The sequence below is a fragment of the Pleurodeles waltl genome, chromosome 3_1 (assembly GCF_031143425.1).
Source record: "Pleurodeles waltl isolate 20211129_DDA chromosome 3_1, aPleWal1.hap1.20221129, whole genome shotgun sequence".
Taxonomy (NCBI): domain Eukaryota; kingdom Metazoa; phylum Chordata; class Amphibia; order Caudata; family Salamandridae; genus Pleurodeles; species Pleurodeles waltl.
This window is the reverse complement of record NC_090440.1, coordinates 198037868-198109956: the sequence shown is the minus strand read 5'-3', so window position 1 is coordinate 198109956 and position 72089 is coordinate 198037868.

Genomic DNA, 72089 nt, shown 5'->3' with positions numbered 1-72089 from the left:
ACCTGCACCCAAATCACCTAAAGATACACCTCCTACAACCACCTCCTCTTCCTCCACTCCCAGACCCCCTCCAGCTACCCATCTGAGTCTTCGTCAGCAACTCTTCCTCAGCAACGTTGACCTCTTTGCAACCACCCCCACCCCTCCAATTCGTAGGACCAGTAGTAGCACCTCAGCCAAAAAAAGTCTGATACCAGTGGTGCGTATTAAAGGTGTGTGGAGTGCACCGGCCACCAGGGCAGCCAGTGTGACACGGAGCATAAGCACTGCCAGTCCACCCCCTGTAAAGCACCTTAGGTTGGAAAGTGGCCGACGGGACAGGGTGAAGACTCCTGGCGGTAAAACTGCTCACAAGGGTCCCAGGGGGAGTGCCGAGTCAGCTGTGACTCCTCCAAAGGTGGTCAAGGGCCAGAAGAAGTCTGCACAGTCTGGGAAGAGCAGCACAGCGGAGAAGGGCGCCATCCTCCGCGGCGGCAGGGACGCCACCGCTAGCACTATCGTCACTGGTCAGGAGACCACCGCCAGAGTCAGTGCCCAGGAGGGCAGCACTGTAGTCACTGGTCCGGAGACAACCGCCAGAGTCAGTGCCCAGGAGGGCAGCACTATCGTCACTGGTCAGGAGACCACAGCCAGAGTCAGTGCCCAGGAGGGCAGCACTATCGTCACTGGTCAGGAGACCACCGCCAGAGTCAGTGCCCAGGAAGGCAGCACTGTATTCACTGGTCCGGAGACCACCGCCAGAGTCAGTGCCCAGGAGGGCAGCACTATCGTCACTGGTCAGGAGACCACCGCCAGAGTCAGTGCCCTGGAGGGCCCCGGCAGCCACAGCCCCGCTGGGCAATGAGGGACCGTCATGCCACACACCAATGCACAGGCCAGACAGCAAAGTCAAGCACCGCTGAACAGGGCACAGACCACCATGGCAAAGCACAGCTGAATAGGGAAAAGACCGCCATGGTGAAGACCGCTGAACAGGGCAAAGCACAGCTGAACAGGTCAGAAACTGCAAAGTCAAGCACCTCTGAACAGGGCACAGACCGCCATGGCAAAGCACCGCTGAACAGGGAAAAGACCTCCATGGTGAAGACCGTTGAACAGGGCAAAGCACCACTGAACAGGTCAGAAACTGCAAAGTCAAGCACCACTGAACAGGTCAGAAACTGCAAAGTCAAGCACCGCTGAACAGGGCACAGACCGCCATGGCAAAGCACCGCTGAACAGGGAAAAGACCTCCATGGTGAAGACCGCTGAACAGGGCAAAGCACCACTGAACAGGTCAGAAACTGCAAAGTCAAGCACCACTGAACAGGTCAGAAACTGCAAAGTCAAGCACCGCTGAACAGGTCAGAAACTGCAAAGTCAAGCACCGCTGAACAGGGCACAGACCACCATGGCAAAGCACCGCTGAACAGGGAAAAGACCGCCATGGTGAAGACCACTGAACAGGGCAAAGCAACGTTGAACAGGTCAGAAACTGCAAAGTCAAGCACCGCTGAACAGGGAAAAGACCGCCAAATCAAGCATCGTTAGCCCATGTGCAGCTGGGACAGTGACGGAACAGGAACCGTCACGGGGAGCCTTATGCAGTCTGGGCACCAGTCCCCCTCCAGAACCAGTGGAGACTGATATCCACTTGAGAGACTGTGGCTTTGCACTCCCCAGGATGGTCCAGTGGGCAACCCACCCACTGTAGAGACTTGAGAGACTGTGGCTTTGCACTCCCCAGGATGGTATAGTGGGCAACCCACCCACTGTAGAGACTTGAGAGACTGTGGCTTTGCACTCCCCAGGATATGGCAGTGGGCAACCCACCCACTGTAGAGACTTGAGATACTGTGGCTTTGCACTCCCCAGGATATGGCAGTGGGCAACCCACCCACTGTAGAGACTTGAGAGACTGTGGCTTTGCACTCCCCAGGATATGGCAGTGGGCAACCCACCCACTGTAGATACTTGAGAGACTGTGGCTTTGCATTCCCCAGGATACATCAATGGGCATGGAGCCCCGTCGTGGATCTGGCGTGGTGCTGTAATCCGGCTGAGGTGCCCCCCCATTCGCTCCCCCCTGAGGTGCCTGTTGTATTTCTATCTGATGCCCCTGCAGTGTTCTCTCCGTTTGTGGACAGGTATCTTGTGTGGGCCTCGCCCATGCATTTTGGGCCCAGTGGTGCACGGACATTGATATGTGCATACCTGCACTACTAATCGTCATGTATCAATTCTGGAATGTGTAAATATATCTGTATATATTAGCTTACTGTATTTTGATACATTACAATTTCCTTTTGTCTTTGCATTCTTCCGGGGGGGGGAGGGTTGTTACTGTGCTGTTTGGAAATGCATTGGTGTGTGTGTTGTAGTGGGTGAGGGTCGGGTTGGGTGTGGGGGTGTTGCGTGTGTGTCCCCCTGACTTTTGCTTCCCCCCTCCCCTATGTCGTAGGTGCTGTACTCACCGTTGTCTTCGGCGCCTACGTAGATGGTGATCGTAGAGGAGCAGGTAGACAAGCGCAGGGAGTATTTGTAGTTCGGGCTCCATGGTGGCCTCCTTCCTCGTGGAGTGAGCGTTTTCCCATTGCAAAAGCTGTTTCCACCGTGTTTTTATCCACAGTGAATCCGCCCCGGAAAAGGTGGCGGATTGGCGGGTTGTGATACTGTGGGCGGTACTTTGTCTTCCGCCTGTCTGTTGGCGGTGACCTCCGCGCTGCTTGTCTGTACCGCTGTGGCGGTCGGAGTGTTAAAGTGGCTGTCTATGTTGGCGGTTTCCGCCACGGTCATAATTCCCATTTTTGTTCCGCCGGCCTGTTTGCGGTATTACCGCAGCTTTAACACCGTCCGCCTGGGTTGTAATGACCACCTATGTCTCTTGTCTTTGAGGCATGGATTATGGTGTGAAGTAAGTCAGCAAATTGTATTGGTAAATGAGTCTGCATAAACTAAAGGATTTCAGATGCAGGCTGGGCTGTCTGCACAGTAAATTTTTCCACCATAGAGTTTTGAAAACACCTCTTTCTGTGTTGGTATTGCAACAACCTTGTTTTTGTTATCAAAGCACATACTTGTCATATCTACTTTTGGTCAAGGCTCCTTTCAAACAGTTTCTTCATGGCAGGATAAAATGCAATCCCACATTATAAGAACGTTAGTTATTAATTGGGGTGGATATAAGTCCAAGGAAAGTCAAAAAGTCACTAACCCATTAAATCCAGTCAAAGGATTCAGTAATGTAAACCTGAGGGCAACCCCTAGTAACTATGTGAAAAGGCAGACAGGATTAACTATGTAAAGCATTTAGAAGCCAAACAGAAACCAAAACAGTTAAAAAGAAAAAGACACAACACAATCATAACCATACTCCAATATACAAACAGAGAAAAATGTAATAAGCAAAATAACATCAAATGACAAAAATTCCACATGGTGATATGAGATCTAATGTGAAAAAACAGCAAAAAAATGAAGCACCCACTGTAAGTCAATGGCCGCAGTAGACTTGGACCAAGATGCAATTTCAAGATGACCACAATGGAGATTGTGTCAGATAGATCAAGTGGTTTAACCCCGGTGAAGTCTCTAGAAATCAAAAAGTTAAAAAAAGTTTCTAAGCCCCACTTCCGAAAGATACTTTGTCACTTTCCTGAATAAAAATGTTGAGATTTCTTCTATTTCCTAATGTAGAAATGGACTTTGTCACTTCTTGAAAAGGAAAACCCTCCCCAAGTGGGTCATCACTGAAACTGTAGCCGCCATCATGGAACAGAACTGAAGTTTACAAAAAGTGATGGGTGGGATGTTTGACTTATTCTCAGCCACTGACAATTACTAGGGCTGCACCTCAGCCCATAGTTTTTTTGCACACCATGCCACTGTAGTTACGACTGAGTCAGTGTTGACCCTGCTCCAATAAGAACAGTCTGCCCGATCTGCCAGGCCAGATCTTCCTTAACCTAGAACACAAGCAACTCAAGTCATGGACCTGAAGGCCATATAACTGAATCAGGTTGGTTGCACTTTCACTCTAGAGCTTTTCAAATTTCTCACAAAAAATGTCCTAGTCGTAAGGTAGAATGGAACTGTGCACCTGATTCACAAAGGCAATCTTACAATTCTGAGTAAGTTTACAATTTTTTTTTATAGTCATAAACTATGAGTTAGTGGTAAGATTACGACTGCGCAGACTGGGCATAAGAAGATAGGACAGGCGCATCCTATCAAAGCTCATATTATGTCTCCTTTTGGCCAAGGTTACCTTCAAACAGTTTATTCAGGGGAGGATAAAATGTGATACCACAATGTAAGAACCACCCACAATTGAAGGTGACTCTTTCCTCTGTGTGCCTAATCCTTTCCTCGTGTTACCTTTGGTGTTGAGGTGGTGATAGTCAGACAGTAGAGTTGATAATAAGCCACAGTTAATCCACTTTATTCCCACACAATCTTGCATAGTACAGGTTAGTTTGCTTAGTACTTGACAGAATAAAATTGCCACTTAAAAAATAATCTCTGAACAAGAAGGGCTCAGAAAACACGACATTAACTGACTTAGTTAGTTTGTTAGCTTCCCTCAAGAATGACACCCGAGAGCTAGGACAATTAGTGGGGCAATCCAGGGAAGAAAGTAGGACCTAGACAAGAAGGTTGATGATATGCAAACTCAGACCAGTACCTTCTATAAATGGTGGGTATTCCCACCCTCTGCGAAACCACAAACACATCCAATTCTTAAACCTGCAAACTTTTTTATGTAAACCCAACAGTCTTGGAATACACATCTGAAGCATGGGCCAGTGATCAATGTGGATACCCCTCATGGCGGTACTGCTTGTTCTTCCAGAAATCTTTTATGATGAACCAAATAAATTTGCAACATTCCTCAACTAATGCTAGTTGTACTTTAAGTGCAGACTGGTGTATTTCCCCAATGATCAGTACCAAGTGGTATTTCTTCATTTGTATTTAGGAGGGGCTGTGGCTTCATGGTCACTCCCACTGTGCAATGTGATGATTCTATTCTGTACAACTACACAAACTACAAGGAAGAAATAAAAAAGCATTTTGATAAGCAGACTTTCATGGAATCAGTAGATATCGAATTACCAAACTTAAAACAAGATGTTAAAGACCTGCCTATGTATTGGACTTTCTTTAATAACAACTACCTGAATCTAAGTGTCCAGAGGAAAAGGGGATCTGACTTTTTAATAGAGGTTAAGAGGTGAATTAAAGGATTTACAATCCCAAGTAGTAAAGTCACCCAAATTATGCAAGGAAGTCATTGATTAGGTAGTTAAGTTGGATCATTGTCCAGCTGAATGAAAAAATGATGGTTTAAAATGGATTTTCCAGCAGTCATCATCAAAGAAAAGAAAAGTGAAAATAAAACAACTGATAGAAAGTGAGCCTATGCAGATAAAGGGCCTTCGAGATTCATCAACTAAAGAAGAAATAAAGCACTTCTCAAACATTATGTTTGTACTGTGGAAAAGAGTTTAATTTTTTGAAGGACTACCTGAACAACCTAAAAATAAAATAAAATTAATTACAGCAGCAAAAGAAGAGGGAATGTGGGAACCTTGAATTTCAATAGGCCAATTTATTTTCGGGTGAATTAACACTGCAGGCATTTTGCTGATTAGCTAACATCTGTCAAGAGAATTTAATTTCCCTATGGAAATGAATTGGACATCTTATCAATATACCTTAGTGGAAATGTTTTTCAATTCAGAAGCAACTGGGAACTTCATGGACATTTCCTTTGCAAGGACCCTGTCAATCCCAGTGATAACTTGAGACAGAAGTTATTTGTACCATGGAAGGCAGTGAAGTATCTTCAGGACTCATATCTGCCTTAAACAGTTTTGATTACCATAACTTCCCTTGGAAATCATGTTGAAGAAATAATGTTCGATTTGATGTGCCCCACAGTTTAAGCAATACTTGGAATGCAATAGTTAGAAAAGCATAACATAAAAATTAATTGGAAGACAAGAATGATATCTCTGCAATCACTGTCTTGTAAAGAATATTGTTTAAAAAATAACAATCCTGAATGGGCCTCAATCCACTGGTCTGTTGGGAACAATGAACAGCCTATAGCAGAGTCTAATAGAGACTTTGCAGATGTCTTTGACAAAGGTAATGCCAGTGTGTTCCCACCTCACTGGTCTTTCAACTGTAGGATTTATATACAACCTGGGGCCCTGCCCCCATGTAGCAGCATATGTGCACTCACAGAGAAGAAGATCTATGAGAGCACATAGATAAACTAGAGATTGGATTTATTCTACCATCACGATCTCCTCTTTCATCCCCACTATTCTTCGTCCCCTAGATAGGGGTAGATAGAGATAAGTGTTCTTTCGTGGTACTCAAACTAGAATGAGATAGCCATCTTTGGCATAGCTTTCCTAGTCTGCATACAGTTACAGTCATGGGAGAATACATGCTATATTTGGGATTTGGTCTTCTGCCAATGGACCAGCTTTTGACCGAAACCTGTACAGACATATATCAGTATACATTGACCACAAGGCTAGTCCATTTGAACCAAACACTGTTAACTTGTAAGTTCCATTCTGCACCATTTCATTTAAATAATTGCCAGTAATGTTCTCCTTCCATTTAAACCCTGCAAAGTGTGTCAAATTACTTTTTGCAAAAAATGATGGCTTTAAATCTTTAAAAGACGCAAAGCTCATAGTAATATAGTTTCTCTGGGAATCACAGAAGCTCTAAACAGGGTATTAAAACTTAGTTTCACATAGAGTTTTTTCATTAACATTCTCTTACTAATATGAATGACCTTGAGACCAAATGAATCAGTAAACTGTGTGGAATAAATCTGTGATTTGCGATCAGGATCTTTTTCAAAGTTTCGAGTTTCTGAGAATCATCAAATGTAGGGGTACCAGACCTGTCATCACTATTAACATAGGGAAACCACTGGTGATTTTTAGGACCAGCCATGCTCCCGCTGTGTGTAAATATATTTTTCGAGGGACTACAAAGATTGGGAGATAAGCTCTGTCCTGGAGACATTCTGGCCAAGTTACAAAGTTAAAAGTTAGGGGAAAGAGTTTACAGGAAGACCTCAAACAAGAGCCCATATCGTTTCGAGGAGCCTCCTGCTAGGACATGGCTCCGGCGACCCTGGCACAATGCCTAAAGTTGAAACCAGTCACTGATCATCTTCGGAAAGAACATGTAGGATACAGATAAACTTACCCATTTGGCATTGCTTTCGAACTGAAAAACAAATCATACCATTTCACCGTGCTGGAGGGAACAGCAGAGATGTTGGATATCGACATTTCAGCTCCACAAGATAGGGCAAGGCACTGAGGGAGGAACCGGCCAGCACTACAACAAGCGGACAGTGACGACAACAACGCAGAGGACGTCGTACAGGGAAATGAGGAGACAACTTTCTCTGTCACGAATCTTCAAGATTAAAACGAGGCCCAGATCTTGAAAATGACAAGATTATAAAGAGTAGCTGAGATCCGTTTTATGAGGAGATGCCGGACATCCATTCAGATTGGACAATTCAGTCAATAAGATCAATCAGGGTGTAGGCACTTACCCAAGAGAGATTCTCTGGAGAGATGTGGGTAGTCCGGCCTATGCTTTCTTCCACCTGTGAACATTAGATTATTATTTGTTGATATGCAGTGTTCTTGCAGAACTGGGCCACATTACCGCTCTATGTTATACCTGGTAAGTGTTCTAGACAAAGAAGGGCTTAGGCTCCGAAAGTTGTTTATTCTTTTTAACTTTATTTGTAGTTGGACAGCATGTTCAAAGATGGTGGAAATTGGGCGAGAAGGGGAACAAAGGGAAGCGGGTGGGGGCGGGGGGACTTGGGGAGTGGCAGGAGAGATACTAGAAAGGGGTTGTGCCTCCCCCCCCCCCCCCCCCCCCCCGAGGGGCCACTGACTCAACATACCCATGGCAGTTACATTAGGTACCTGGAATATTAAAGGACACAAACGGAGTACATTTCGGAAATATGTCCTAGATAGGTGGTTCGGAATAGTGATGTTACAAATGTTACAAGAAACTCACTTGAAACGTTCCGAGGAGCATAGACTAAGAAACAAATCATACCCATTGATATACTGAGCCTCAACTACTTCAAAACACAATGGAGCAGCCGTACTATTCCATTCCTCTTTAAAATGTCAAACCCTGGATGTGAAAGCCAATAAAGACAGTAAAACACTGATGGTCAAGGGAATACTACAGGGCTGCAAATGCACTATAGCCACGATTTATGCCCTGAATTCCAATCAAATGGCATTCCTCCACTCCTTCCTTAACCATTTAGGAGGTTTTGCAGAGGGAGAGATTGTGGTCATGGGAGATTTTAATCTCATTTGGGACCTGGGTATAAACAGTACTCAACCTCATAGGGCTCAGGCTGGCATCTTTTCCCAATCGACGAAACAGGAAGACACACAATTCAGATTACTTAATGCCTGGCGAGCAACTAATCCTACTACCAAGGACTACACTTTTTTCTCCCATACATATAAGACATTGGGGGTCATTACAACATTGGCGGTAAAAGCCGCTTACCGCCGTGCAGAAGACCGCCAAAACACCGCCGCGGCAGGGGAATTCCACCACAGCTATTATGACCCACATCTCGGAATCCGACAAAATTCAGACACCCACTGAAGTCCGCCACACCAAAGGTCAGTGATAAACTGGCGAAAACAAAACTTCCACAGTCACGCCAACAGAAAAACGCCCAGACTATCACGACACACGAATCCACGCGGCGGTCTTTCAACCGCGGTATTCCATTGGCGGTACACACCGCCACACTCAAAATACACACACTCTTACAAAACACAGCCACATTGGACAATTCCAAATACACACACCTGATACACATACACACACCACTCCCACACACCCAATACAATATAAAACACCCACCCACATCACCCACAAACCCCTACGACCACAATTACAGAGAGAAGGCCAGAGAGAGACACCACCATCAACAAACTAGCATCCACAGGCACACAACACCATCACCCACACAACTTCCATGCACAAAACACCACACACCACTACATATCACCACACTTATCACCACACACACCACCTGACACATCACCCACACCACCCCATGGCACGGCAAAGAAAGCCCAGGTTCTCGGAGGAGGAGCTCAGGGTCATGGTGGAGGAAATTGTCCAGGTAGAGCCACAGCTATTCGGATCACAGGAGCAGCACACCTCAATTGCAAGGAAGATGGAGCTATGGCGAAGAATAGTCGACAGGGTCAACGCAGTGGGACAACACCCAAGAAATCGGGAGGACATCAGGAAGAGGTGGAACGACCTACAGGGGAAGGTGCGTTCCGTGGTCTCAAGACACCACCAGGTGGTTCAGCGGACTGGCGGCGGACCCCCACCTCCTCACCCACAACTAACAACATGGGAGGAGCAAGTCTTGGCGATTCTGCATCCTGAGGGCCTCGCAGGAGTCGGTGGAGGAATGGACTCTGGTAGGTCAAATCTTAACTATTACATCCCCCACCCTACCTGCATGCTATCACATACCCCCCACCCTCGCCCCCACCCCTATCACTCCAACTCCTCACAAATGTACCAATATCACAAACCACACATCCCAACACCAAGCCCTGCATGCAACAACAACGCATGGACACCCATCACTAAAGCATGCCCACTGCACATACCCATACACCCCCCTAAACCATCATCACACAAGCTCACACACAGGAATGCCAGCACTGGGGTACACGGTCTCCCACCCATTGCACACCATGACACACACAGATGCAATAATCATGCCTTTACACCCCTGCAGGTCCACTACCCAACGTCACCAGACAGGAGGGTCCAGACATGTCCACTCCACCCACAGAAGAGGCCCACAGTGATGACAGCACCTCTGTCCACCTGGATCTAGATGACCAGCCCGGACCATCGTGGGCCTCGGGACAGTCGGTTCCCCTCACACAGGCACAGGCCACCACAGACCTTCCCCCCACTGGAAACACCAGCACAGCACCCACCCAGCGGGCCCATACCTCGGTCCCCAGGACACGTCAATCAGCTGTGTGTCCACCACTACAGGGAACCCAGGATAACCCACCACCCCAACAACAACAGGGACCTTGGGGCAGTGGGCACACGGTCCAGGGGACGGAGGCCCAGGAACATAGGGGAACTGGGAGGGCTGCTGTGCGACAGGGGGCGGACAGGCCCAGGGAACCCACTCTCCACGAGGCCCTCTCCTCCATCATGGGAGCCTACCACCACTCCCAGGAGACGATGGCAACGGTACTGGCCAAGTTTCAGGAGACCCAGCGGATGCAGGAGGAACAGTATTTGGGGTTCAGGGAGGAACTCAGAACCATCAGCTCCGCCCTGGGCACCATCGTAGGGGTGCTGAAGGAAGTACTCAACACCAGGAGGGACACTGTGGCACTACATGTGGCCCCTGACACTAGCATGGACGATGAACTGCCCACCACCTCCGCTGGCGCTAGTGGACAGGAGGCACCGCCACAGGACCACCACACCAGCACCCCACCCCCTTCAGACGGAGAACCACCCCGCAAACGGTCCCTGAGATCCAGGAACAAGACAGAACACGATGCCAAGACCCCCGCCAAGAAATGAAACCACCCACTGTCCCACTTTGTCACCCTGTCCATATTGAAACTGCCCCAGCTCCACTTCCTATGCCCATATGGGCAATGCACCTGTGAGACTAATAGACTGGACTCTGCTATGGACACTCCTCCGCCATCACCCCTCACCATTCAACTTCCCCCTCCAATATTTTGTGTTGAAATAAACACACCTAAAGCACCAAAAGATCTGGAGTCTGTCTGTGATTTCGAAATAGTGTATTTGCAATTACAGTGACAAAATTTTCATGAAATAGTAATGTCAACATACATATGTCACACAGCTTCTAGTCCATGAGGAATCTAAGCAGATGACACACGTTAGGACCCACACCTGTGAAACCGTAAGGGAAAGTGACAACTCAGTGACCATACACTGGGTGAAATTGACAGACAGGATAGAGGTAGAAGTGTTAAAGTACATGTAGTAGGCAGGAATGTATTCTCACCTGTCTTTCACTGGAAATATTGCTGGATGACTGAGTCCCTGTTCTGCATGTCTTCTTCCTCTGCTTCCTCCTCATCACTGTCCACAGGCTCCACAGCTGCCACAACACCGCCATCTGGACCTTCCTCCTGCAGAAAAGGCACCTATCGTCACAAAGCCATGTTGTGAAGCATACAGCAGGCCACGATGATCTGGCACACCTTCTTTGGTGAGTAGAATAGGGATCCACCTGTCATATGCAGACACCTGAACCTGGCCTCCAGGAGCCCGAAGGTCCGCTCGATCACCCTTCTAGTTCGACCATGGGCCTCACTGTAGCGTTCCTCTGTGCTTGTCCTGGGATTCCTCACTGGGGTCAGTAGCCATGACAGGTTGGGGTAACCAGAGTCACCTAATAGCCACACACGGTGCCTCTGGAGTTGACCCATCACATAAGGGATGCTGCTATTCCGCAGGATGTAGGCGTCATGCACTGAGCCAGGGAACATGGCATTCACATGGGAGATGTACTGGTCGGCCAAACATACCATCTGTACATTCATGGAATGATAACTCTTCGGGTTCCTGTACACCTGTTCACTCCTGTGGGGGGGGGAACCAAAGCCACATGGGTCCCATCAATGGCACCTATGATGTTGGGGATATGTCCAAGGGCATAGAAGTCACCTTTCACTGTAGGCAAATCCTCCACCTGAGGGAAAACGATGTAGCTCCGCATGTGTTTCAGCAGGGCAGACAACACTCTGGACAACACTAGCAAGGAAATGGAGCACTGATAGCACCTGCACTAGAGGAGGGATTCCTGTGGGATGGCGGATTGCTGACATCAGGTCAGGCTCCAACTGGGTACACAGTTCCTGGATTGTGGCACGGTCAAACCTGTAGGTGATAATCAAATTTCTTTCCTCCATTGTCGACAAGTCCACCAGCGGTCGGTACACCGGAGGATTCCGCCATCTCCTCACATGTCCCAGCGGACGGTGCCTATGAAGGACAACAGCGACCACAGAGCCAAACAACTCAGAGGTATGTACCCACAGTCTACACAGAACACCATTCATACACAAAAGGTGGCCTGTATGTGTGTTGAGACTAGGCCTAGGTATGTGTGACGCAGTTGGTAATTAGGCCATGTGGGCCCCTGAAATGACGGCTGCCTGACCTCTAAAATGGGACAATGGGATGTGAGGTAACTGCGCTGGCGTTGTACACCGTCGCGGTAGGCAGTCGGAGACCGCGGCGCAATTCTGCATTGGTTAACATTGGACCCTATGGGTCCCAGGAGCCAATGACGATGTACGCCGGCGGTGATGGTGCGCCCACCAGAAGAAGGATATTTGGCGTGCCATCGCCAAGGACGTCCACACCCTGGGGGTCCACCACAGAGGGAGCACCCACTGCCATAAAAGATGGGAGGACATTCGCCGCTGGAGCAAGAAGACGGTGGAGGCTCAGCTGGGGATGGCCTCCCAACGTGGGAGGGGTGCCCGTCAAACCATGACCCCCCTGATGTTCAGGATCCTGGCGGCGGCCTACCTGGAGTTGCATGGGCGCTTGAGGGCATCACAGCAGACACAAGGGGGTGAGTACACTCTCATTCAGCTGACTTTGCGTGCAGTGGATGTGTCTGGGTGGGGGATGAGGGCTGTGGGTTTCCCTAGGCCAGGGCGAGTTCCGTAGCCTAGGCCCCTCCATAAGGCATGGCCCTGTGGCCCCCACCTCAACTCTGTAGAGTGCCAAGTACAGCTATTCATGCACCTCTGTCATCTATGTGTGCATATGTCGTCCATAGCCTTGTAGGTCATTTCCCAGGAATTGCATTGTAGAGCCCAACAGCACGACGTAGTGCAGGGGGCTTCTGTGTCTGTCCTGTCTGCCAACGGTAGCGGTAATCCATGCACTCAACATGCCCTTCTTCTATCTCCCCCCCGCTTTTTTGTGGTCTCCCTGTTCTTGTGTGCATTAGCATCATCAGGCGGAGGAGCAGTGGCACCGGAGCACGAGGGAGCTGCATCCCACATGGCCATGGAGGGCCACACTATGGACTCAGAATACACCAGTGGGACGGAGGGCGAGGGGAGCACCACGGCGGGGACAGGAGCTGAAACCAGTGACACAGACTCGTCCTCCGATGGGAGCTCCCTTGTGGTGGCGGCAACATCCGTGCCCCCCACTTCTACAGGTACAGCCGCCACCCCCCCCTACCAGCACCGCCTTTCCAGCAGCCCCTCAGCCTTCGCCCCGTGCCCGCTCACCCAGGAGGGTGGGCATCACCTTCCCCCCAGGCACCTCAGCCCCTGCCCCTGTCACCTCCTCAGGTCACTCACTGTTGGGCAGTCTACCATTTTGAACGCCATCCAGGGTGTAGAAAGGCAGTTGCAACAAACAAATGCATTCCTGGAGGGCATTCATTCTGGTCAGGCGGCCCTTCACCGATCATTTCAAACTCTGGCCTCAGCACTGATGGCAGTCATTGTCCCTGTGTCTAGCCTCCCCCCTCCAACTTCCTCCACCCAGACCCAATCCCCTGTACCTCTGCCTATCCCAAGCACACCATGAGACCAGCCTGCACACACCTCACCACACAAGGGAAGCTCAGGCAAACATAAGCATCACACATCCCACAGGCACTCATGCAAGCATCACACACATACAGACACACCAACATCCACTGCGTCCCCCTCCTCGTTGTCTCCCTCCTCCCTCCCAGTCTCGTCTACACTCACACCTGCATGCACAACCTCTACAGCCACTACGTCCCGCACCAGCACACCCACCAGCACACCCCACCCACGTGCAGTCACCAGCCCCACTACCATTCACACGTCCCCTGTGTCCTCTCCCAGTGTGTCTGTGACGCCCCCTCCCAAGATACACAAACGCAGGCACAAACCCACCCAACAGCCATCCACCTCACGACAGCCTCCAGCGCATGCACCTGCACCCAAAGCCACAAAACGTACACCTCCTACAACCACCACCTCTTCCTCCACTCCCAAACCCCATCCAGCTACCCGTCCCAGTGTGTCCAAACAACTTTTCCTGTCCACCCTTAACCTATCTCCCCCCGTCCAACTCATAGCTGCTGAAGTAGCACCTCAGCCACAGACCAGTGGTGCCTGTTGTCACAGGTATGTGGAGTGCACCGGCCAACAGGACACCCAGTGTGGCACGGAGCCACAGCACAGCCAGTCCCCCCCCCCGTGAAGCACCAGAAGTGGGCCAGTGCCCGACGGGAGAGGGGGAAGACTCCAGCCACCCAAGCCGCTCCCAGGGGTCCTGGTGGGAGTGTGGACTCAGCTGTGACTCCTCCCAAGGTGGTGAAGGGCCACAAGAAACCCGGCAAGTCTGGGAGGAGCAGCACGGCGGAGAAGACCGCCATCATTCCCGCTGCCCAGGAGGGCCTCGCCAGCCCCATCGTCGCTGCCCAGGAGTGCCCCGCCAGCCCCATCGTCGCTGCTGCCCAGGAGGGCCCGCCAGCCCCATCATCGATGTTGCCCAGGAGGGCCCCGCCAGCTCCATCGTTGCTGCCCAGGAGGGCCCCGTCAGCCCCATCGTCGCTGCCCAGGAGGGCCCCACCAGCCCCATCATCACTGCTGCCCAGGAGGGCCCCGCCAGCCCCATCGTTGCTGCTGCCCAGGAGGGCCCCACCAGCCACAGCCCAGCTGCCCAGGAGGGCCCCGCCAGCCACAGCCCAGCTGACCAATGAAGGACCGCCAACTCAAGCACCGCTGAACAGGGCACGCACCACTGAACAGGGCAAGGACCGCCAACTCAAGCACCGCTGAACAGGGCAAGGACCGCTGAACAGGGCAAGGACCGCCAACTCAAGCACCGCTGAACAGGGCAAGGACCGCCAACTCAAGCACCGCTGAACAGGGCAAGCACCGCTGTACAGGGCAAGGACCGCCAACTCAAGCACCGCTGAACAGGGCAAGCACCACTGCACAGGGCAAGGACCGCCAACTCAAGCACAGCTGAACAGGGCAAGCACCGCTGAACAGGGCAAGGACTGCCAACTCAAGCACAGCTAGCCAATAAGCGGCAGGGGCACTGACGCAACTGGGACCGTCACGGGGTGAGTGATGCACTCTGGGCACCAATCCCCCTCCAGAACCAGTGGATTATCACATCCACTACCTCAGTCCTTGGCAGAATGAAGCACTCTGGGCACCAGTCACCCTCCAGAACCAGTGGATTATCACATCCACTACCCCAGTCCTTGGCAGGATGAAGCACACTGGGCACAAAGCCCCCTCCAGAACCAGTGGAGAGATGCATCCACTTCCTCAGTCCTTGGCAGGTTGAAGCACTCTGGGCACAAAGCCCCCTCCAGAACCAGTGGAGAAAGACATCCACTACCCCAGTCCTTGGCAGGATGAAGCACTCTGGGCACAATTCCCCCTCCAGAACCAGTGGACATTCACATCCACTACCTCAGTCCTTGGCAAGATGAAGCACTCTGGGCACAAAGCCCCCTCCATAAACCAGTGGAGAATGGTATCCACTTGAGAGACTGTGGCTTTGCACTCCCCAGGATGCAGCAGTGGGCAACCCACCCACTTGTGAGACTTGAGAGACTGTGGCTTTGCACTCCCCAGGATGCAGCAGTGGGCAACCCACCCACTCGTGAGACTCGAGAGACTGTGGCTTTGCACTCCCCAGGATGCAGCAGTGGGCAACCCACCCACTGTAGAGACTTGAGAGACTGTGGTTTTGCACTCCCCAGGATGCAGCAATGGGCAACCCACCCACTGTAGAGACTTGAGAGACTGTGGCTTTGCACTCCCCAGGATGCAGCAGTGGGCAACCCACCCACTTGTGAGACTTGAGAGACTGTGGCTTTGCACTCCCCAGGATGCAGCAGTGGGCAACCCACCCACTTGTGAGACTTGAGAGACTGTGGCTTTGCACTCCCCAGGATGCAGCAGTGGGCAACCCACCCACTGTAGAGACTTGAGAGACTGTGGCTTTGCACTCCCCAGGATACATCAATGGGCATGGAGCCCCCTTGTGGATATGACGTCGTGTACTCATCCGGCTGAGGTGTCCCTCCTTCCCTTCCCCCTGAGGTGCCTGTTGTATTTCTATCTGATGCCCCTGCAGTGTTCTCTCTGTTTTGATCTGGTATTGTGTGTGGGCCTCGCCCATGCATTTTGGGCCCAGTGATCCACAGACTATGAATGGTGCAATACCTGGACTACTAATCTTGGTGTATATTTTGTTAATAGGTATATATGTATATTTTTGCTTACTGAATTTTGATATATTACAATGGTTACACTCATTTCCTTTTGTCTTTGCATTCTTCCGGGGGGTTGGGGGGTGTAACTATAATATATAGCTATGCAATAGTGTGTGTGTTGTAGTGGGTGAGGGTGGGGGTGGGGGTGTTGTGTGTGTGTGTGTCCCTGTCTTTTCCCTCCCCTCACCCCTGTGTCATAGGTGCAGTACGCTCCGTGCTCTTCGCCGCCGGCGTTGGTGCTCCTGGTACAGGAGCAGGAAGACTATCGCAGGGAGGATTTGGAGTTCTGGGTCCATGGTGTCCTCCTTCCTCGTGGAGTGTGTAGAGGTGAGCGTTTTCCCTTCGAAATTCCTGTTTCCGCTGTGTTTTTATCCACGGTGTATCCGCCCCGTAAAAGGTGGCTGATTGGCCTGTCATAATAGTGTGGGCGGTACATTGTCCTCCGCCTGTCTGTTGGCGGTGACCGCCAAGCTGTTTGTTTGTACCGCCGTGGCGGTCGGAGTGTTTAAGTGGCTGTCTTTGTTGGCGGTTTCCGCCACGGTCGTAATTCCCAAAAAATTTCCGCCGGCCTGTTGGCGATCTTACTGCCGCTTTAACACCGTCCGCCAGGGTTGTAATGACCCCCATAGTCTCGGATAGACCATATTTTTATAAGCCAAACCCTGCAATCAGCTCTTTTAGCAACCAAAATATACCCCATAATGAAATCTGACCATGCCCTGTTAGAGCTCACTCTGAACTGGCCGGGCCCGAAGCCAGCCTTCCGTAGATGGGTTTTCCCTACTCCCCTAATGGGAGATCACATTTTCAGCGATGAGTTCCGAAAAACGATTAGAAAGAGGGAAATGCACTTATAACTGCTCTCATGCACAAAAAGACAAAGAACGAATAGTTCTCAAGGAGGAATTACTCCAAGCAGAGGGGACGCATAAAGATTCCCCCACTATGGCTCATTAGCGAAAGAGGACAGCCCTGAGAGGTAAACTAACATCTATGTATACCAAGAGCAGAACTCACATTTCTATGCTTAAAACAAACTGCCTATGAAGGAAGTAATAAGGTGGGCAAACATTTGGCTAGACATTTAAGGACGAAACAGGAGAAATTCGGGTTCTGGGGGGGTCGTTAACATGTGCTGAGGAAGGGAAAGCAGAGGCATTCAAGGGGTTCTATAAAGTTCTTTACACTAGAGATTTGGCACAAGCCCGCCCGCATACAGATTACTTATCAACAGCCACTCTCCCTAAACTTTCACTAGCTTAACAAGCTCCTGGAAGAGCCCATCTAGGAAAAGGAAGTTCAAGAAGCAATTGCTTTCCTAAAAGTGCATAAATCCCCAGGGCCTGACAGACTCACAACTCAACTCTACAAAACATTTAGGCCCATATTTATACTCTGCGCCAAATTTGCATCATTTTTTTACACAAATTTGGCGCAAACCTTACTCCATATTTATATTTTGATGTTAGACAAGTCAATGTCAAAATATAGGAGTTTGCACCATTTTTTGGATGTGTGCACCTACCTTGCGTCAATGAGATGCAAGGTAGGCGTTCCCATCTAAAAATGGTGCTTTCCCCATAGCCCCATATTTATCCCCCCATGCTAAAATGAAGCACGGGTGGGAGGAGGGGTTACATAATGGTGCAAAGATTGCTTTGCACCATTATTTACAGCCTGGGTCAGACCAGGCGTTAGGGGACCTCTGGATCAATTTCCATGGCTAAACACCATGGAATGGGTCCACAGATGCCCTCCTGAAGCCCCAGGAACACCCCCACCCACACCAGAGGGATACCAGAGGATAGTGGGCCCCATCCCAGGTAAGTAGGGTAAGTATTCAGAAGTATTTTTTTTTTACATTTCAAAGTGCCCTCGGGCCCTAACGTGGGGCCCCCTGCATGGCACAGGGTGCAGTGGCCATGCCCAGGGGACACTGGTCCCCTGTGCTGGCCATTGGGGTGGTGGGCATGGATCCTTTCTTTAATAAGACAGGAGTCATGAGATATGGATGGTTGAGCGTCAGGAAATGACTCTAGGCTGGTTAGAGGCATTTTTTTTGTCTCATACAGCCCAGCGTCATTGGTTGACGCTCCATCTCCTCAACCGCCACCCCCACCCGGCTAACATCTTTCTTTTTTACATTAGCCTCTGTTTAGCGCTGGCTTGCTTCATTCCTTAAATATGTCCCCCAGGTGACGGTGTGGAATGGCCCAAGCCGGCGCTTATCATTTTTCCACAAAACTGCATTAGCAGAGTTTAGCGGCAAAAACTATAAATATGGGCATTAGTTCAGACCTGGTTCCATACCTGTTAATTCTCTTTAACTCTTTTACAGAGACACCCCTTCCATGGGAGAAGCACTCATAACAATGATCCCAGAGCCAGAGAAAGATCCCATTCAAAGTTTTTCATATTGGCCGATTGCCTTGCTAAATCTAGACATGAAGCTATATACTAAAATACTGGCTAACCGTCTGGAAGACATCATAATTGACTTAGTACATCCCAACCAGTCAGGCTTCATTAAAGGAAGACAGACTCATGACAATTTGAGACGAGTGGTTCACCTTATAGAGAAAGCCACTAAGAAAAGAGTACCTGCAGTACTATTAGCTTTGAATGCGGAAAAAGCATTCGACTGGGTAGACTGGGCTTTTCTCTTTTCCAACTTGTGGCAATTTGGGGTCGGGAACAAATTTATCACAAGAGTTCAAGTAAACTATACCCACTCCCCATTCAAGAGTACTGGTCAATGGGAGGGCTTCAGATTATTTCACTCTGGAATGAGGTAGTCGGCAGGGATGCTCCTTTTCATTCATGCTGTTCTCCCTAAACATTGAGCCTTTAGCAGCGAAAATCAGTGAATCACCACTTATACAGGGGATTCCTTTTGGCTCAGTTGACCATAAGATCTCTTTATTTCCAGGCAATGTCCTCGTGACATTCTCCTCCCCATGAACTTCAGTGGCTGCACTGCAAAAAGAACTTCAAGAGTTTTAACCCCTAGCAGGATTTAAAGTTAACCTGTCCAAATCATTTATGATGAATTTAACAGTCCCAACTAAGGAAATGGAGGACTTAGCCTCAACAATAACTTTTAGGCTAGCGCACAAGGAGATTACATATTTAGAAATAAAAAAATACCTCCAGGATAGAAGACTATTCAAGGCTAATTATCCCCCACTTCTCCAGCAGTTAGAACTCAATCTAAAGAAATGGTCCCCACTGTACCTGACATGGCTTGGGAGAATCAATGCCGTCAAGATAACTGTTCTGCCTCAAGTACTCTATGACTTTTAGTGCCTACCAGTGACAGTGGACGGACACTTTTTTTTATCTCCCTACGATTCATGATTACTGCCTTTATATGGCAACATTGTAGAGCCCGCCTTCTGAATAAACTCTTAACTCTCCCCAAAAACCAGGGAGGTCTGGCATTGCCAAATTTCTCCTACTACTGTAAGGCAGCACAACTCAGGGTGATTACGGAGTGGTCTATAAGGATGTCTGTGATTGGTACCTCCACCTGGCTAAGCTCCATAGAATACTCCCGGACACTTCAGATAGGTGCTGGACGGGATGTGGCATGTTGGGTGATTTTCGAAACATATGGTGGGACTGTCCAGTGATTAGACCTTATTGGGAGGAGATCTTGGCCCAGATGAAGAACATCCTGGAAGGGGCAGTCGAATATTTTGTCTCTAACATATCTGTTTGCCAAAAATGCCTGATTTCACCCTGTTGGGACTACGAGATCCCTCTCTTAAATATCAAATGATGGGGGATAGATGCATCATGTGGCTGTGTCTAGGAAAAGCCAAACTGCCTTTGGCTGGTGTCTGAAATAAACAACATCCCTTTCCATGTCTCAGTGGCACACATGACTATGTCTGGGCCTTAGCATGGATTGTATGACAAACAGACTCACATACTCCTGGAAAAGCTTTGCATATAAATGGGGACCCTTGGTGATGTTTCTTTCCATTGGTTTGCCATTGTTTTCCTGCCACACCCACACAAAAGGACTCCATCTGTTTCAGATTTAAACTCCTATGCTCCCTGGCAAGATTTACATTTATAAGCTCCCAGACTTCTGCTCCTATCATCCTCCAAATAGCAGAGGTTGTTTAAGTGATATACATGCAAGTTGTATGCATTCCCTTCTTTTTTCTATGTATATCCTGCTTCTATGATTAGCTTGTTTAACCTTGCTATTTCTTCCAGTCAGAGAAAATACTGAAAGGAGATTCTAGTTGCATTTTGTTTTCTTGTTTATTTTCTCCCTCCCTTTGTGATCAGCAACAAGACACCCTAGACTCTAGGTTAATTATGCAGCGATTTACAAATGTGACCTTTTTGTCCGATTCTGTTCTGTATTATTGCTCTATCCTTGGAATGGCTGTTATTATGTCTTGCCATTGTGACTATCTTTTCCTATAAAACCAATAAAAACAATTTGAGAAAACAAATCCCCTCATAAGCTGCCCTCACTAACTCTAATGTAGCTCAGTCATTCAGTATAACTGTTTTTACTGCTGTAAGAATGTTCTCAGTAAGAGTAAAGGGGTCCTCTGCAAGGGCACACAAATGCGATCTGTATGCTATGGGATGTGTCTGTCTATCATTGATGTGTATGTATATATGTGTAGCCTGAAGTGCTAGGATTACCCCTAATTAGTAAGTGTCTTTTATTGTCCTGTGTTTATGAATATTTTGTCTCTAACATATGTTTGCAGTCCACGTAAGGAAACTGTGCATGTTTTTTTCAATGCTTTTCAGAAAAAGTGGGGGTAAATAATTCTTACACACGCTCAGGGTAATATAGTAAGCTTTTCCAAATGTAAACAACCCCATCAGATCTTGTAACTTCCTTAATGTGTTGAGTGGTTGTAAAGTAGCACACTACTGCAGGAAGCCAGGTGCCACTCATTTACCCTCACTGAATAATTCACATCTGAAGAAATCACATTGAGATGTGCAATTATAGATTTTCAAAATAAATTTTATACCTGTGTTGAGCTACATGTGTCACTGTCTGGTCCACATTATCTAGGTGTTCAGTCAAGTCATCATCTCTATTGGAGATGCAGTCAATATATGATAGCGCCTAAGGATATTCTTGTACTCCATAATCCTTGCTGCAAAGAGTCCAAGTCTATTCTTATATCCATGAGGTAAGCTTGTATAAATATATTCAAAATCTCAGAAAGGAAAAGTAGATATAAAGGTGGTATATTTCGGTTAGCGAATCCACTAGATGTATGTAATATTGTTTTATATTCTTCCTCTTTTTATAACTTGTTATTGTAATTGATCTAAAATAGCTTTTATAGGACACTTAGCTTCTGGTTTTAGAGGATATTAACCTTGGATCTTTAATTGGCGGTCGCTGCGCGCTAAGGTGAGTGTCTCCTGACCTGTTTTGGCCAGGTAAAACACTCCCCGAGCGCACAGCACCCCCAAGCTGTGCCCGTGTCTCCCCCTCCCCGCCCTCGCTGCTACTAGGGATCGAGGCCCTCCTGACCCCGATACGCTTGAGTGTATCTTCTGGTCTGTTTCCTCTTGCTCTGACAGTCTCTTATCTGCCTTTTTCTGCATTCTTCTGCCTTTTCTGCACTCTTCTGCCGTTCTCGGCTTTCTTCACTCTATTGCCACTTTTTCTGCACTTTTCTGGCTTTTCTCGCACTTTTGGGCCTTTTTACCCTCTTTCACTTCTTTCACTTTTAACTTTTGCGCCGTTCCTGCTCCTTTTTTCCCGCTCCCCCGCTCCTCCATTCGCCCACACCTCCTGCCTCCCAGCTGCTCCTCCCTCCCCCCTCCCTCCTTAATGGTGGTCGCTGCGCAGCCGCGCCGCTGGCGCGCTAGAGGCAAGCCCGTCTGCGCCTGTCCGCGCCTGGACCGCGCCCAGCGCCCGAACCCCTGGACCCCGCAACAGCCATCTCTCCAGCCTCCGATACGACGCCGACACCCTCCACGCACTCAACACCGGACGAGACACCACCTGCTTCTTGGCGACTCCGAAGAGCACACACAGGCCTTTCTCCTGCCACAACTGCAGCTTCACCTGCACCAGAGCCCACAAACCTACTAGGACCAAAACAAACCACCTCCGCTGCATACTTCTCAACACCCGCTCAGCACGCAAGCACGCCATCGAACTCTGGGACCTGCTCGACTCCACCACCCCGGACGTGGCCTTTCTAACCGAAACCTGGTGGAATGACTCCTCAGCACCCGACATCGCCATAGCCATCCCGGACGGGTACAAGGTCTCTCGCAGAGACCTCTCCAACAGAACAGGAGGAGGCATAGCCATCGTCCACAAAGCCACCCTCAAAGTCAAGACCCTCCTGGACGACTCCTTCAGCTCCGCCAAACTCCTACACTTTCAAATCCACACCGACTCCAACACCACGCTCAGAGGAACACTCGTCTATAGACCTCCAGGACCCAGGGCACCGTTCAGCAACGCCATCGCCGACCTTTCCAGCACCCACGCACTCGCCTCCACGGACTACATCCTCCTCAGGGACCTGAATTTTCACCTCGAAAACAACAATGACACCAACTCCACCACCCTGACCGACAACCTCGGCTTCATACAGCTCGTCAACACACCCACCCACACAGCCGGTCACACTCTTGAACTCTACTGGACCGACCACCACTGCATCCATTTCACCTTCAAGAAACAAACAGAACACCACCTCACCGAACAACCACCCTGCCGACGCTGGGGCAAAGTCACCGAAGATCAACTAACCAACACCCTAGCCCAGAAACCTCCAGACAACCCCACCGACCCTGACATCGCCGCACACAACCTCAATCTATGGATCGACGACTGCGCCAACCGCCTTGCACCACTCAGGAAACCCTCCAACAACCAAGTCAACAAAAAAGCCACCTGGTTCACCAACAACCTCCAAGCCTCCAAATGCAACTGCCGTAAACTCAAGCAAATATGGCTACTCGAACGCACTCCAAACAACCACTCCGCCACTCAAGGATGCTACACGCAAACATCACCAACTCATCAGGCTAGCAAAAAGATCCGCCTTCAAAACCCGACCAGAAAACAACGCCCACCACTGCAAAGAACTTTTAACATCGTAAAAGAACTCTTCAGCCCAAGTGCCACCGTCAACGACATCACCCCCTCCCAAGAAATATACGACGCCCTAGCCACCGCCTTCCACCGGAAAATCACTGACATCCACGACAGCTTCAACACCCCTCACACCTCGGACACTCCCACTCCGCCCTCCATGAACTCCACCCGCTCCAGTTGACTGACCTCCTGGACCAGCATCAGCGATGACGAAACTCGCAAGACCATGAATTCCATCCACTCCGGATCACCATCAGACCCCTGCCCACACCACATTTTCAACAAAGCAGACACAGCCATCGCACCGCACCTCCGGAAGGTCATCAACATCTCCTTCGAAACTGCAAGATTCCCAGAAAGCTGGAAACACGCTTAAATCAACGCTCTTCTCAAAAAACCAAAGGTGGACCCCAAAGACCTGAAGAACTTCCGGCCCATCTCCCTGCTCCCTTTCCCAGCGAAGGTCATTGAGAAAATCGTCAACACACAGCTCACTCAGTACCTCGAAGACAACAACATCCTCGACTGTTCCCAGTCCGGCTTCAGACGAAACCACAGCACCAAGACCGCCCTCCTCGCCGCCACAGACGACATCAGAAGGCACCTCGACAATGGAGAAACATCAGCCCTCATCCTTCTAGACCTATCGGCTGCCTTTGACACTGTTTGTCACCACACTCTGAAAACCCGCCTCCTCGAAGCAGGAATCCAAGACCAGGCCCTCGAATGGACCTCATCCTTCCTTGCCGGCAGAACCCAAAGAGTCCGCCTCCCCCGTTCCAATCCAAGGCCTACAACATCATCTGCGGCGTACCCCAGGGCTCAACCCTCAGCCCAATGCTGTTCAACATCTACATGGCCCCCCTTGCACAAGTGGCCCGTCAGCACAACCTCAACATCATCTCCTACGCCGACGACACCCAACTCATCCTCTCCCTCACCAAGGACCCACACACCGCCAAAACCAACCTCCACGAGGGACTGAAAGCCATCGCCGACTGGATGAGATGCAGCCGGCTAAAACTGAACTCAGACAAAACACAGGTTCTCATCCTTGGGCCCACCCCCTCTGCTTGGGATGACTCATGGTGGCCGGCCTCGCTGGGTTCCCCACCAACACCCACCAACAATGCACGAAACCTCGGCTTCATCCTCGACTGCTCCATGTCAAAGCAGGTCAACGCCATCCCATCCTCCTGCTACAACACCCTCCGCATGCTTCGCAGAGTCTACAAATGGATCCCAACCGAAACAAGAAAAACAGTAACCCAGGCCCTCGTCAGTAGCAAACTCGGCTACGGCAACGTCCTCTACGCCGGCATCCCATACAAACACCTACAACGCCTCCAACACATCCAAAACGCCTCCGCCCGACTCATCCTCAATATCCCTCGCTACAGCCACATCACCTCCCACCTAAGAGACCTTCACTGGCTCCCCGTCAACAAGAGGATCACCTTCAAGCTCCTCACACACGCACACAAAGCACTCCACAACACCGAACGACCTACCTGAAACCCTCACGGGTATGTAGCGTGCTTTACAAATTGATTGATTGATTGATTGATCTGGGGCTCACTCCTTAATGGACGCTTTTTGAGATTCTGACAAACAATTGTCACTTCTCCTGCAGTATTCAGAAGTGCTACTGCCCAAGTTCTGTTGTGCAGAAATATCTGTACTTTCCAAGGCAAGCTTTACTTTCTAAAGCAGCTACTTATTTTTCTTAAATTGAGTCTTTGAATCTAAAGCTTTCTCTTCCTTCTTCACACAAACTTCAACTGCACGTGCCACTTTACTTTTCTGAGTGACACATTCATCCTTTCTGTGGTACTCAGCCCACCCATCCATTTCTTTCTCTCCTTTTCAGTCTCCTGCAAAGAACGGAAAGATGACTATCAGAATAATTAAATGATCCGGCTTTCTAATTTCATCATGGCCCATCAAATTATATCCACACCTACTGGACTCCATTGATGGAGGTGATCCAGTCCTGGTTTTCTGTTTTCATTTCTGCTTTTCATAATCTCTGGTGCAACCCTCCCTTTACAGAGCCCTCAGTCTCTGGTTTTTACTTTGAGGGGGGTTTTGCAGCTTGATAACATAAAGTATCATGGCCCACAGAGGTGTACCTTTCAATAATAATATAATCCAAAAGCTTCTGTTCATAATCTTAAACAGAAACTGTGCCTGCTCTATGCGTACTGCCAGAGCTGCAGCTTATCTTGTAATGTAACTCAGAATTAGCGAGAAAACTGTTTCAAAAGTCACTTTTAATTTCATTACCCCAACAAAAGCTAGTGCACCTCCGAGCTCAATCTGTATCTGTTTCAACACCTCTGGTAACAATGCCAATGAGTGTATGTCCTGCCTAGTACTGTAGATACTCAGAAAGATTGTTCTTCTACAGGTGGTACCAGCCCAAGGGGCACACACATAGTATACTAAACTGTGTTTATCCTGTGGTGTTGTATGAGGATAGACATCTCTAGTTGGTTAGTATTATGAACAATCCAAAATGGAATCTCATCTTGCCTTGTGGGTGCTTTGACCAGTACAGCATTATTATTAGTCTGTGAACTAATTGCATGCACTGCGAGACGCACTTGTTGTGCTGGGCTGGGAACAAATGTCAGGTACCAGTCAATTCTAAAAGAAACAGACCAAGTTGCCTATAAATGGCAACTAGCTTATTTATTAAGTATCTTAAATCTGAAGCTGGCAGATTTACTGTTTCAGGATATGGTGTATACCTGGGTAATACCGGCCAAGTAGCCCCTTTATTACTCAAGGGGCCTATTCTAAAATTCTGAGCTACATGGGATAAGTGTCCAACAAACATTTCTTTTATGAATACTTTAACAAATGCAGAAGATCATGATCACATACAATAGGCATAGGGTTGACTAGTAACAGAGTCTCATAGGCTTACTTCCCAAATATACATATATATTTTACGGGGTTAAGAGCTCCTTACTCGGCATGTTACATTCATCACGTTTTCGCTTAGTGATACACTTTATCAGGAGCACTTGTGGCAGCTCCTTTTTCAGTACAATCAAATATCAGTTTGGCCAGATGTGCCACATTCACTTACAAGTACACACTTCACATTCTACCAATCACAGGTGGCCCATCTCCTCATTTACTTCACCAGCTTGTCTTGGCAAATGCTGTCTGATGGAACCTCATATATCTCCCGATGTAGCCTGCTACATCTGCAGCTCCGTGAAGCGCTCCACAGTCTCATTGCTATACGCCTCATCTCTCAGCCAGTCTTTTATTTTAAGACAAAGCCCCTTCATCTATGAGCATAACAGGTGCTTTGCTGACAATGTCAATACCACAGTTAATCTTTTAATAGACTTGGGAACCGACCGGATATATCCCAATAGCAGCATCAGGGTGTACTGTTAATAAATGCAACAGCTATCTCTTGCTCTAAGACTGTCCCATGTGGAGAACCGGCAGGCAATCTCATTATTGATGTAAAAAATCAGCAGGGTCCTGTAAGCATCTCGTACAATGTGATAACCTAGAGGGTTCAATTTTGTGCAAAAAACTAGGGGTACCGTACCACCCATTTAAGGATTTAAAATGTACCAGTTTATCTCTGTAGTTTATGAAGGCGAAATTCATTTGAGTGCAGCAATATGCCCAAGTTTTCTCCTTCATTGGTATGCCCAAATCTAGTTCCCATTTCTTAAAGGTTTTGTTATCTTCTATTGAATTAACTTCCATGTTTGTACTATGTAGCCTAGAAACCAAGGCCCATATTTAAACTTTTTTAGCGCTGCATTTGCATCGTTTTTTGACACAAAATCAGCGCAAACTTACAAAATTCAACTAGGGCAGGTGTCACTCTGTCCAAGCATTTCTTTTTTTGTAATAGGTTCACATCATTCAAGAGGTATATAGTTTCACATAATAGTTCTGGAAGTCCTGTAGAATATATGCACTTCTCCCGTGGCCAGCTTGAGAAAATGTACAACATGCATCATGAGAGCATTTTGCTCGGCCTCTTACCCTCTGCATACCTGCATGCCCTGGCCTTTCTCCATAAGTGTCTACTTTCTCTCTTCACCACTTCTCTGAAATATTAGGAGGGTTTCCCTAAGCACATTGGGCCCATGCTTTTTTCATATTCCACCGCTAACTTCTCCAACATTTGGTTTGAAGCTGTAACCCTGATGGTTTAAAGACTCTTTCCGTCTGCTCATCATATCTCCCCTTTGTACATCTCTCATGAGGTAGACTTTCTTGTTAGTGGGCCTATTTTAATTTCAAACTATTAATTAATTGTAGCCAACATATCACCTTAAATCACAGCATCTCTAAATAAAGGCCTCTGGTGTAACACGCCATGTACAATATTGACGCTTTTATGTAGGTAGGGATCCCCAACTGAAACACAGCAGGAGAATGATTGGATAGCGTGCGGGGCAGTTCATAACAAACTTCTACATGTCTTCCATCAACATAAACCAGAAATTAATGTATGAGTGTGATCAATCAAAATTAGATACATAGATGTTTACCTAAGTAATGGAGTGTCCAGCAGTAACCCTACGACACACAGGAACCTCCCTTGAAGGTCCACATTAGTAAATTTCACGTTGAAGCTCAGGGATGTCTTCATGACTATAGCCACACCTCTTGAATTGTGCTATATAGGGCAAAGTACCTATTATTGCCCCTCCGGTAGCAAAGGTACTAAGGCTTTCCAGATTCAAGTGAATCTCCTGTAACTTTGCTATTTTCACTCCGTGCCTTCCCATGTTTGTTAAAATTCATCTCCTTTTCTTTGGGTTACCAGAACCCCTGATGTTCCATGCTAACACTGTTATAGCATGCATTGCCTCATCCTCTCCCTTCTGTGTACATTCGTATGTCGCTAAGAGATCTCCCACACTCAAAGTCTAATCCAATTGCACCTAACCTAAATAGGGGAAAATAACTGTCTCTGCTCGAGACCCATGTTCCCAACTCCCTGCCCACCCTCTCGCACACTGATCACCCCAACTTTAAGTGTCCAGTCGCCATCGGAAACCCACAACCCTTGCAATATTTCTGAGTGTTTCATGCTATAGGGAGAGGCCCATCTCAGCCCACCTTAGCTCTACACACACATTAACTAATAGCCTAGTATGTTTACAATTAATAAAACATCGAACCAGACCCCAGCCATGTCTATGTGCTTCTAGGAGTAGATATTTATTACAATACTGTTGAACAACAAACATGTATACATGGATCTTAGCTTTCACTTAGCAAAACTGACTGGCATAAAATAAAATGTATATACAGACACACTGAAAATTCAGTTACCCAATGAAGTGTAGTATTAGAACTGGAGGATTAAAGCGGTGGATACTACTTGGATTTCTTGTTGACAGTTTTCACAAACTTCATTGCATCTTTTGGGGATTTGAAAATGTTGGCACCCTCTTTATATTGTAGCTTTTGGTGTGCCGGTAAAAGCAAAGCATATTTTATATTCTATGCATTGAGCACCTTTTTCATCTCCACAGACACACACCTAACTTCCTGCACTGCCATTGCAAAGTCCAGGTGCAGTGAGATGATTGAGCTTTGATACTGTGAAGAAGCTTCCTCTCTGGTCATACACAGAGCAGTATCACAGTCTCTTTAGTTCAACAAGCTGATGATTAAAGGCCTGGGGGTGCCCCTGAAGGCAGCCCAGAGCCCAAAGTCCTGAGCACTCATTCCACACTCCACAGTTGAAAAAAAGTGTCTCTGCCCAATAGATCTACAAGCAAACTTTGCCAAGTTTGCCACGATTCAACAACTCCAGTATTCTAGTTATTCAGATAATATTCCTTGGAAGGCAATTCTAATCTTCATTCTATCTATCTTAGCCACATGTGTGATGGTGCTTTGTAGTTCTGGAGTACTATCTTCAGTATCAGAAATCCTTTGTTCTGCCTCATCCATGTGGGCACTGTATTTGTTCAGGCACTCTTTGACCAACTCCATTTAAGCAGTAAGGTGCTCAATCTTAGGGACTGACTTCGTATGCCGCAGACGGGTTACTCCATCACAACAGCGATGGATATCCCATCCAATTAAATCTAAATCCCATTATATTCTATGAGATTTCAATTTCAGCGGACGGGATATCTGTCTCCATTGTGAAAGAGTAACCCGTCCGCCGAGTTCTAAATCAGGACCTTAGTTTTTAGTGCCCATTAACTGGACTATCAAATAGCTTTTCCTTGATGGCAACTTCTTTGGCTCCATCCTAGTCTGCAAGATCTACCTCACAGACAGAGAAGCAGGTCTAGAAAGTGACCCTGAAGGTCTTTTATGGTCCAAAGGTAGGCTACTAAGCATCAAGCTTGCCTGATGTGCGGCTGTGAATCAGACCACCTAATTTCTATGTACAGCAATTGTTTGGCCAGCACTGGCGTAGTGGGGGTATCAATTTACCAGACTTACATTTCTCCTATACTAGTGCTATTTGCAACTGCACCTCGCGTAAAAGCCAACATGTCCCAGATCCCAGGGCTTGCCCAGGTCCATAAAGAAGAGTCTCATGACGCAGAAGAGAATTCGAATTACAGAACCATCACAGTTACAGTCGCAGTTACAGTTGCAAATTGGCACTGGACAATGTCTAACACATATTCTAGGAGGAGAAGCCCTCCCTTTCACCCATCATTATCATAGTGATTTCTGTGGCAGGCCGTTACAGCCACAATTAGGCTTCCTCCTCCTGCTGTGTTACTGGGCTTCATTTGGAGGTCAACTTGCCTCTCTCACCTAGGCCCCCGCAGGAAGATTATTGGGCTGAGAGGTGCACTCAGGCCCACTCTTTCCTCCTCATGGAATGTGCCTCAGCCATACAACTCGAGGGCGCTTAACCTGACCGCACAACTAGGTTATAAATCGCAGTTTCACATCACCAGCCACCTCCCCAGTGTTCAGAAGGCACAGCACAGCTCACCATGAGCCGTGGTAAAGCCTCCGTCACACACCTGTGAACTGTGATCTGGTAGGTTGTCTGTCTGCCAGTTCAGCTCAAGTTGGGGATCCGGGGAGCAGGAGTGCCATAGTTAGGAGACCACCTTGGGCACTGCCAAGCCAGGTCTCACCAACCATGCTTGATGTTCTTAATATGCTAACATGGCTTCTAAGTCACAATAAGGTTCATATTTCACAGTAGGTCTGTATGAATAAAAGTTCCCCGTATTGGGGTATTTGGAGTCAAACTCTATCTTATGAACACCCCTAGCCAAGTGTGTGTAAGTGATCGCCTGAAATGTACTTCTATTTGACTAGGTTTCTGCACATTTGTAAAACAGATTCAAAACACAAAATTTCTAAATGAGGAGAAACCTTTTATTAGTCATATGCCTGACAAACCCACATCAGAGATGGAGTCTCTGTCTGACTCGAAGGAGGATATTTACATTACATCAGACGTCTCTGCTATTACTAAAAATTAGTGATAGCAGAGGATAGGATCTTGTGTGTGTCATCCAGGGTTACTCATAGATCTGACCCTCTTTAAGCCCTGATGATATGTTTTCTTGAATTCTTATTCAAAATATAGCCAGAGAAACAGAGGAATCGCTAGACCCAGTAAAACTAAGGACTAGTCAATGTACTGACATGAGATATAGAATCCAATGAACAGCAACCCCCCAAACTGACTAAGTAATACATGTGTTAGCTGTACATTAAGTAATGATCAGTTCTCTGAGGCTCACAGGAATAGTTAGTGAAACCCAATCACTCTTTCCTCATGAATATACACACTTAAAAACACTAGAAAGAAAGGAATCTATTTTCAAGATTTATGAAAATTAAAATTCTATCTTAGTGCACATGATATGAATAGCAATTATTATTATAAAAATAGATGAGAACATTGTAAAGATATTTGTCAATAGTTAGAGCAGCAGAAATTATTGTAACATTATGATGGTATTTTAAGGTTTCTGTACATCGTTAGCTCCCATCCTAGCACCAATAGGGGCCCACTTGAGTTTCACAGATGGTCTACATCCATTTACATTTTCCTTGCACCAGTAGTAGTGTTCAATAATAAGACAGTCACTGATAGGCAGATATGAAAACAGCAGCTATGTTGTCCTCAAGCAGGAATGTAAACCAGTCAGATGACTGAATGCGACTTTTTAGTAGCCTTAAAAAAAAAAAGGTGTTTATACCTACTCTGTGAACCTCAGCCTGGAGTTCCTCTCCATCCAAATTTGCTTTGTTACAGTTTATATACCCTGTATGTATAAATTGTTGAATACTTTTTAAAATAAAGACTTAATAAAAAAAGCCCTGCTAGTTTTTCACCTACTTATGTTCTGTGAAATATTTGTTGATGTTTATAAAAGTAATTGAAAAAACAAGATATTGAATTCTATGAAAACGTATTGATTGCTTTGGAATATTAACCAGAAATCTAAACAATTAAGCCATTCTAAAAGTGAACAACATATTTGAGAAAATATTAATTATCACATTTCAATAAATTGAATACCTCTGTGACATTGTTTTTTAAAATGTACACTTTAATAAATTAACATATATGATAAAAAAGTGTATGAAGATTATATAATTTTTAAGGTGATGTTATTGTTATGTTAATAGATGTATTAGCATGAGTGATGCCTACATAGATAGTAACCTGTTAGAAGAATGGAGGGAAAGGGAAAGAAAAAAACAAGGTTACGGTTGAGTAAAGAGCCATGTTTTTCACTTTTTTTTAATAAGTTGAGGTTGGGATGATTTTGATGTCGAAGAGAATTCCAAGATTTTGTTGCAAGGTTATAAAAGTAGCGGCCACCTATATGGCTGCAGTAGAAACTAGAGGATAGAAAGAAGACTAGACTGAGGATGAGTGCAAAGAGTGCATTGTTGAGTATTGTGTAAATGTATCCCTTAGATACTTATGATCCTGTATTATTAAGAGCTTTGCAACAAAGCCCAGAGATTTGAGTGATGGGTTTGGTCACAGGTAACCAGTGCAATCAGAGAGGCACTGGTTGGAAGGGGCTTTAAGAGTGACTCAAGATGTAGCATTTTGAACAATTTGAAGACTTTGAGTAGGGAAGGCACTGCTGTCCAAATATAATGAGTTACTGTAATCTAGTATGGAAGTCACCAGGGAATGGATCACTGTTTTGTGAGTGTCGTATGGGAGGAATTCTAAGACCTTCTTTAAAATCTTTGTTAACTCGAAGCGCATTCTGACTACTTTTGTAAGATGAGGGGAGAAAGGCAACTTATGACCACAGAGAAATCCTTGATTTATGAACATTGGCTGGTATGGGTGGGGAGCCCAGTATTGAGGGTCATCATGCAGGAGACCATTGGGGAGATCTCAAATTTTGTCTCCTTTTCGGTAGAGACAGTTAATAGTCATCTAAACAGCCACAGATGCCATACAAGACCTAAATGAAGTTAGCATTGCAGTTGGCAGTGGATTTTAGGTTACTTTGTGTTATAATTGGCGTAAGAAATAATATTGAAGCAAAGGGAATGAACCAGGGATGCTAAAGGAAAGATGTACTTGTTGAACAAAGTAGGGGTCATTGAAGAGCCTTGAGGCACTCCACTGTTGATAGTGGTGGCAGAGGACTGAAAAGGAGATAATTAGACACTTGCCACACAAGTCAGAAAACAGTCTGGTGATAAGGGTGTGATGAGAATTCGTATCAAAGGTGGAGGACAGGTTCAAGAGGACCGCAGCCATGCAGCCACCTTGTTCAGTATCTGGCTGGGTTTGTCAATTACTTCTGGAATGGCTGTCTCATTCTTGTGACCTTGGTGGAAGCCTGATTGAGAGTATCTAGCAGATTATGATGTTCTGGATATTAAGAAAGTCGATTTTTGGGTGTTTCCATATTGTTTGAGGAATAAGGCAGTAAGATGTAACTCTAGTTACTGAGAATGGCATAGTTGGTAGTAGGTTTCTTTTTAGAGAGGATTAACAATTGCATGTTTCTAAATGGTGGGTGCAAAAGAAGAGTTCAAGGATAAATTGCAAAATCGTGGAAGAAAAGGTCCTACCATATTGGAGGCTGTTGTGAGTGCAGTAAGAACACTTATTTTATAAGGCGGGAAGGAATGCAACATAAAGAATATTGCCACTGTGAAAATTCCAATGAAGCTTTGATGTTCATGTGGTGAACATTGTTGATTAATATATTATATGCATAAAACCTCATGCGTTGTTGCAAGGAGAGCGAAATTAGGTCTGTCTCAAAAATTGGTATTCATACCAGGTTCATGTTTACCATATGTTCTTGTTTTCTAAACATATATTATTTATTCATGCATTCTCAGTTTTTTCATTTGTTTTCCCTCCCCAGCACATACTGTCTTCAATTATATTTCTTTTACATACCATTTCTGTATAGTTGGGAGATTTGTTATATTTCCCAACGTAGTATTGCACGACTGACTGCATGAGAAAAAGTCAACCTTAAGTAACAAACTCTATCTTATGCCCCTCTACTCTAGACCACTCTACTCCACTCTACTCTGCACCATTCCACTCCATTCAACTTCACTCCACTGCTCTCACCAGTCCACTCCGCTCCATGTCACTCCATCATATTTCACTCCACTCTATGCCACTCCATGCCATGCCACTATACTCTACTCTAAGCCACTACACTATACACTACTACTCTAAGCCATTTCACTCTACTCTATGCCACTACACTCTACTCTATTCCATGGCACTCTACAGTACTCCACACTACTCCACAGCACTCCATTCTATGCAACGCCACTCTACACTACACCCTCCACCCTGTACCACGCTACTCTACACCACTCGACTTCACTCTACACTACTCCACTCCATTCTATGCCACTCTACTTTGTGATTTTTACTCTATGACAGTCTACTCTACAACACTCCACTCCATGTACTCTACACTATACCACCCCACTTCACTCTATGCCACTCAATTCCACTCTACGCTACTCTTCTGTATGTCACTGCTCTACACCACTCTACTCTATGCCACTCCACTTTACGCTACTCTACACAACTCCACACCACTCTATGCCACTTCAATCCACTGTCCTCTACACCAGTCTCCTCTATTCCACTCTCCTGTACGCCATTCTTTGCCATTCCACAAACGTTTGGCCATGTTGAACAGCAGCCACGCTTAAGTCACAACATGACTAAAAGACATTGGCAATATCTCCACATAGGCAAGCCATATTGGCATTGACAATGCTTATTTAAATTTGAGCCCATGCCAAAAAGTGACATTAGCTGCACTAAAAAAAATGGCATGCATTAAATTACACCCAGCAAACAAATCTTTCATGAAGCCTGCAACTACCCTCAACAGTATGGAAGCTGTCCCTCGTGGGCAGCTGTCATTATGCAAATGTGTAACCCTGCCTTTCTGGTCTAGGTAACACATTGATGATTTGCAACTGCAAATGTTGTCATAAATGATTGATTTGGGGCCTGATTCAGTAAGGTAACTTACAATTTGGGTAAGTTTACATTTTTGAGTACATTCAGAATCTGCACTTTTGTAGTAACTTACACATTTGTAGTGCATCCAGCAATACACATTGCCAAACACTGATACTGGAACCCCCTCCCATTGGAAATAATTGAGGAAGGGACTTACTACAAAAATATAGATTACTACAAAAGTGTAAATTGCTAGAAAATTATGGTATGTGAATACCATCAAGTAGTAAACTTAACCAAATGTGTACGTTACTACAAAAATGCAACTTGCGAATAGAAAATTGTAGTAAGATTTTAGTACTGTAGTACAACTAAGCTTACTACAAAGTGTAGTTTGTGATTTAGGCCCATAGTGTATACAAACTCCCTGAGCAGTGGGGAACATCCATTACATGCCCCTTTTCCTGAAAAGTCAGTATGTGTCGTCAGAGGCTCTTTTTGAGTTGGAAAGAGTTTACTGAATCACTATGGGCCTGATTCACAAAAGTAACTTACACTTTTGAGTAAGTTTACTTTTTGGTATTCACAAACCAGCACTTCTGTAGTATTTTACACTTTTGTAGGAAGTCCAGCACTACCCATGGCCAACCACTGGTGAAACAACACCCTCCGAAAGACAATAATGGAGGTAGGGAAAAAAATGCCTAGGAAAATATATTAAAATTAATTATTTAAAATAGTTAAATATATAAATAAATATAAATCTCCTCCGGAGGATAGGTGTGAAACTGCACCATGTCCACAATGGCTCCTGTGAAGTAGAGCGTTTATGAAGGAGTCAGGTGTGACTTCGAACAATGATTGTGAACCTCAATGATGTGAGTAGGTTTGATGTAGTCTGGTGGTGTCTGGTGACTTCCTGGGGCAAGGACAGCCAGTCATCAAGGTAGTGGAAGGCTGAAACCCCCAACATCAAAAGATGTGCTGCAAACACCACAATCACTTATGTGAACACTTGAGGGGCATTGGTGAGGTGAAAGGGGTGCATTGTGAACTTAGAACACCCCTGACCCCCCTGTGAACTGCAGGTAGTGCCTGTAGGCCTGCAGAACAGGGATATGGCAATAAGGGTCCTGCAGTTCCAACACCACCATATAGTCTTAAAGGTTGAGAACAGACAAGACCTAGGGCAGAGGAAGCATCTGGAATTTGCTGGAAGGCATTGAAAGGACAAAGGTCCAAGATGGGACAAAGGCCCCCATCTTTTTTCAGCACCAGAAAGTAACAGGAAAAACAACCACAGCCCACTTCTTCGCCATCCTCCCTATGGCTCCTTTGGTCAAAAGAGCCTGCACGTCATGCTGCAACAAGAACAAGTTGTCCTCCATCAACCTTTCTGGGGAAAGTGGAAGATATGGCAGGGTCTCGAGGAATGGCAGGTAGTAACTATGCAACACAATTTGCAGGACCTATTTGTCCTAAGTTATTATTTGCCACTCTGGCAGAAAATAGTAAATTCTGCCTCAGACAAAGCAGCTGTGTACTGACAAGAGCACGCTAAAAATGTTTGGAGGCTGTGGAAACTGAAAGAGGAGACTGGGCTGCTGTTGGAAGTGGGTCTTTTTGCAGGGTTATCCCCAATCTGTTTGCCTTTTTCCTCCTATTTCTTCAGATCTGTTTTGCTGGTTTATTGTCTCTGCACACTTTATCACTGCAGATCAATGCTAAAATACAAGTCCCCCCTGTTTAAATTGTATTGGTGATTGTTTATCCATGACTGGCATATTTGATCTACTAGTAAGTCCCTAGTAAAGTGTACCAGAGGGGCCCAGAGACTGTAAATCAAATGCTACTAGTGGGCCTGCAGCACTGATTGTGCCACTCACATGCGTAGCCCTAAAACATGCCTCAAACCTGCCACTGCAGTGTCTGTGTGTGCAGTTTTGCACTGCCAATTGTACCCACTTGCCAGGCCCAAATCCTCCCTTTTACTACACGTAAGTCACCCATAAGGTAGGCCCTAGGTAGCCCAGTGGTCAGGGTGCAGTGTATTTAAAATGTAGGACATGTACTGGTGTGTTTTCACTATTGCAAGGCCTATTTCTCCCAAAGGTTAACATAGGGACTGCCTTTAACTATCTTTTAAGTGTAGTTTCCCATTGGGAGCTGATAGAGATGTGGAGTTTGGGTTCTCTGAACTCACAATTTAAAAAATCATCTTTCTACACAGATGGTTTTTAGATTGTCTCTTTGAAAATACCACTTTTAGAAGGTAGGCATTTTCTTGCTTAACCATTCTGTCCCTCTGCCTGCTTGTGCAATCCACATCCAGGTCAGACTGACAGTTGGGCTGTTTGTGAATTCCCTCTAGACAGTGACACAAAGAGAGCTGAGGTGTGTCCTGCATATCCTGATGAGTCTCCTGGGCTAGAGTGGGGAGGGAGGAGCTGACACCTGCACCTGAAGGGCTGTGCCTGTCCTCACACAATGCAGCCTTTGACCCCGTGGAGTGTGTCTGGGGCCAGGCTTGGGCAAGGCAGGATTTTGTGAACATAGAGACTTTCCTTTAAAGTTTGTCTACATCAAAGGCAGAAACGAGTATAATTAGTGGACCACCACCCCAGACTTTTAAAACACTTCTGGATCAAGAGAAACCTCTGCCAAGGAGAAGAGCTGAAGAGCTGGAGGAGAAGTACTGCCCCTTTGCTGTGTGTGCTTTGCTGGTTTGGCCTGCCATTGCTGTTTCTGCCCTAAAGAGGACAAAGGTTCCTTGTGATGCTTCTCCAAAGGCTTGAAGTAAAGCTTGCCTCCTGTTGGAAGTCTCAGGGTTATCAAAGACTTCAGATTCATCTGCCTACAGCACTGGGAACTGTGGGTTTTGTGCTGCAACAGAAGAAATACAACCACAACGTCATCAACGACCCTGCTGCCTGTACCGTGACCTGCCGCTGCCGCACTGAGCCATGCCGCACTCCTCACTGCAACCCTGGTCTCGCTGACAATGCCACCTGGCACCATCTCTGAGCCGCTCCTTCCTCCATGACCTGTGGGCTCAGCACTCCGCATCGCCTTGCTCACACCGCAGTCTTGGTATCCCCAATGACGACCCTCTACACTGACACCGACGCCACTGCCTGCACCGTGGCCTGAGGACACTGCTCGTGAGGTACACGATGCAAAGTCCCATCACGCACCACAGCCCTGGTCCACAGATGCTAGCACTATCGATTCGGGCATCATCAACAGACACCCCTGAATGCACCACAACCTGTGGGCGCCGCATTGGAACCTGTCCCATGTCGTACCGCCGCCTTGTACCTACCGACAACAGCACTTCAGCAATGATGACGATACTGCCTGCACCGTGACCTGGAGACCGCACAAACCGCCCTGGGGGAGGCATTGCCATTGCCCACAAACAGTCCCTACGCCTCTCCACCAGCACCAAAGACTCCACAACCAATATGGAACTCTTCCACTTCCAGATTGGAACCAACACCACTCTGAGGGGCACCCTCATCTACAGGCCACTAGGCCCCACCCTCCTTTCTGTGACACCATCGCTGACCTAGCCTCGACCCACGCTCTTACATCCAAGGACTACATCCTACTGGGGGACCTCAACTTCCACCTGGAAAACTCAAACGACAACAACTCCACCACCCTGATCGAAAACCTCACCAACCTCAGACTCAAGCAACTCGTCACCGCACCCACTCACTCGGCCGGTCACACACTGGACCACATTTTCTCCGCCAGCAACCACGTCTCCGTCCGCCACACCACCGACCTCCAATGGACCGACGACTGCTGCATTTACTTCACTTTAAAAAAAAACATCTGTTGCAACCATGCTCCCCCACTTCCTCGCAGAAATTGGAACAAGGTCACTGAGGGCCAGCTCACCACCAGCCTCAACACAACACCTCCACAGCTGACGACGCATCAATACTGCCACATGCAACCTCCACAAATGGATCACCAACTGCGCCAACACCCACGCCCCCATCAAGACACCCCACCACAGAGGCACAACTAAGAAAGCAAACTGGTTCACCCCGCACTCAAAGAATCAAAGTAAGCCTGCAGACATCCAGAGAGGAAATGGGGCACTGACAAGACCCCCGCAAATCACAAAACCTTCAAAAACACTGTCAAACATCACCACCAGCTCATTAGGACCACAAAAAAGTCGCCCTTCAACAACGCATCAACAAAAACGCCCACAACAGCAAGGAACTTTTCACAGTCATCAAAGAGTTCACCAACCCCAACTCCAACTCCACTGACAACACCCTGTTGCAAGAACTCTGCGATAACCTTGCCACCTACTTCCACCGCAAGATCCCAGACATATACGACAGCTTCACCACCCAGGGCCCCCGCACAACTCTCACCACCAGCCCATCGACCAGAGTGTCACTACGCCCCAGCCCTCCTCCGCTTGAACAACATCACTGACAATGGGACCCGCAACATCATGGCAACCTTCGCTCAGGAGCACCCACCGACCTTTCCCTCACCACATCTTCAACAAAGCCAGCGACATCATCGCACCCAAACTCCGGCATACCATCAACCACTCCTTCAAAACTGCCACCTTCCCAGAGAGTTGGAAACATGCCGAGATCAAACTTCTTCTAAAGAAATCCACCTGCGACCTGACAGACCTCAAAAAGTACCGGCCCACCTCCCTGCTCCCCTTTCCGGCCAAAGTCATTGAGAAAGCATTCAACAAACAACTCACCGTCTTCCTGGAGGCCAACAACATCCTGGACCCCTCTCAGTCAGGATTCAGAAGCAACCATAGCACGAGACCACCCTCCTCGCAGTCACTGATGACATCTGCACCCTCTTCGACCGAGTTGAGACCGTCGTCCTCATCCTCCTGGATCTTTCTGCTGCCTTCGACGAGTCTCACACAAAATGCTAACCACCCATGTCCACGATGTCGGCATCCAAGACTCTGTTGTGCAATTGCTCTCTTCGTTCCTCACCGGCAGAACACAGAAGGTCCGACTCCCCCCCTTTCTCCTGGAAGCCACCAAGATCAGCTGAGGCTTCCTCCAAGGATGCCTGCTGAGTCCCACCCTCTTCAACCTTCACATGACCCCACTGGCCACCATCGTCAGAAGCCACGCACTCCACATCGTCTCCCACGCCGACGACACCCAACTGATAGTCTCACTCACCCACAACCGACCACTGCCAAGAACAATCTCCATGAAGGAATGAAAGCAGTCGACATCTAGATGAAAGACAGTTGCCTCAAACTGAACTCGGACAAAACAGAAGTCCTCATCCTTGGCGCCATACCCTCCACCTGGAACAATTCCTGGTGACCCTCGGAAACGCCCCCACCGACCACGCCCGTAACCTTGGCGTCATCTTAGACTCATCGCTCTCAATGGACCGACGGGTGAGCGCTGTCTCATCAGGTTGCTTCCATACCCTGCGAATGCTTTGAAAACTCTACAAGTGGATCTCCACCGAAGCCAGATGGACAGTCACCCAGGCCCTTGTCAGCAGCCACCTTGACTACGGCAATGCACTCTACACCGGAACCATCACCAAGACCTGAAAAAGACTACAACGCATCCAGAACGCCTCCGCCCGTCTCATCAAGAACGTCCCTTGGGACAGCCACACCTCTGCCCTTCTGAGAGACCTACACTGGCTGCCTATCAACAAGAGAATCACCTTCAAGCTCCTGACCCACGCCTACAAAGCCCTACTTGACGCCAGACCAGCCTACCTCAACCACAGACTCTCCTTCTACACTCCCGCCAGACAACTCTGCTCCGCCGACCAGGCCCTAGCCAACGCCCCCCTGCATCCGGAAAACCACAACCAGAGGAAGATTCTTCTCCCACATCGACACCAGGACCTGGAACACCCTCCCCATCCACCTCAGGCAATCCCCACCATGTCACAGTTCAGGAGGGACTTCAAGACCTGGCTCTTCGACTGATCCTTAGCACCCTCACCCCTCCCAGCACCTTGAGACCCTCACTGGTGACTAGCCGTGCTTTACAAATCCCAGATTGATTGATTGATTGAGACACCACACGTCGCATCGCTCAACTTCACACCGCAGTACTGGTCTCACTGACGCCGCAAGATGCCGTAACTGAGCTGCTGCTTGCACCTTGACCTGTGGGCACTACACGTCGCATCATCCCTTTTTGCACCACAGCCCTTATGCCATCAACACCAGCGCTCCTGACTTCGTCATCAGCCTGGAGTTCGATCTGCAATGCCTGTGACTTCAAGGGCTCGACAATCCCTGCACAGACCTCCGAAAATGATGCCCGCTCACGTCTGCCAATGCCAGTGAAGTCACACTCCGGATCCCATCACTAGGATCACGTTGCCCTACATTTCCAAGGTGCTGTTTGTTTGTCTTACCAACACCGCACCTTGCCTGCTATGCCGCAGCCGGCCTGAACTGTTGGATTTGTTATTCACGACGCAGTGTTAGCCCCAGACAGAGCTATCGATTTCAAGAAACTGCGTCTTTAAGTTAATTCTTGCAAAATTCGTAACTTTATTACTGTATATTGTATTTTTCTTGCTTTGGTCTTGTTTCACAAAGATAAATATTGTTTTTTGTTAGAAATGGGGTCTTTGGTTGGCAGTCAGGTTACCCCCTGTCCAAGCAAGGACCCTCACTCTAGTCAGGGTAAGTCACACACAATCCAAATTATCCTGTGCCCACCCTTGGGTAGCTTGGCACTGAGCAGTCAGGCTTAACTTAGAAGGCAATATGTAAAGTATTTGTGCAATAAATCATACAACACCACCATAAAGCACCACAAAAATACACCACACATTGTTTAGAAAAATACATAATATTTATCTGGCTAAATGTAGGTCAAAACGATCAAACATGCAATAAGTAAATGTAGTGATATCACTTGAAAAGTGATATAAGATGTCTTTAAGTCTTTTAAAAGAAAAAAAAGTCTCTTTCAAGCACAAAGTACCTGGTTCGCGTGAAAATCACTGCAAAGGGCCGCAGAGGAGGAGAAGCGTGGAAACAAAGGGGTGTGCATCGATTTCTCAGGCCTCACACAGCGATGCGCCATTTAGTTTCCACGCAGGGACTGCTGTGTGTCGATTTCAGGTGCTCGGTTGTGGGTCCTCTTCGGGTTGCGGGGTTTTCAGATGCCCTTGGGATGGTGCGTGGATTTCCTGCGCTGGCAGGATGAAGCTACATCAATCTGGTGGGCGTTGGGTCGACTTTTCTACTGCACGGCAGGCGCTGTGTCGTTTCCTCTCGGAAAGTCAGCTGTGTCGTTCCGGCTTGGCTATGCTTCGATCCAGTGGGCCGTGCCTCGAATTTCCGGTCACTACGCTGGCACTGCGTCGATCTTCTCGTTGAGAAGTCGGGCTGCTGTTCCGGTTCGGCGTGTTGTGAAATTTTCATCGCAGTGCAGGCTGTGCATTGTTTCTGGCAGGCTGTGCGTTGAGTTTCGCCGCTCAAGGAGTCCTTCTTGAAGAGATGAAGGGGGTCATTCAGACCCCGGCGGGCGGCGGGAGCCGCCCGCCTGGAGGGAACCGCCATATGGCCGCTCCGCGGTCAAAAGACCGCGGAGGCCATTCTGGCTTTCCCGCTGGGCTGGCGGGCGACCGCCAGAAGGCCGCCCGCCAGCCCAGCGGGAAACCCCTTCCCACGAGGAAGCCGGCTCCGAATGGAGCCGGCGGAGTGGGAAGGTGCGACGGGTGCAGTTGCACCCGTCGCGAATTTCAGTGTCTGCTGAGCAGACACTGAAATTCTTTATGGGGCCCGCTTACGGGGGCCCCTGCAGTGCCCATGCCATTGGCATGGGCACTGCAGGGGCCCCCAGGGGCCCCACGACACCCCATACCGCCATCCTGTTCCTGGCGGGCGAACCGCCAGGAACAGGATGGCGGTATGGGGTGGAGGATTCCTGAGGGCATCGGAAAACCGGCGGGACCCCGCCGGTTTTCCTGTTCTGACCGCGGCCAAACCGCCGCAGTAAGAATGCCCTGCGGGGCACCGCCAGCCTTTTGGCGGTGCTCCCGCATCCCCGGCCCCGGCGGTCCTTGACCGCCGGGGTCGGAATGACCCCCGAAGTCTTTTTGGTCCTGAGACTTCAGGGAACAAGAGGCAAGCTCTATCCAAGTTATTGGAGAGCACTTCTTCACCTCAGCCAGAGAGCAGCAAGGCAGCAGGGCAACAGAAAGGGAGCAGTACTTCACAGAAAGCAGTCAGGTGAGTCCTTTGGGCAGCCAGGCAGTTTTTCTTGGCAGGATGCAGGTTCTGGTTACAAGTTTCTTCTCCAGGAAGTGTCTGAGTTGGTAGAGGCAGAGGCCCTGTTTATATACCCAAATGTGCCTTTGAAGTGGGGGAGACTTCAAAGAGTGGCTTAGAAATGCACCAGGTCCCCTTTCAGTTCAATCCTGTCTGCCAGGGTCCCAGTAGGGGGTGTGGCGGTCCTTTGTGTGAGATCAGGACCTCCACCCTCCCAGCCCAGGAAGACCCATTCAAAATGCAGATGTATGCAAGTGAGGCTGAGTATCCTGTGTTTGGGGTGTGTCTGAGTGAATGCACAAGGAGCTGTCAACTAAACCCAGCCGGACGTGGATTGCACAGAAAGATTTAAGTGCAGAGAAATGCTCACTTTTTAAAAGTGGCATTTCTAAAATAGTAATATTAAATCCAACTTCACCAGTCAACAGGTTCTGATATCACCATTCTGGCCATACCAAATATGACCTTCCTACTCCTTTCAGATCAGCAGCTACCACTCAAACAATGTATGAGGACAGCCCCAATGTTAGCCTATGAAGGAAGCAGGCCTCACAGCAATTTAAAAATAAATTTAGGGGTTTTACACTACCCGGACATGTAAACTACATAGGTACATGTCCTGCCTTTACCCTACACAGCACCCGGCCCTATGGGTTACCTTGGGCATACCTTAGGGGTGTTTTATATGTAGAAAAAGGGGAGTTTTAGGCTTGGCAAGTACTTTTAAATGTCAAGTCGAATTGGCAGTGAAACTGCACACACTGTCTTGCAATGGCGGGCCTGAGACAAGGTTCCTGAGACAAGGTAAGTGGGTGGCACAATCAGTGCTGCAGGCCCACTAGTAGCATTTAATCTACAGGCCCAGGGCACACATAGTGCACTCTACTAGGGACTTATAGGTAAATTAAATAGTCCAATTGGGTATGATCCAATGTAACCATGTTTAAGGGGAGAGAGCATATGCACTTTAGCACTGGTTAGCAGTCATAAAGTTCACTGAGTCTTAAAACAAGCAAAAACAGTGTCCAAAAAGTGGAGGGAGGCAGGCAAAAAGTTAGGGGTGACCACCCTAAGGCTGTCAGGTCTAACATTTATTTTTCTAGAACTGTTGTGGTGTCCTTTCACAGTGTTTTCACTGTATTACTCTGTGCTATGTGCAAATGCTTTACTCATTGCTTCTGATGTAAGCCTGACTGCTCATGCCAAGCTACCAAGGGGGTGAGCAGGGGTTATCTGAGCTGGATATCACCCTTACCCTGACTAGAGTGAGGGTCCCTACTTGGACAGGGTGTAAATTGACTGCCAATTAGAGACCCCATTTCTAACAGCTGCACACTGCCTTTATCGTCCATGTGGTCCATGTGTGCCACAAAAAGACTGGGGTGAGTGCTGCAGTGGCTGAAATTACTGGTGACAATAAAACAAACCCTACCATTGCCATGGCGAGGGCAAAACTGGTGTTGCACCTGTGGTGGTGCACCAGAAAGGCACAGAGAGAGCGCCATGGCCCTGCCATCACTGAAGCATGACAGAGCTGTATATGCCTAGCCTGTAAAAGGGTAGCATGGGCATCCACCCAAACCCTGAGTGGAACCTGGGCCACTGAGTCCCATAAAGCAAGAGAGCAATGGCTCAGGAAACTGCTGGTGAAGGGCAAAGCTTGTGGAAGGAAAGGCTGGTTTTCCAAAGGTCTCTATTTGTTTCCACTCCCTGTCAGGGGAGTAGTTGAGAATGAATTTAGATTTTGATAGCTGAGGGCTGTACCACTAGTCTCTATGGTGAAGGGTACTAGATTAGGAATTTTCCCAAAAGCATAACTGAAAGTGGCTCAGAACTTGTGTGATCCGGCTGAAAACACTTTGTTACAACATTGGTCTACACTTTCTAGGTTGGAACCTGAACATCGAAAACCTCTGCCACCCTCTGCACAACCATGGCAAAGGAGACAATTTCTTCTTGGCTGAGCCTGAAGGCAACACCATTCCAGTGCCTGAGGACTGCTGGCTTTCTGGAAGCCTTTATTGCCAGGTGTCCTCCTGATAGGGTTGGGCAAGTCTATCAACCTCATAGGTACCATTGTCTTAATCTGTGCCAAACAGTTTGTGTAGGACTTGTGCCCTGCTAGAACGAGGCACTGAATCAGAGTCAGAAGGTTGGCTAAATGGCTTTGACACATTGAAACCCGTGGGTGGTCTAGGTTGGGGCAGCACTGTCTCACCATTTATCAGCACTTTGGAGTTGGTAGTACTGGCATCGGTGGGTCGTGTTCCAGTTGTGGTGCCGGAAAGAGACATGTTACCAAAGGCTGTCCGGATCCTGAAATAAACCCAGATGGCTTTCTCAATCAGTTGAATCATTGCGGACATCCTGAGGAATTCTGGTTGTTGTGGAACAAGGATCAAAATCATCCTTGTACCTTCTAAGGTGATTGAGAATGATGGGATGTGGCCTAGTCCTGTTTGGACTTCTTGCGTTTCCTTTCTTGGACTTACCCAAGGATTTAGAGTATGACAATAATTTGTTTTGGGACTGTACTCAGGAGTGGGACCGTGACTTGGCCTTCTACCTCGACTGGTCACAACATGAGGTCTTGTGTTGCTTTGCAACAAAGAGCATTGCTTCACTGATCCCCGATGGACTCGGAGTGCACTACACAACTCAGGCCCCACCTACCTGAATCATCGAATCTTCTTCCTCCAAGCACCTAGAAACCTCCACTCCACAGAACTCCTACTCGCACGCATCCCATGCATACACAGAACCAGGAAGGGGCTCTCTTACATAGCTACTAAAGTGTGGAACATCCTCCCATTCCACATCAGAGCCTCCTCCTCTTTTGCATTCCGCAAGAAGCTGAGCACCTGACTTTTCAATTAACAATCATACCATGGGCTGGTCTACACACACTTGCTCAGTGCCAGGATACCCTTACGGGTGATATTGCACTTGCAAATGCACATCACATAACATAACATTAAGGAGCAGTCACTGCAGGCCTTGGAGCTGTGGATCTATCCAATGTACCACAAGGAAACCAAACATCTGTTTGTGACATTGTCCACATGGCTTGAACCTTGTAAATTTTGGAAGTGATATAGCCCCTTGCACACTGAAAACGATTTGAAAGTCAAAAAACAGTCTCAAAAGAGATGAGAGGTAATCTGGATTTGGATCTGTTGGCACAGAGAGAAAGGAACTGATGTCAGGGTGCATGAGTAGTGCCCATATAGGCCTGTGCACATCATATCTGGTACAGAACGATGTAAACTCAGTGCAATTGGCGCCACCTGAAGTGCACAGGGCTCCTGCTAAAGATTTTCTGGATCCAATGTGACACCGGGAGGATATTCAAAAGGTGAGGAATATGCGCGTAGAAGTCTCTATCAGAAACCAATTTTAGTTTCAAAGTACATCATAGGAAAATATGATTCTTATTGGTGCAAATAAAAGCTACTGCGATCATGAAAAATACTATCACTCACCATGCAAAAGGGCCAATATTTGAAGTAGGCTGACCTAAAAAATCCCTTAGAGCAAATGGCGAGGGTTGACCGACCCAAAGGTCATCTATATATATATATTATTCATTGTTTTTTTATTTATCAATTGCTTAATTACATGATGCTGGTGAACGAACTAATGTCGCTAGGTCCGAACTAAAAAGTAATAAGAAGAGAAACTGAAGTAGAGGAGTGGTTAGAGAGTACTGTACAAGAGGTAGGGGAAGAAAGAAGAAAATAGGGAGGTGGATAAAGGGTGGAAGAAAGGTAAAGAAGGAGAAATAGAGATGTAATAAACATAAGAGACAAAAGTACTGAAGGGAAGAAACGGTGGCAATGACATCCTATGGTTACGCTCCTCATTGTGTGCCCTTAATTAAGATATAATGACAACGTAAAAGCTATAGAAACCCCCCTGGAGGTGCACATTAATTATAGGAAACTGTGTGTAACTGTCGGCGCGAGTCGCATTCACAGCACTTAAAGGCTTTTGTCGAAGATCCTACGAATCTCTGTAAGCAACAGAATCAATGGTAGCTACTGAGCAGCCATTAGCAGCTCAATCTTCCTCGCGCACGCGACAGACGTGATCTCTCAAGCAGGTGCTCCAACAGAAATAATATCTAATAATGTCTAGTCTTTTCAATAAAAAAAAGTTACGCTTGCACAATGCACATATAGCTGTTAGATTATTTGATGACACCAGAGAATAGTTTATGGACTAGGGGAACGCAAAATTAGTATAATTTCATTTTTGCAATTCCGTGAAAAACAACAAAAAATTATGAAATTACGAAAAATGCAAAACCAACATTTATCACAGTATTATAGTGTGAAATGCATCTTCACGCCCATTTTGTATGCGAGGACACAATTCAGGGTTTAAAAAAAATAGACCACTTGCAAACTGGTCATTTGCATTCCTGTGCTCACACACTAACGTTTTGTAGCGAAAGCAGCGTAATTACACCAATTACTCCCTTTCAGTGACAGGCTGCCTACTTTATCGCCCCCGGGAGGTTATGTATTTCCCCCCTTGGAGAAGCTTTCACTTCTTCTTTTATCCAATATGCTACCTTTCTTGTCCTAAACGACTTCAATTTCCATTTTGAGTCTTCCTTCAATCTCGATGTCATCAATCTGTCAGTCACCCTCAAGATGTTAGGACTCTCACAAAGGGTAACCGCTCTCACCCATACTAGCCTGGGTGGGATTTTCACAAACCATTGTGGGCTATCATTCAAAGATCCCATCTCTCAATCCTGGTAGGACCACAGCCTAATCTTGTTCAGTGTGGCCTCCTAAGCCTAAAAATTACATGGACCTCAAGATTCGTAAGTGGGGAACAATGAAGTCTCACCTTGATTTCATTCCTGGGCTTACCAGCACCACACCCACTCTCACTGGCAAGCTCAGTGAGGACCTTGACTTGTTTAACAACTGGGTCCGTAAGTCAGCTACAGAACTAGGCCTGGGTGGAGTGTGCAGATCAAGCTATGCAGAACTTTGCAAAGTGGTAAAAAAACTTGCTGCGCTACTTGGAGTTCTGCGTGTGGGGGGAGTTCTCTGTGGCACCCGTTTGCGTTGCATTTGATGGCAAATGCATTGCAAAGTATGTACTCGCTTTGAAAATGCGATCGAACGGCACCACACAGTTCGCAAGGGTGCTGCCATATTGTTTTTCACTCTGTTTATGGTGCTGGGCAAGATTTTTTCAACCATATTTATTTTTGTAATCCTCCACCCTCCTAATTATTCTACCCCTCTTTTTGAGTTATTTCATTATTTTTTTGAATCTGTATTTTTATATTTTTTCGTGTTTTCATGACTTTTTGTATTTTTGTTTATGTTCCCTTATTTTCCTCCTTCCTTCCTTTCCCTCTTGTTTTCTTCTCTACCCCAGCCCACCTAGCACTATGAGAGAGCAGGGATACAGCAGCAGATGCCTACCTTGTGGATGGAGGCAAAGTCAAGGGGTGCAGCCTCGGCCCATCTTCAGCGTGGAGGAGGTGGCAGCACTAGTTTTTTTTGTGCAGTGCCACCTCCCCTCCATGCTGGCAGTGCCAGCAGGTCGGGGAGTGATTACACCCTTTGGGAGCGCCGACTGAGGTGGGGGAGGGCACGCCGCTTGGCTCATTGCGACACTGGGGGCCAGCGCACCCATCAGCAGTTGATGCACCGTTGGATGGACATAATCGACCGGGAACAGGACCTGCTTGACCTGTTGGGCATCAAGATGGCGGGACTTGGTGAGTAATATTAATTATTGTTGTGTGTGTTGTTCCACAATGCTATTTTTTTCTATTAGCAGTGCTGACTCTCAGAGGTAAGTTAATGTGATGTTTATTTATTATGTGATGTAGTGTGAGATAGCAAGGTGATTCAGTGTTGGTGCTTCATTATTGTACTCGTGGGCGTGTGTTTGCACTGGTTATTTAAGAAGCCATGTAGACAGAGACTCCTCTTGCACCACCAAGAAGAATAAGATAGTGGTAGTAGTGATAAGTAATATCAGGGAGTTAACATTCCCTTCTTTGTGCCTTTCTTTATGTAGCTTATGTAGTCCCTCCCAATCGCAATCTCCCGGTAAATGTGTAGTATGATATTATCATAGTCTGTATGTATCTATGCATTAAAAAGGTGGTTGAGAAGCAAAGATAATTTGTTGCAATATGAATCCATTGTTAGTGGTACTTACTAGGCTTTTTTGTGCCGCCGGAAGTCATGTTTATTGGCAATCAGGAGGCGCACACTCCAGGGCCATATTTACAAGACCACGTAAATTCAACTCGTGTGGCTCCTTATGGCCTTGTAAATATGGACCTGGTCAACGCAGAGCAAGTCTCTGAGTTGACTCACCCTGGGAGAGGGAGGTGCGCCATTGGTGTTAAAGTGGGTGTTCCAACGTTATCCCCATGGAATTTTACACCTTCCCAGATTAACAAGGCTTTGTAAACCTGGGAATGCGTCAAAAGGAGAGGCGTAAGGGACAAGCAACAAGGAGAAATACCTTAATTTCTCCTTTTTTGTTTTCCTTTTTCTATGTGTGCTGGAATCTGCAGCACACATATAGAAAGGAAACTCCTCTTTTGGTAGTTTTTTGTCTGGACTGTGTCCTTTCTTGCACAAAACAATCATCCCCTCAACATAGGCACCCTTTCAGCATGGTGCAGGGGTGCTTTCATTGGCTCATGGCAGCCAATTGTACGCCATCACAGGGGAAAAGGACAGGAATGCACCATATCTGTTGTAGATATGGAGCATTCCTGCTCTCTCCTTTTGATGCAGGGCAGTCCTGCAAGAAGGCTTGCAGCACTGCCCTGCATCAAAGGTTTGTAAATAGGGCCCATAGTTTAGGAAATTTTGAACTAGGACTTAGGTGTAGGAATTAGGAAAGTAAAAGTAATAGGTCCATCATACTAGGCAAACTGATTTAGAAACGTACAACGTTACTGTGTTTGCCTCTGCATGCCCAAAAATGTGGGAGGGAGATTAAGGCTCTCATTTGGACATTGGCGGTAAAAACCACCTACCGCCGCGGCGAAGACTGCCAAAAGACTGTTGCGGCAGCTACCATCCGTCCACCATAATATGTCCACAGCTGGATTTCCGCCACAAGAAGGGCGGAAATCTGGCTGTGGCCATACTGGCGGATGGAGGTAAGGTGGTGCTGCTACCACCAGCAGCGCCATGCCAGTAGACCGACGCCAGCTGTATTATGACAAATAATACGGCCTGGCGGTGTTCTGCTGGCGGGCGAAGCTGGCGGTAGCAGCACCCCATCCAGTCTCCTTCCGGAAGACCCCCTGGATCTTGGTAAGTTGGGTCTCCGACCAGGGAGGGGGTGGTGGGTGTTGTGTGTGTGTGTGTGTGCATGTATGTGTGAGTGTGTGCGTGAATGCGGGTGTGTGTTTAGTGTTGATTGTGTTCATGAATGTATGGAAGTGTGAGTGCGTGTATGTATGGAAATAGGAATGCATGTCTGCGTGCATGTTTTGAAGTGTGTGCAGATGTGTGTGTGAATGGAAGAATGTATGCATGTATATGTGTGTATATGTGTGAATGAGTGTATGTCTGCGTGTGTGTGATCAGGGGCGAGCGGAAGTATGGTGTGGGGAGGTGTCTGGAAAGGTGGGGGGTGGTGGGTGTCTGGAGAGGTGGGGACCTCCTATCAGTGACAGGGAATTCCTTCCCTTTCACTGATAGGGGCTACCACCATGGTTTGCGTGGTGTTCGTAATCCCACCGGCAGCACAATGGCGGCGGACGGGCTGGAGATAGTTATCTCCAGCCCGGCGGCTGCTACCGCCATGGCGGTCGGAGTGCTACATTGGCTGGTTGGCTTCAGCCAACTCGCCAATGTCATAATGTGGCTGTAAGTACCGTCAGCCTGTTGGTGGTACTACCTCTAGATTAACGCCATAATGACCCCCTACGTGTACCAGTCGATCTTTTTTTTTTTTATCTTTGTTTATTTCTCACCTCAGCATCCAAGGGGAAGAAGAAGGCAAACATCATTGGCAAGTCCTATTATATTATTATTTTCCTAATTTTATTTTTCACCTCTCCCCATTTCAAATAATTTTTCGTTTAGTTTTACTGTGCCTATTTACCTTTTTTTGTACTTATTTTCATTCTATGTAAGCCTTGTTAAGTTCTTGTTACCACTGCATTTATCTAGTTTATATATTTCTTCTATACCGGGCTTCCTCCTGTCTGTACCAGCTTTCTTCTGCTTTGTTACTAAGATTAGCTTTAGCTTCTCCTCTCATATATCTTGCGGAATAGTACTTAATACTAAGGGGACAGAGTTTCAGGACAGGTACTCTATTGACAAAATTGCATACCCAAGTCAGCTTTTCTATGCATGTTCGTGAAGGTTTTTTTTGCCTTGCTCATGCCCATTGCATTTGCCAACCAAAACCTCACCATAAATTTGCCTGGATTATCTAAAGTATTCCACCCCTTCATTGCACTACAGTGACTTTGCTCTGCCCTCCATTACAAAACATTTGCGGTTCATTTGTCTACCTTGCTTTTCGAACAACCGACAAAATTCCTAAAGTGAATGATAGAAGGAGATAGAACTGTAATGATCTATTGTGGTTGTATTTATTTTGTTGTAACTAAATTGTGTAACTTTTTTCCAATCGCACCAACCACCAGTGCCAGGGCCTGCGGCAGCACCAGTGCATCAGACGTGGCAGTGGTCGGAGGGGGAGAACCGGAGGCAGCAGGGACGGGCACTGGTAAGTCATATTGCTCTTGCTCATTGACAATTCCTAACATACTTATTGCAAGGGCATTGCAAGCCTCTGGTTTAGCAGTGGCAGCGGGGATTGAATTCTTAAGGGCCTCTTCTCTCTGCAAATCAGCAGACAAAAGATCATAATGAATGGATGTTACAAACTATGGCTTGATGGAAAAGCAAGCAAAGGATGGCTAGCTAAAAGAAAGAATGGGTGAAATGGTATATGAGTGAATGGATTGTAGGTGAAACGAAAAGATGTGTACGTGAGTGATAAGAGATGCATGGGTGGGTGAAGCTAGATGAAAGTGGCTTAAGGAGTAAAAGGATTCCTAGGTGGGTGAAGGGTGGATGGGTGAAAGCTAATGCTCGGGTGAGGAATGGATGCATAGATGGTAACAAATGATATGTGGGTAAATGGATGGATAGGTGAAAGCAGGGTTTTTGAAAGGATTGATTCTGGATAGGTGAGTCAATGGATAGACGGTGGATAAATATGGATGCTACATTGGAATATTGAAAACTGGACAAAAGAGTGTAAGCTTCAATCAAATGGTGGGTATCAAAGCAGGGTGAATAGAATAGATGAATGAAAAGATGAAAATATAATTGCTTGGATCAAGAAATAAGGGCACTTTTGTTGAGAGGGATGTGTCTGCTGTTCACCTAATCTGCTTGATTTGCATGGTCCTCAAAGCTTTGATTCAAAGTGGGGGTATTTTGATTGTCTGTCTTCTCACTTAACTCACTGTAGTTGAAGCAGGCAGATATGTATCCTCCCACCCATCATCATACCTCCCTCCCCATTAGTCACCAAAGCTACTATGACGTAACTGCAGCGTGGCAATGTACAATAATGTTTTCTGTGCAAAGTGTGCATCTGCTTCAGTTAATGCAGCATGTACAAAGTTGTTAATTCATTGCAATCTTAAGGTGTGTTTCGCTTCCACCCCAGTGCCCACTCTTTCACCTCCTAGTACTTCAGTCCCTTATTCTTTCCAAAGTTCTGCAGCCACCCAAAAATTGTTTAAAAATTCCTTTTTCCATGCGCCACATTTATGTATAATTTAATATTTCATGGCTTCCATAATGGATTCATGCCAGTTCAAATTTTCCCCTTTTGACATTCATCAACTACAGTGAGGCATGTCACGGGAAATGGCCCTGTGACTCATCTTAATCAGTAACATCAAATTCCAGTGGCCCTAAGGGACCAGCAATTTGCTGCTACTGTGCCACTCTACTTTCTAAAAATGTTTGCACTGAGCACTGAGGACTGTTTATAATATGTTATTTTCCTTTTCCTTTCCTGCTATAGCAACTCCTGGTGTACATCATCCAACTCACCTGGAGATTGCAGCCCGGCTGCAGAGGCAGAGGCTAAAGGAAATCTGCAATGAATTTCAGTGGCTGGTGGCCCTTTAGGAGGAGGAGGATGAGGCAACAGTGGCTGCTGGCGGCGGCCCCAGCTCCTCAAACTGGCCATCAGTGCCTTCAGCCTCCCAGCAGCACCAGCATTGCAGCCGCCAGCCGACATCAGGGTGCCCACGTTCCACCACTGCTGCCCCCTCTTGCTTGGACTGCATTGTCCAGTGCCACGTCCTCAAGAACCTTGCTTGCCTGGACCGCCAGATGGCACACATGGAGGCAAGCCTCGAAGATCTTCAGACCCATGCTGAGAAAGCCCTCTTTTGACTCTTTTTTAGTTTTGGTGGGCGGGACACTTGCTGTGGATGGAAAGGGTGGGAAGGCTGTTGGAACGGGGGTTTTGAATATTACATGTTGGACTTTTCATTGGACTTTTTTGGTATGGGGCTATTTCTTTGTTTGGGTGAAGGGTGTGCATGTTGTTGGTGGAAAGGTGGGTTTTTGTATTCATTTAAAATAAAGGGAACAATTTATTTTACTTGATTTATGCCTCAAGTGTTTATTTTGCTGTTTTAGTTTGCACTACTGTCTATTAGTGTAGCCTGTTTTTTAAAATCTGCAAAAAAAAAAGTGTATCTCATTTCCTTATACCCTTGCTCTATTCCCCTTTGTAACTATACTGACGACTAGGAGATGATTGCCATTTCCTATTTTGCCTACCAAAATCTAGATACACATAGTCAAGTAAGATAACAACTTCTTCACTAGGAGTTAATTACTAACTAAACAAGTTAACTTCAATCCATAATTCTTCCCTTACTTGAATAGATGATGCAAGGGAGTCTTCTTACTGCAGGGATTTCCCCCAGATGGCATCTTAAGGGGGTGGTAGGTAGGTAGTAGTAGTAGCAGGCTAGTGCACTAACAGGGAAGACAGAACTTCACAGAACGTCCCACTTGTGCGAACTCCAACTATAGGATTAATCAAAGGGTTATCCATCGCTGTCAACTCAATTAAAAGAAAACAGAGAGTTAGTGGGTCATCATCATATTATCATAACTGTAGGAAGACTGAGGCCAGACTACCACAATGACAGTATTTGACACACATCAAAGAAGACCTGATTTCATCATTAAATCTAGCAATATCGATTTCTTCTGAGCAATGATGGGGAGCTATAAAAAGGAAATTAAGTTATGGAGTCAGGAGAAGTGGGCTCAGACTTGAGTGGTTGAAGCAGGTTAAGCATTTATGGAACACACATACAAGGCATGAATGATGATGTTGATTGGCCTGGTGTGGGATATTCCTCAGGTAACAGAAGGTTAAGGTGATGGAGTGAGTTCAGGTCGCTTTCACCACATCCATCCCAGCAAGTGTGTAATTTATTTATGGTGTAAAATTAAGTCACGCCTCAATAAATCACACAGCCCAGGGGAAGAGATGGGAAAGGGGAGTTGTGGGAAGGTGTGACAAAGACAAACACTACACAAAATAAGCCATGGCAATATTCATTGGGGCTCTGAGCAGCACACCATCATCAATCTGTTGTGGAAGAAAACAAAGGAAAAAGTATGTCTGACACAGTTCAGTTAAATGCATTACAAACACTCATTGTGCCCCAGAGAGACCCAAGATAGTATATCATAAGTGTTCTGTCTTCTAGTTTTGAAATATGGAAGATTGAATTTAACCCAACCAATTCTAAAAATGATGGAGCATACTTAAGAGCTCCTAGCGCCATTCCAACGCCACATTAGTGTCATTTTTTTATGCTAATGTGGCGTTAGATGGCTAAAAACACAGCACCATATTGCTGCATTGCATGCATTGTGCCACTTTGTAACCCTTTGCGCTACATTATGCCTGCGCCAGGTATAATGTATACAAAGGGGGAATTCCCCAGTAAGGAAGGGGGTGAAAAAGTGGCGCAAGGAAATCTAAGAGCACCATTTTTTGGCACTTTTAACCTCTGCTCAGAGCAGGATTTAAAAAGAGGCTTCCATTGGTTACAAGATTAGCGTCAGAATTTTTTATGCTAATCCTGCAGAGAACCACATTAGCATTAAAAGTGTTGATGCTAGTCCCCTAACTACTGACATGGTGTGCCGTATTTTACACACATGGTGGCATTAGGGGGCGCTAAGTGGCACAAGAAAAGTGGCGCTGCACTGTGTGCAACGCCACTTCTCTTAAATATGCCCCTATGACTGGTAAAAGGAAAATGATACTGTATTGCCAAATTGGGTGATGCATCTCCATTCTTCTTGGAATGTTCATCACTCTGGTGCCTGTGTGAACCTGTTCAATAGGTAAGCTGGAGTCTTGAAGTTTCCCCATGTTTTGTTTGTGCAAGAGAGGACTAAGAGAAGACCTGCATATTGAGAAAGTAGTTGCTGTATTATAGAGTAAAGGAGAAGGACAAAAGAAAGCAAGGTAAGTTCCATGAGGAGTCTGGGGTGTATCAAGAAGACTCAGAGGCAGAGCAAGAAGGAGTTTCACATTTGAGCTAGCTATGCAGCAAACACATTCCAAATCAACACACCTTTCTGCAGTTCACAGAGCTGAGTGAGTACTAGGCCTCAGAGTCTTCGCCATCATCATGGGTTCTCTAACTTTCTCCTTTCTAGCTGTTGAGGCAGTCTCTCCCTGACTCCTTTCATCTTCCTTCTCCTGATTCTCCATCCCAGTTGCAAACTGAGCGAGGTAGACATGGGAAGTGCACTGCTGTTGAACAACAAATAAAGAAACAGAACTTGAGTGTTTTTTGTGTAGATTTGTGTTTGGTAACTAAAGTGGCTGGTCTGTTCTGAGGAATCAGAAAAAAAGGAATGGACCTTGCAGGTAAATGTCACTAAGTTTAAAAGGCCAATCACTTTCAAGAAATAATGATCACCAATCAGACCCCAAACATTGCAGATCATGGGAAACAAGTTTACAAATTTGTTGAACTCCCTCCCTTACTTACTGCCACCACATACATCAGTCATCACTCTATATATATCACCACTCTTTGGTGCAATAGTTACTTAGTAGTTACCTCTTCCAACCCAAGCACAGTGGTTGAACAAACTATCTCCTCTTTGATAGTATTCTTACATTGGAATTAGGCACTGGCAGTCTTTTAATCAATGATCTTCTAGGACAGCCCTGCTGGTGATGTAAAAAAGTAGAATAGGCAATAGCATGTGAGGGAGGCAGGCGTTGTCTCCAATGTCCGGAAGGGTATGTATGGGCTTCTTCACTGCACATGGTCCAACTCCAGTTCAGGCTTATATGTGATTAGAAAATGGTGGGCCGCATAAATCCGACAACAAACATAATGTTGTAATAGCATTAATTTTTTTTGCAACGAAAGAAGAGAAAAAGAAGCTGAATGAGAAGTAATTAAAAAGTTCTATGGTGGCACTGTCATCCTGGTACCATAGTCTGGTAAGTAGAGTTCATCCTCAAACTCGCAAAGTCGGTCAGCTAACATGCTTAATTCTGACCAATCATCCTCTTCCTCCTCCTGTAGTGTTTCGGGAACGGTGTAATCAGGTGGTATAAAATGCTGGTTCGTTTTGATCATGGTCAATCTCTTCGCGTTTTGAGGTGAGAAATTGGTCCTTCTCATTGTAACAACTGCACCAGCTGCACTGAACACATTCAGCAGACAAGCTGGCTACAGGACAAGCCAGAAACTTTATTGCCAGCCTGCTGAGTTCTGGCCATTGGCACATCTTCCCATACCAATACACTAATGGGTTTTGATCCGCATACACCTCTCGGGTTATCCAGATACTCCTGGAATATCCTCTGAATAGTCATTGGGGTTGCCACCTGTTCGACTGCTTTTTCCTTTGCCTCTGCACTGGACATAAGACCTGTCACTTGAAACTGAGCCAGTGCAGAAACTGGGTCCAATTCTTCTGTTCCTGCTGTCACTGGTTTTCTTGTTGGTGGGTTGGTGGATGTGAGAGAAGACTGCCCTCTCTGGAATTTGAAGGTGGCACCCCAGAACTGCAGAGTTGAACTCTAAGTTCCAGCCATTCTTCTTCCAGTCTCCTGCCTGCTCAACAATCCACTTCTTGTATTGTGAAACATCCCATTCAGAAAAAGAAATGAAAGTGGAAAGAAGTTTTTTGTAGCATGGATCAAGTAGATTGGCACAGATGTTCCATTTGGATGAGATGATGTTATTTTGAAGCCTTGCATTACAAGTAAAGCATTAGCTGAGGGTCTCAACCAAGGCATGCGCTTCTGGGTTTTCGTTTGCATCCCTGAATGCGAACCTTTCAGACACTTTCTTTAGTTGCTTCTGAAGCAGATGCAATAACGGGATAGCTTGGCCCATTGTATTGTCCCCCTAGCTAACTTCCCACGTGAAAACCTCAAAAGGAAGCAGCATCTCTGTGAGGCATTTATCGAGGCCCATTTTTCCACATCCATGTTCATAGCTTTCCCACTTGCATCAGCTCTTCTTTGAATGACATAGTCATTGATCTGTTTGTACTGCTCAAACCGACGTTGCGACATATAATAGGTTGAGTTCCAACATGGTGGTCCTCTTGTATCAGGGCTTTAACTGGTACTCTGTTATCACAATGAATAATCTGCAACTGTTTCTGGGCTTTAAAAGAATGGCTGAAAAGATTGCAGATGCGTCTGCAGATGGTCAGTATGTTGCTGACTATGTTTTCTTTTTTAAGAAAGTCCTGCACCACCAGTTTGATGCTGTGCGCCAATCACAGGACCCTGAAATAGCCACCGTCTGCCATGGTCTTGACTACGTTACTGCCATTGTCCGTGGCCACAAATCCAATTCAAAGATCTCTGGGTCGCAGCCATTCAGGCACCTTGCTATTAAATTCCTCCAACATGTTTACAGCTTTGTGTGATTTCTCCATGGCGAACATGGTTACTGTTGCATGCCGCTAAACGCTCTTAAAAATCTTCAGGGCCAAGACTTATATATAGCTTTTGCTTCACCCCCACAAAAAAGATTCAATGTACAGTGATGTACATGTAACCTGTCGCCTGACAATTGATCCACCTCTCTGTTGTCTAACCGATATTGTGGACATCACTTTGATGCAAAGCTTGTCCAACCATTTGCAGCACGTTGTGACTCAGCACTGAAATAGCAACTCTGGCAAAATAGGTCCAACTTGGAACCTTCCATTTCAGACGGAGGGCTGCCACAAACCCTAAGAATCCCACTCCTTCCACAAAAGAAAAAGGGAGAAAATCCAATGTTAACATTTTTGCCAGCTTCCCATTGTACAAACGTGTGATTGGGTGGCTGCGGTTGTAGGGCCCCTCTTGCCTAAACATGCCCAAAATTGTAGCCTGGATTTACTTCTTTTGAGGGGCCACCAGCAACTTTTGAGATGTAGGTAGTGGCAGACTCAATGTGCGTCATGGTGCAGTCACTGTATGCTGTGGTGTCTCCATCTGACTCTGAGTCTTCCTGTGCATTATGAGGTTGCTGAGGTGGGTGATTCTGGCGCACTGCTAGGGACAGGGATGCTTCACATGAGGATGTCACCCTCTTCTTCCTCACCTTCCACTGTGATTTGACCAGTTGTAGCTGATGTTTCCTGGATCTCCTCACCTTCATTACCGCAACCACGATGAGCCTTTTTTTAAGGTGTTTCCCCAACCGGATTGCATGATGTTTTTTCATATGGGTAGTCTGGCCTCCACTACCATAAAGTGAACCTGGCTTACCTCGATGAACACTTTGCATGGCAAATAGAGCGATGTTCTCCTCCTATTTGCCAATCGTATGGAGGAGTAGGTTCTTATTGGACCACTGCCAATGCCTGCAGAACTGGAGGTAGGTGGGTGTGTTGATTGCCTCTCTGCAGTGCATACTACTGAGGAACGGGTTGGTGCAGGTCTCTGCTGGGGCCTTACAAATATCGGAGCTGGCGCTGCTGCCTGTGCCACATCCCTCAAAGCTGGTTGGATAGTAATGTGTACTCCTCTGTACCAGCTTCCACAATGACTAGCTTGTCATCATCATTCTCCTCATCATCATCCCTTTCCATGTCTCTAAGGCTTTCTGGAACTTTTATTTTCCTTTGCCTCTCTTGCGTCTCCCAGACTCTGCTGGGGCCAACTCCATGTCCCTATCATTGTCATCAGAAGTGGTGCCTGGAGAAGATAGTGGAGCAGTACTCTTCCTTTTTCTTGCTGGAGATCTGTGAGCCATTGATGCTAAAAGAAGAGGATCTTGATCAGAAGGAAGCTCGACCTCCCGTTCTGCTCCAACTTTGGGAGATCTGGCTGTGGCTGCTAGCCACTTTCATCTGTTTCCAGAAACGATTGGTTAATACTTTGCGAAAAGGAACAAATCGAACTCAACGTCACTACTCGTTGGCGTCACCATGATTGCAGTGGCTGCCTTACTGACAGACATGGTCTTGAGCTTGGGTTGGGGTGGAGCTGCAGATGTGGGAATGCTGCTCCCAGGTTCCTCCCTAGGGGCCGGTGTGGCAGGTACACGTCTCCCGAAAAATGTTGCAGTTGGCATGCCACATCATGGAAAGCTGCTTCTTCTCACTAGCCACTATATTAGGAGCAACTTTCTTTGAGGCCAACTTAAGCTCTAGGTTGGCAGTGGCACTAAGATGCACAAGCAAAAGAGTTTGGTGCTCTTGGGCTGAGGTAACTGTAAGGCCTTGTCTTTGGGAGTGCTGCAGCTGATGTGGGGTCTCTTCTCTAGTGCACCTAAAAACAACCAAGCAAGAAAAACATGTCGTTAGTGAAACATTGCATTGTTGCAGGTTGAAATAGCACAGAGAAATGTAGTCTTAGTGCAGTTGGTTAGTTATGTACTATACCTATTTAATCAAACATTGTAAAAGCAAACCACACCACCACACCACGAAAAATTACATTTGAAATCAGACAGCACAACAGGCAGATCTAACTCTTTGCTTTACCTCCATCTGCTTTAAAGAAGACACCTGGGGTAGTCAGAGAGAGGTGAATGGGTAAAAGGAATAATCCATTAAATGACTGATGGTGGCAAGATTGGTCCAGGGGTCATGGAATAATCATTAACAAAATTAATTATGCTGTTGATTTGATTGCAGTGCCCTGCCGGCAGGGTGTTCTTTACACCTTAAGAATCCGAATGCTGTAGTACAGCTGTGCGTCTTTTGTGAATGGATAGATGGATGTGGATGGACGGATTCAGGCAAAATGCAGAATTAAATAAAAATTGAAATAAAAAAATATTTAAAAAAATTTAAAAAGCTAAAATATAAAAATTAAACTAACAAATGAAATTAGAAAAAATAAAATTCAAAATCAAAATAACAAATAAGGTAAAAAAGTTAAAAAAGCACAAATTATAAAAAATAAAATGTAAAAATTAAAACAAAAAAGAAATTAAAAAAATAAAATTAAAAATTAAAATAAAAAAATAAAATAAAAAGCTAACAAATAAAAAATTATAAAAAGCTAAAAAATAAAAAAATAAAAATTGAAATAAAAAAAAACAAATAAATACAAATAAAAAATGAAATAAAAATGACAAAAAATTAACATTAGAAATTAAAATAGAAAAAATAAAAAAATAAAAATAGAAACTTAAAAAAACAAATGAATAATTAGCGATGTTTTTATGTAAGCCTATGTCAAAGACACACTGGCTGCATGCACAAAATGGCTGCCAGCCAGCCACATGGTCAAACAACAAGGAGCAAGAAGGAGGCATGGAGAACAAAGAACACATGCAAGTCTATGGCAGGGAGCACTGGCTGGATGGACAAAATGGCTACCAGCCACATGGTGAGACAACAACAACAAGGAGCAAGGAGGCACGGCAAACAAAGAACACATGCAAGCCTATTGCAAAGGGACATTGGCTGCATGCACAAAATGGCTTCTCCTATGCCACCAAATATTACCACACAATACATATATACTTTTTGCCCCCCCAAAAAATGAAATGCAAACAAAGCCAACATTTTTTATTTAATGCACTGCCATCCCTGCCTTAAATGAAGTTTTAAAAGCATATACACCTGTAACATTTATTTCATTTACTGTTGACTACTAGTACTGGGTCTACTGGGTAAATGACCCTTTGGAGATCTAGACCATGTTGTAAAATATTATTGCAAATGTTGCAAACATATAGAAGAGGACAGGTACTGAGCTGTTTTCCTTTACAAAAGATGAAAATTCAATAAAATGCCAAATAAATAACTAGACCCATACTTAAACTCCAGGTCACCCACCACTATACTTTTTCAAAATCAAATTAAAGTACAAACAAATACTGGTGCATGCCCAAGCAAACAAATAGCACCATTCTTCAATAGTTTTAGAACTTACTTGTGTGATTTCACAAAAATAAAGTCCTTATATCCAAAAGTATATCCAGGAAACATGCAGAGTGATCCTTACACGATGAAATCCAAGTGAAAAGTGACCAGGATATGGACAAAGCACTGGGGGAGCCTGCTGGACAGGAACTGGAAGTTGGGGTCTCTAACACACTTCCTTTCTGTTAACAAAAAATAAAAAGGTTTCTCAACCTGAAAAATGAATTGCAGGGTCCATTGAACAAGAAAATCTAGTCAAAAATTTATTTTTGACTAGATTTAGTGGCATCTGGAGTAGAAAATCTATGTCAGAAATAGGTTTGCGCTTAAAAGCTGCACTGGCATGAACACAAGCAGCGCAAGTGAACGCAAAGTCTTGCATGCTCCCACTAGTGGCCCAGGAGTATTGTGGTGTTTGCAAGAGAGTGCCATAACTCAATCTCATGAGTGCGGAATTCAGTAACTCTTCGCTACTCCGCATAGCACAAAGTGCCTGAATTCAGCGAGCTCCACTGGCAGAGTGGAATTCTACACCCAGGCCTACTCAGAACTAGCTCCGCTTATCCACTCCAAGAAGTGTCATTCAAAAGTTTTAGCTTCCTGGTTTTCCCCTGCACTAGCTCAGCTAAAACTTCACTATTAAAAATTAGAATGAAGATGGCGCCGTGCCTATAAACAACACGATCTTGACAAATTCAGGACTGCCCAGAAGACATACCATAAATCCATTAAGGAAGCAACAAAAATTTATTATAATTCAAAAATCGAAGAGGCTCGGTTTGACTCAAAAGTGTTCTTTAATGGTTAGATCATTTCTACAACCAAAAGCACTCCCTCCCAGGCGCTTTGTAATAAAATCTCAGCTTCTTTTGAAGATAAAATGTCCACTATCTAACAGGGTTTCAGCCCAACTCTAAGCACCACCTTAGCAAATGATCCGTCTGCACCCGCTGGTAACATAACTTTGAAGGTAAGACTAACACAATTTCAAAAGGTCCCCTTAGCACTCACTCGTCAAGCTATCTTGACATGTAAATCAGGATCTCCACTTGATCCTTGTCCTCCATCCATACTACATGCGGCTACTGGTGTGGGAAATCCCATTGTTAACAAGCGATTATTCCTGCCAATTGGAAATTGGCAATTGGCAAACCACCACAGAAGAAACCTTTGGCAGACCCAACCATCTTGTCCAACTTAAGGCCCATTTCCCTCCTCCAAATGCTAAGCAAGGTCTTGGAAAAAATTGTTAATCGATAAATTATGTCCTTTCTTGAGAGCTTCTGTCTCCTCCACACCTGGCAATCAGGCTTTAGGTCCAAACATTCTACAAAATCAGCACTCCTTGAAGCCTCAGAATCAATTCAAATTACCTTAGACTCAGGGAAAATGTGGTGCTGATTCTATTGGACCTATCCGTTGCATTTGATACCATCTCCCATTCCATTTTATTGATGTGGATTCAGAATATCAGAATCTCGCACACTGCCCTAGCTTGGTTGAACTCTTTCCTGACCAACAGAAGGCAAATGGCCTCCCTAGGACAATTAGTGTCACAAGAAAGGAAAGTCACAATAGGAGTGCCACAGGGCTCTTCGTTGAGCACAGCTATTTTCAATATCTTTATGACCCCTCTTACCTCCTTAATTTCCTCATATGGGGTCACCACTACATCTTATATTGATGATGTCCAATTGATTTTGTCTTTAGACAAAAACTCATTTAAGTCAGAACTGCTTGACAGACACTTTTCAGTGGATGCAAAATAACCATCTTAAATGCAATTCTAATAAGATGGAAATATTCCTCTTTGGAAAATCCAACAGTTTTTCCTTCATGAAATAGTGAAGAGATTCTGCACCCCCCACCAGCTACGGTGATGTTTGCATAATCTTGGGGTAAAATTTGACACGGAGGGCCTCATTATGAGTTTGGCGGGCGACGGAGGCCGTCCACCAAACTTGTTAGGTCGGAAGACCCCCAGTTTGGTCTTGCACCCACTGGCCCTATTATGAGTTTCCCCACTGGGCCAATGGGCAGAACCAGAGTGTCTGCCTGCTGGCGCAGCAGGAAACTACTCACATCAATGACACCAGCTTGTAATCAAGCCGGCGACAATGTTGTGGTGCGTCGGGTCCAACAGCACCCATTGCGCTTTTCACTGCTTGTAATTCAGGCAGTAAAAAGCGCAACAAGGCTGCCCATGGGGGCCTCCGGCACCCCGTCTCTGGCAGCCTTTGCATGGCAGAGGAACCGCCATCAAAAGATGGCAGACATGGGAGTCGTAATCCCCAGCCCCTGGTGGATTAAGACCACTGGCACTGCCAGGCTGTCAGCTGGTGAAAAAGTGGTGGTGCCGGCGGTCGGACCGTGGGGCTTTTGTACGGTCATAATGTGGAGGGTGGACCACCGCATTGGCGGCGGTCCGACCACCACCACGAGTCTGGCATCCTAGAACGACCAGACTCGTAATGCAGGCCTGTGTTATCTTTCCTCCCACAAGCATCAGCAGTTGCTGGCATGTGTTTTAATCTAAGAAAATCGCTGAAATCCTAGCTGCCAGGAAAACCGTTGCTTCTGTGCTAACCTTGTCAAGATTAGTTTACTGCAACAGTCTTTATGCTGGCTGGGCTAAACGTACCACCCACAAACTTCAGAATGTACAGAACTCAGCCACTAACCACATTAAACAAATTGCACTGGCTTCCAATCCATAAAAGGGTCCTTTTTAATTAACAACTGCTTGTTTACAGAGCTTCCTATTGTTCCTGTCCAAAACATTTTAATGACCGGCTTTGTTCTTACCTGCCCAAACAAACTTTAAGATCATTCACTGAGAATTTTCTGAAACTCCCCTCATTTGGACTAATATCTTAAGGCGGAAGGTCTTTTGCAGTTTTAGGCTCTAGAGCCTGGAATCTTCTTCTCAGTAGTATGCGTACCATTGGATCGGAATCAGCATTCAAAAAATAACTTTAAACTTGGCTATTTCGGGCCACTGACTCTTTTAGTATGTCACTAATTTAATCTTTTTTGGTCATTCTTGGGAAACCATTCTTCTCTCAGCAAAGTTGGCCTTTACAAATATACTCATTCATTCATTCATTCAATTGGTTTTATGCCTTAATTTACGGAACATCATTCTGTGGTGTTGCAGAAATTTCACTCCTACCCAAAATGGAATCACATGAAATAACATTTTGCTACAATATTGTAACATAAGTGTCTGCTCTAAGGGTTTTTTGGATCACGCCTTTGAGTCAGTTTTAGCTGTTTCAGCAGACTATTATTTTCCAAGAAATGAACACATAATGGGCCTGATTACGAGTTTGGTGGTCGGAAAATTTGACCACCAGACCCATGGTAAGGAGACTGCCGTTCAGGTGGCGGTCTCCCCAACGGACCTATTACAACTTCCCCACCGGGCTGACGGGTGGGAACTAAGGTTCCCATCCGTCAGCCCTCGAGAAAGGTGCGGCAGCCTTGTTCCCGGCTCATAATTGAGCTGCCTGCAAAGCTGTTGCATGCAGGGTGCACCAGCATCATTGAAATGCACACTGTCTGCAAAGCTGGCGGAGAACAAGGTTGTAATCAGCTGAGCAGCATCGCCCTAGCTGATTGCAACCAGGACTGCTGTCAGCTTATCGGGATCACTGATCGTGGTAGGGGTGGTGGTAGGTTCACTGCTCTGCCCTCCAGCCACCACGAGGCTGGCGGTCTTTGGACTGCCAGCCTCGTAATAAGACCCAATATGTTTGTATAGCGTGGCTTTTGATCAGAGTTCCTTACCCTGTCCTGCCAAGTTTCCAGGTCCATGCCTGATATGCTGCTACAGTCCAAGCTTTTTCTTTGAATTCTGGGGCTTGTAGTCTTGTTTATTCCATTGTAGAACAGGACTACAAGCCAGACAATTCAAAGACAAAAACCTGACCTAGAGCAACACATCATCTATGGTCCTGGAAAACTTGTCAGTTTAAAGTATTGTTTGTAAATCTTGAACCTGTGGTTCTTAAAATAAACTAAGAAAATGTATTTTTCTATATAAAAACCTATTGGCCTGGAATTTGTCTTTGAGTGTGTGTTCCTCATTTATTGCCTGTGTGTGTACAACAAATGCTTAACACTACCTTCTGATAAGCCTACTGCTCAACCACACTACCACAAAATAGAGCAGTGGTTCCCAACCTTTTGGTTTCTGTGGACCCCCACTTTAACATTAATGGAACCCAGGGACCCCCACGGAATCATCATGGGAATCCGGGGACCCCCGCTTGAGTCATTACTGGAAGATGGGGACCTAATTTGTCAATATTTGTTAATATTTTTTAATTTTCTAGGCTCTCGCGGACCCCCTGAGAAGGCTTCGCGGACCCCCAGGGGTCCCGGGACCACAGGTTGGGAACCACTGAAATAGAGCATTAGAATTATCTGTTTTTGCCACTATCTTACCTCTAAGGGGAACCCTTGGACTCTGTGCACACTATTTCTTACTTTGAAATAGTATATGCAGAGCCAACTTCCTACATTGGTGGATCAGCAGTGGGGTGCAAGACTTTGCATTTGCTTGACTTCTTAGCCAATACCTGATCACACAACTAAATTCCAAAAATTGTCATTAGAAACAGATTTTTGCAATTTGAGCTATTTTTCTAAAAAATTTAAAGTCCTGCTAGGGCCTTGTGTTTGTCCCTGTTAGCATTTCTTATAGAGTTTAAAAGTTTTTAAAAGTTTGGATTAAGTTCTAGAGATAGTTTTAGATTCTTAAAAAGTATCCCAACTTTTAGAGAAATAATGTCTACTGCAGAAGAGATGGTGGTGGAGCTCAACCTCACCCCTTACCTGCATCTTAGGATGTCAGAGTTAAGGACTCTCTGCAAAATCAAAAAGATAAAAACTGGATCAAACCCTACCAAGGTACAGCTTCAGGAGCTCTTGGCAGAGTTTGCTAGAGACAACCCCTCTGAAGATACCCTTACAGAGGATGAAGCTAGTGAAGTGGAGGACAATTTCACCCCTGCACGCCTAGTTAGGGAGACCAGGGTTCCTCCAACCCTGACTCCACAAGTGATAGTCAGAGTTGCTGCTTCTCCCACGGGGGAGTCCAGCAACTCTGGAAGCATTGAGGGCAGCCTCAATGAAGATGACCTCCTGTTAGCCAGGATGGCCAAAAGATTGGCTTTGGAGAGACAGCTCCTAGCCATAGAAAGGGAAAGACAAGAGATGGACTTATCTCCCATCAATGGTGGCAGCAACTTAAATAGGGTCAGAGATACTCCTGACATGCTAAAAACCCCCAAAAGGATTTAACAAAATATGAAGATGGTGATGACATCACCAAATGGTTCACAGCTTTTGAGAGGGCTTGTGCAACCAGAAAAATAAACAAATCTCACTGGGGTGTTCTCCTTTGGGAAATGTTCACTGGAAAGTGTAGGGACAGACTCCTCACACTCTCTGGAAAAGATGCAGAATCCTATGACCTCATGAAGGCTACACTGATTGAGGGCTTTGGATTCTCAACTGAGGAGTACAGGATTAGGTTCAGGGGGGCACTGGCAAATCCTCGAGCCAGACCTGGGTTGATTTTGTTGACTTCTCAGTCAAAACACTGGATGGTTGGATTAATGGCAGTGGTATAAATGATTATGATGGGCTGTACAATCTGTTTATGAAAGAACACCTTTTAAGTAATTGTTTCAATGATAAACTGCATCAGCATCTGGTAGGTCCAATTTCTCCCCAAGAATTGGGAAAGAAGGCAGACCACTGGGTCAAAACAGGGTGACCAAGACTTCCACAGGGGGTGACCAAAAGAAAGGGATCACAAAGACTCCCCAGGGAAAGAGTGTTGAGACATCCAAGGGTAAAAGTGAAGAGTCTTCTACAGGGCCCCAAAAATCTGCTCAGGAGGGAGGGTCCAAAGCCTCTTCACAATCCACATTTGGGTACAAGGGTAAAAACTTTGATCCCAAAAAGGCCTGGTGTCATAGCTGTAATCAGCAGGGACACCAAACTGGAGACTAGGCCTGTCCCAAGAAAGGTTCCACTTACACTACTACTCCAGTTAGCACTGGAATAGCCAGTCTCCAGGTGGGATCAACAGTGTGCCCAGAGCAAATCAGGGTTCACACTGAAGCTACATTTTTTTCTGAAGGTGGGGTATACTTAGCCACACTGGCGGCCTGGCCCCCTAATATGCAAAAATAGAGGCAGCAACTCTTAATTAATGGGACTAGTGTAGAAGCCCTGAGGGATACAGGTGCCAGTGTCACAATGGTGACAGACAAACTGGTTTCCCCAGGACAATACCTGACTGGACAAACTTATCCAGTCACCAACGCTGAGAATCAGACTAAAGTATATCCCATGGCTATGGTAACTTTAGAATGGGGAGGGGTCACTGGCCTAAAACAGGTGGTAGTCTCCTCTGCTATCCCAGTAGACTGTTTGCTTGGAAATTACCTGGAGTCCTCAGCATGGGCTGAGGTAGAACTCAAAACCCATGCAGCCATGCTGGGTATCCCTGAACTGGTGTGTGTCAGGACAAGGGCACAGTGCAAGGCTCAGGGTGAAAAAGAGGTGTTGGAGCCTGCAGTAATGGCCCAACCCTCCAAGAGAAAAGGAAAGGAGACTGGGGAACCAGCTTCAACACAGCAAAAAAAAAGAACCTCTCTTCCAAGGAAGACGTTCTGCCCTCTGAGGGAACTGAGCCCATGGAGTTGGAACCTTATCAGGTTGAACTCTTAGGTCCAGGGGGACACACAAGGGAACAGCTGTGTAAGGGGCAAGAAACCTGTCCCTCTTTTGAAGGCCTTAGGCAGCAAGCTGCTGAGGAAACAAAAGGAGAAGTCAGTGGAACACACAGGGTCTATTGGGAAGATGGACTCCTTTACACTGAGGCAAGAGATCCCAAACCTGATGCCACGAGGAGAGTGGTAGTGCCTCAGGAGTTTAGGGAGTTCATTCTGACCTTAGCCCATGACATTCCACTTGCTGGGCATTTGGGACAAATCAAGACATGGGAGAGGTTAGTCAACCATTTCTATTGGCCCAACATGTCCCAGAAAGTCAAGGAGTTTTGTGCCTCCTGTGCCACCTGTCAAGCCAGTGGTAAGACAGGTGGCCATCCAAAGGCCCCCCTCATTCCACTTCCAGTGGTGGGGGCCCCCTTTGAAAGAGTGGGAGTGGACATAGTGGGTCCACTTGAACCTCCCACAGCCTCAGGGAATCAGTATATCCTAGTAGTAGTGGATCATGCTACTAGGTACCCTGAAGCAATTACCCTTAGGTCCACTACTGCCCCTGCATGGGATTTCCTAAGGAGGTTGTTTCTGACAGATGTACCAACTTCATGTCAGCATACCTTAAACACATGTGGAATGAGGGTGGGGTGACTTACAAATTCACCACACCATACCATCCACAAACCAATGGTCTTGTTGAAAGGTTTAACAAGACATTGAAGGGCATGATCATGGGGCTCCCTGAAAAGCTCAAAAGGAGATGGGATGTCCTGTTGCCATGTCTGCTTTTCTCCTACAGAGAGGTGCCTCAGAAGGGAGTAGGGGTTTCCCCCTTTGAACTTATGTTTGGCCATCCTGTAAGGAGACCACTAGCTCTTGTGAAAGAAGGCTGGGGGAGACCTCTTCATGAGCCTAAGCAAGATATAGTGGACTATGGACTAGACCTACGTTCCAGGGTGGCAGAGTACATGGAAAAGGCAAGTAAAAACCTTGAGGCCAGCCAACAACTCCAGAAGATGTGGTATGACCAAAAGGCTGCTATGGTTGAGTTTCCGCCAGGGCAGAAAGTCTGGGTTCTGGAGCCTGTGGCTTCCAGGGCACTTCAGGACGGATGGAGTGGCCCTTACCCGGTACTAGAGAGAAAGAGTCAGGTCACCTAACTGGTTGACCTAGGCACTAGCAGGACCCCCAAAAGGGTGATCCAGGTGAACTGCCTCAAACTCTTTCATGACAGGGCAGATGTAAACATGTTAATGGTTACAGATGAGGACCAGGAAGCTGAGAGTGAACCTCTCCCTGATCTCCTCTCCACTGACCCTAAAGATGGCTCAGTAGATGGAGTGATCTATTCAGACACCCTCTCTGGCCAACAGCAAGCTGACTGTAGGAAAGTCTTACAACAGTTTGCTGAGCTCTTTTCCCTAACCCCTGGTCAGACACACCAGTGTACCCATGATGTGGACACAGGGACAGCATGCCTGTCAAAGACAACATTTTTAGACAGTCTGACCAAGTTAAGGAAAGCATCAAAGTGGAAGTCCACAAGATGCTGGAATTGGGAGTCATTGAGCACTCTGACAGCCCCTGGGCTAGCCCAGTGGTCTTAGTCCCCAAACCTCACACCAAAGATGGCAAGAGAGAGATGAGGTTTTGTGTGGACTACAGAGGACTTAATTCTGTCACCAAGAGAGATGCCCATCCCATTCCAAGGGCAGTTGAGTTAATTAATAAATTGGGTGCTTCCAAATACTTGAGTACCTTTGACTTGACAGCAGGGCACTGGCAAATAAAAATGGCACCAGGAGCAAAAGAAAAGACAGCATTCTCTACACCTGATGGGCACTTTCAGTTTACTGTGATGCCCTTTGGCTTAAAGAATGCCCCTGTCACCTTCCAAAGGTTGGTGAATCAAGTCCTTGCTGGCTTGGAGTCATTTAGTGCAGCTAATCTTGATTATATTGCTGTCTTTAGGTCCAGGTGGCAGGATCACCTGGTCCATCTGAAGAAGGTTTTACAGGCCCTGCAAGCAGCAGGCCTCTCTATCAATGCATACAAATGTCAGAAAGGGCAGGGTACTGTGGTTTGCTTGGGACACCTTGTAGGTGGAGGCCAAGTTCAGCCACTCCAACCCAAGATCCAAACTATTCTGGACTGGGTAGCTTCAAAAACCCAGACTCAAGTCAGGGCATTCCTTGGCTTGACTGGTTATTATAGGAGGTTTGTGAAGGGATATGGATACATAGTGACACCCCTCACAGAACTTACCTCTAAGAAAATGCCCAAGAGGGTAAACTGGACTGTAGAATGCCAACAGGCCTTTGACACCCTGAAACAAGCTATGTGCACAGCACCAGTTCTAAAAGCTCCAGATTACTCCAAGCAGTTCATTGTGCAGACTGATGCCTCCGAACATGGGATAGGGGCAGTTCTGTCCCAAACAGATGATGGTGGCCTTGACCAGCCTGTTGCTTTCATTAGCAGGAGGTTACTCCTCAGGGAGCAGCGTTGGAGCGCCCTTGAGAGGGAGTCCTTTGCTGTGGTTTGGTCCCTGAAGAAGCTGAGACCTCTTTGGTACTCACTTTGTAGTTCAAACTGACCACAGACCTCTCAGATGGCTAATGCAAATGAAAGATGAAAATCCTAAACTGTTGAGGTGGTCAATATCCCTACAGGGAATGGACCTTATAGTGGAACACAGACCTGGGACTGCCCATGCCAATGCAGATGGCCTTTCCAAGTTCTTCCACTTAGAAAATGAAGACTCTCTTGGGAAAGTTTAGTCTCATCCTCTTTCGTTTGGGGGGGGGGGGGGTGTTGTGTAAGGAAATGCCTCCGTGGCATGGTTACCCCCTGACTTTTTGCCTTTGCTGATGCCAAGTTATGATTTGAAAGTGTGCTGGGACCCTGCTAACCAGGCCACAGCACCAGTGTTCTTTCCCTAAACTGTACCTTTGTCTCCACAATTGGCACAACCCTAGCACCCCGGTAAGTCCCTTGTAACTGGTACCCCTGGTACCAAGGGCCCTGATGCCAGGGAAGGTCTCTAAGAGTTGCAGCATGTCTTATGCCGCCCTGGGGACCCCTCACTCAGCACATACACAGTGCTTGCCAGCTTGTGCGTGCTGGTGGGGAGAAAATGACTAAGTCGACATGGCACTCCCCTCAGAGTGCCATGCCAACCTCACACTGCCTGTGGCATAGGTAAGTCACCCCTCTAGCAGGCCTTACAGCCCTAAGGCAGGGTGCACTATACCACAGGTGAGGGCATATGTGCATGAGCACTATGCCCCTAGAGTGTCTAAGCAAAACCTTAGACATTGTAAGTGCAGGGTAGCCATAAGAGTATATGGTCTGGGAGTCTGTCAAACACGAACTCCACAGCACCATAATGGCTACACTGAAAACTGGGAAGTTTGGTATCAAACGTCTCAGCACGATAAATGCACACTGATGCCAGTGTGCACTTTATTGTAAAAATGCACCCAGAGGGCATCTTAGAGATGCCCCCTGAAAGCACACCCGTCTTCCAGTGTGGGCTGACTAGTTTTGCCAGCCTGCCACACACCACATGCTGGCCACATGGGGAGAGTGCCTTTGTCACTCTGTGGCCAGGAACAAAGCCTGTACTGGGTGGAGGTGCTTCTCACCTCCCCCTGCAGGAACTGTAACACCTGGCGGTGAGCCTCAAACTCTCACCCCCTTTGTTACGGCACCACAGGGCAT